Below are 57,219 nucleotides of genomic sequence, written 5' to 3' on the forward strand. Positions count from 1 at the left end.
GAGAGTAAGAGAGAGAGAGAGAGAATTTATTTATTTAGACGAATTCAGTGGGACGCCCGTATTCCTTCGTTCTCCACCGCTTCTAGTCTTGCGCTACTCTCCCATGATAGAAGAAGTAACGAAGAGTGGAAAGGGGCAGAGAATCTTAAGAATCGCGGGGCTCAACTGTAGATAACGTATATGTATATGTACAATACGATATCCCGCTGTGAGGGGGGTATATTGTATTCAATGTCTTTGGATGATAAAATAGGCGTATGTACATTTGCAATGTAATAAATATGCACCTGTGTACAAACGTTTTAACCCGCGAGAGAGAGAGAGAGAGAGAGAGAGAGAGAGAGAGAGAGAGAGAGAGAGAGAGTTGCGAATACCGGGAACGGCTTAATAAATTTTAAATAGCATAGCATTGTCCGATGATAACAAAATTCGCGCCGAATTCGTGATGACGCGTTGATCTGCTGAATTCATACCGGGCAACACCGGCGACGCGATGACAAAATTATTACGTATGGCCCGCGACTTCGTTTTCATTAAATTGGATTACATTTTATTGCGTTACAACGAATGCGAAATTACATGTCCGCTCGCGCGAATGTGTTAATTACATGGCATCGCGAACAATGGATTCCCGGCGTAATAGACAAACTGATTAAACGGGCGCATATTTATAAATGTTATTTAATCAGCGTAATTATTTGTTTTATTAACGCGCCAAAATAGATCCAGCGACCATAAGTAACCGGCCGTTAGGGGGTGAGATATTACGGCGTATTAAATTAATAATAGGCAGAACGCTTCGTGAATCCGACGCCAAAAGAATTCACCTGCGCCGCAATCTACATTACTCTCGCTACAACGAGGTCGGGGGGTTTTTTCTCTTTTTTTTTTACACGTTTGTACTCGCGAGATATTTTTCCCGCGGTCGTGATGGCTCGTAATATTTCCGGAAATTCGGAAAATTTCGGCGGCTCTCTCGCGTAAAAGAGGGAAGATCTCGAGAATGGGGAAACCTTTGACCGCGGCAACCACCCCCAAAAGAAATCCTCTAAAAATCGACGAGCGAACGGGAAGCGAGAGAGAAATAGAAAGAGAAAGAGAGAGAGAGAGAGAGAGAGAGAGAAAGAGAAAGACAAAGGAAGAGACGATACAGGCAGCTGTCGACCGGCGAATTCCCAGACAGCCTCGAAGACGTGATTTCGATACCGTGGCTGGTCGAAGTTCGCGCTGCTATTTCCGAAATATATCGTCATTTCGGCGAAACAGTTCCGGGCACGTAGCGAGAGAGTTGGAAAATCTCCGCGCGACGGCGAATAATAATTTAATACAGAAAATTCTCTCGGGCGGATACGCAGTTTTATCCTCGCTGCTTTGCAACGGGACAAACTGCGTCGTCCCGTTTCATGTTATTTTTATCAAATATCTGTGCGCGCTCGAGAGAGTCCAGATTTGACTCTCTCTCCGCCGCGGTAGTTTGTGCTAACGCTGAGCCCGAGAGCGACAAAACCGAGGATACATCGCGCTTTAACGCGCAAAAAAGCACAGGGAGGGGAAAAAAACGCGAAATAAACGGGATAAATAAATTGCATAAAAAACAATGATAAAATAAGCTCGGCGCTGCGCGCGCAATAAATAACGTTTTATTAGCATTGTTTACATATTCTTCGTGCCGAACGTGCTTTACATCGAAACTCAGTCGGGGGGCACACCGCTGTAATCTACCCGCTCTCGCGCAATGACCACCGTGCTCACCAATACAATCCCGCGCGCAGCCACGCTTTTTCCACTATCGTAGGTATGTACACGCGTTCGTGTCCGGAGACGTACGTTGAACGCTTGCAAAAGAAGGGTCGCAAAAAAAAGAGGCGCAAGAGCGAGATAAAACGGGACGGACACGGCGACACTTGTCGCCGGTGGTTCTCGACGGTTTCTGTCTGGTTTCTTCGCAAGTGGAGCGACTGCATAATTTATCGTTCCGAGGGATTTTACGAGGGCCGCCCGGCGGGAAACCGTTTGGCTCTCGAATTCTACATACAACCCTCGTATTTATTTATCGAATCCCTCCCTCCGTAATTGCTATACCCGGTGGTTGGTTGTCTAACAGGTATTAACGAGTGACAAAATAATCCGTGTGCCGCTTACGTCGAATTAAAACGCTATGAATTGGATACACACGCGCGCGCTCTCGTATTACGGTCGTTATTTTCATACATCGAACGCATATCTCACGTATTACAAATTGCCTTTAATTTGATTTCAAGAGATCATATTCAGTCTTTACAATTCTGATTTTTATTTCTCTTTATTTCCTCAACAGGTAGATCTTTATATTTGAGAACAGCGTTGTTCAATTTAATTGGAAAATTTCAATTACGAATAAAGAAATGTGGTATCTTTCAATAAAAACGTAAAATTTCTAGTATTTCCATTTACGATTTGAGGTTCATTAATTTTTTTTTACAAAAGACAAGTTGCAGCATGTTCGCAATTACATTCAATAATATAACGATTTGCGCTACATATGTAAAGACAAGCAGATAAGCCGATTTCTGGATACGGCGCAAAATTCGGGCGGCGCAGTCTATATACGCGCGAGTATCGCAGCTCGGAACCACCGAGACCACACGAGTCGACGTCACGTATAGAGGTAAGGGCGCCGCCGCCGCCGGCGCGACGAGGGAACGACGTCTGCGAGGGATTCCGGTGCCCCCGGACGGAGAGAATCGTCCCGATTACGAACGTTATCTCGAGCGCGGATATACGTGCCCGCCGGATTACGGAAGTTCCGCGGCAGCTAACCCCGGACCCTAAAACTCGCGCTCGTAGGCGAGCCGGGCGAGTGCAAGGCAGGTATAGAGATTACCGTACCTGCGGAGGACGAGCTTTCTCTCCTCGCCTCGGGATTCCAGACGCGCACAGTCCACCTTGCCTGTCTTAACGACCCCCTCCCTCCTACCCCTCTCGTGCAGACGCTTACCCCCGGATCGTAATTCGAGGTACGCGGATCATCGCGCCAGGGCTTCAAACACCTTGATCTCCCGACGAATCTCCCGAAGATTCAATGCGCGCGTGCGACGAGCGGAGAGAGCGCGCACCCGTGGGATCGACAGTTATGGCAGACAGCTGATAACTCGCCGATAAGATTGCTCTGCTGGGCACGCTTAGGCACCGAGAATGGTCGTCGTTGCTGACGCGGGACGAGGAGCCCGGCATACCGAGCGGGCGTCGCTTCAGCGAACCGCCGGCCGCTCTTCATCGGTAAAATCTGGTAGATCGTTATACGATCGATCCGAATGACGAAGACGTATCTGGGTTGCGAGCTTATAGGAAAATCGTCGAAACGTTGGACAAATTTTTAGAGACTATTGAGAAGAAGCGAGACGGTGGATATTGTGAAATGATAGAAAGTTAGAATTTTTGATGAGTAGATAAGTAGCTCATTCTCAAAATCCCGATGTAACTGCAGACAGAACTCTCTTTCGCTGAAGAGCTTTAAGCGTGTAATTTGTTGCCGCGGCATGCAACGTTGCAATAAAATCCTCGTCTATTCGCGTCACATCGATTACCGAGCGCGATGCGACGTCACAAGAAGTACGGAAGTAAAGTTTACTTTTCACCGCGTATAGAGCGTTGTGCTGTATCAGGCGATGAAAGTAGGGAAGGAAAAGGCGAATGAGGGAGTTCATAAAGCGAAGCCGGCGTATATGGGACAATTAGAGACGAGGGGAGGGGAAGGGGAGGGAATAGCGAAGGGAGTGGAAGAGGTGGTTCGAAGACCGCACGGAATCCAACCGCAGTTTATACGTTTGTTTGGCTAGTAAGCCTCACGGGTAACTGGATAATATAAGCTCGGTGACGGCACACAGAAGCGGCACGGCGCGGCGGCACGGTTTGACTTTGCGGGCGGTACTCCCGCGCAAATGTGTGCCTAAGTGTGTGTATACAGGTAGCAAGGGTTAGAGAGAACGGGTGGCGTGGAAAGGAAGAGGGTGAGTCGCGCCAGGATACACCAATGTTTGAGTTCCGTCTCGGATGTCGCTTTGCCTCGTCGTCTTTCTGCCTCGCTCTTTCTCCAGCGCTCTCTCTCTCTCTCTATCTCTCGCGCTGTCTTCGACCCTACTCTGCTCGTTCACCCGGCCATCCGACAGATCCGACCTTTGACCTTGCCGGGGAAAGTTTAGTCCTGTGCGATGAATCCGACGACGCGTTTCTCGAAAAGATAAATCGCGTTTCGGGCAAGTGGCCGAAAGACCACCACCGCTCGATGTGGAATAAAGTAGCTTCCTTTTTTTATCACTCTGCAGTGATTGCGCGGGGAAAGTCGTGTATTGACGTTTATTACCTCTAAGAGCTGTGATATATCTTTCGAACCTATATTGTAAACGTAACAACAAAAGAAACCCTAAACTATTATTGTTAATTATATTTTCATATCTCATTTGGTTACTTTATCGCTTTTGTAATTGTTATTATCTGACAATAAACACGGAATGCCATATATTCGTGCAAATTTCAAATAATTTCTATTACCACTTTAGCTCTGTGACTTTTCGCGATGCCCGCGGTAGCAGCGGAATTATTATTTCAATGTAACTAAATAGCGTGGTATTAATTCGGATGCAAACATGCTGGAGTCGATTTACGGCTATCAGCTCGAATTTAAACCGACTATCCGCGTTTGCAGCAATATACCGTGTAGTTTCGAGGTGAGCGTATCTTGCTAACGGGGATTATTCCGACGGAGTCAGAAATGGGCTACTCAGTGGAGACGTGTCGAGTTGAGAGACGGGATACTGACCCCTCTCCAAACTCGGCAAACGCGGAATCACGTTACCCTCCGTCAGTCCGCGACGCGTTAGCGCGGCCGGAATTGTACGCGCATTGTACATCAGACCCTCGCCACACGCCGCGCCGCTCCCGCGTCGCGCGCGGCCGGCCGGGTCGGACGACAATCCGTTTAGCCTAACTTCACCGAAATGCGAGCGTAAGCTCTTACGAAATTAATCAAGCGTTATCAGAAGTCCACTGACCCGGAAAGCAGCTAACGCCCGCCCGAACGAAGCGCGTCCGTCGGAAGTTCCCGCACTTCCGTGTAAATACTCGACTACTCCGGTACTTAAAACTATCGTTTTGATCTATAACTCCCTCCTACGTGTGTGTATACGTGCAGTGTGCGCGCGCCTGTGCAAAGTAGGTGACTGTTTGCGCTAGCTTTTACATTGCGCGCGCAAGAAGTAAAATAAGTATGCTTTCTTTCATATCAGTTTAATTAATGTCGGTCTTGACGCTGAGCCCCTATTAATATTTGCTTCCCTCGTAAATCTGCTTTAAATTCGCTCCGCGAAGAAAAGACGGGGGAACGTTCATGCGGGGAAGTAAAAAAAGGAAAAGAAAAAAAAAAGAAAACGCGCTCGCGCGCGCTCTCGTATTTCCGCTTACCTCCCTGCAATTCTTGGCTCCTTAATTGCTATTTTAGTCATATTATCTCGCTCTAATTCCACCGCTCATAACGTAAGAAAATTTTCAACGTATAATAATATCTAGTAATGCACTTTTCACCATTATCTTGCAGCTTGTAGAGAAATATATTTTATAAAAAAGGAGCTTATGTTTACTACAATAAATTACACAAATTTATGAAGAAGAAAATTTTAATTTTTAAAAAGATTCCAAAAATATATGAACACAGTGTATACGCAGAGAAAGAATTAGTCAGCGCAGCTAAAATATAGCCTTAGCAACTAATATGTGTCTTTAAAATAGGGACAGCTTTGGCGTTACTGCCAAAGCTCAATTTATTAGTTATTAAAATTTAGGTACTGCAGCAAAAAATATTTGCTGCTAGAATCAAATGATGTTCAGCTAATCTAATTGAGGAAAACTATCTAGCAAAACTTTCAAATCTTTCGGCAAAAATTATTTTTTCATATGCCATTTTCTTAGCTTATATTTTCGCTAATAAAATTGTATCTTGCAACAAGTATATTTTATCTTTAATAATAATTAACTTTTAACAATGACAAGAAAAGTTCGAACTAGCTATATTGTCATTTAGCTGATAAAACTAAGTCATTTCTTTGCGTGTATAATGTTCAAAGTATAAATTCTTGAATGTCGTTACAACCCACAGGATCTTCAGACGCATTTTCGCCCATGCATAGACAACGCACCAAAGGATCGACATTGCGGTCATGCAGGAAGAGCATTTAATATTTCCTTTACGAGCGAACGCGATTCCATTAGCAAAGTTTCGCGCCGCGGCCAAGAGGGACCCGAATTGTTCGTTAACACCCGCTATTTTATTCATTCGATTAGTTTGGCCGAAGGGCGAGGGCATGACAGGGACAATATGTATGTGAGCATGGTTGCGGGTTATGCGCGTGGCAGCCGTGCGACCATAGAGGGATTGCCATTTTCAGCTTTGCGCGGGAATTAATATCGTATTGCTTTCCGCGAAGAGCACTAGAAGTTTTAGTGTTAACTATGATGGTGCAGCCGCAGCTCGTCGAGATTCTCTTGAAAAAATATTTGCATGATTGACACGGCGTTCTCTGTTTATTTCAAACTTGGCGTAACCTGGTGTATATCATATGCTTCTATAGTATGCCTTATTGCACTGCGAGAAAAGTGTTTGGTATCGCAATTATAATCGCAGAGTAAAATAATTATGATTAGGAGTCTTACTTTTATAGTTATTATTTCTAATAATTTTAATAATTATATTATAGTAATAATAATTATATTTATAGTTCTGCCAAAATGAATAATAATAATTGGCGCCGAAAATAATTACACATTATACAGTCGAATCTCGATATGTAACTCGAACCTCTACAACTCGAAAATCTCTATAAGACAAAAATTTTGTTCATTCCCTTCCGCTCCACTGCGGAAAACCTCTATAAATCGAAATAAAACCTACTTTAACTCGAATTATTTGTCAGATATTTAGATATATTATTTTACCTCTGCAACTCGAATTTAAAGTAGCCAGACCTCTATAAGTCAAACTTCTATTATCGCTGTCTCTATAATTCGAAGTTGTAGCTATGTGTATAATAACCATGATGAGTGATAGCCTGGTATTTGTTTTATGATTACATTTATATGTATGCAATAAATAATTCACTGCCAAATATTAAATTTTTTTATCGAGGTTTGACTGTAGTTAAATTATTAATCATTATACAATCATTTAATTAATTACAACCATTTTTTTTTCGATGTACAATCGACGCAGTTATCATATTAATATTTAGACATTTTATTCTCTTTTCGCTCTCTTTATTATTTCTGTTTATTATTTATTACCTATTCATTCATTATTTATTCCTGTATCATATATTTATCTGTTTTATGTACTACATTGATATTTATTAACGGAACGATAAAATTTTGTAAAAACGTCGCGTTCATTTTCCAATTTTGGCGGGCAAACTATACCGGCGAAGTTTGCACGTGGTGATACTCGCGGAAACGTGGTGCGAGGGTGGCGGCGGGGACACACCGGTCCCAGTTCGACGTAGGGTAGAGCGAAGTCGGAACATAAAATATTGCAAACCACCCCGCGGCCGAATTTAATTCCCCGGACCGAATTCGAGCAGAACGTCAAGCGGGTGGGATTTCCGCGGGGAAGTGGCATGCAGGAAGAGGGTGCGATCGGAAGGAAGGAGGACGGGCGAGAGTGGAGCATACGGCGGAGGGTGGTTGGCACCGCCAGCCTCGTCGAGATAAATCTTCCTGTCGATGGCTCACCGCGACCTCGGATTAGAGTCTACATTTGCACCTATCCTCCCTACTCCCTTCGGAGAGCCCGCGCGCGCGGCGCCCTGCCCGCCCTCCGTTCCAACTTTCCATCGGTCCCGAGCAGTAACTCCTGCTAGTCCCGGCCCTCCCCTCCGCCCCCGCGCAACCCCCGTTGGCTCGCACCCCGTTCGGGGAAAGACCGTCTCATAAATTCGGCAGCACTCGTTATAAATTCAACCCCCGTCAAAGGGGAGGAGGAAGAGGGAAAAGGGAAAAGGGACCACCACAGGGGTGCTGACTTTGAGAACAAGACGGGCGCGTTGACGGCTACGGGATTTGCGTGGACTTTGCGGAATGTTAGTACACGCGATCCGAAGCGGGCAGCGGAAGGAAACCGCGCCGCGGAGTGAAAAATCGATCGGTGCGGCGGCGCGGCGGTTTGTACGTTAACGCCAACGTGTTTCAGTTGTACGTGAAAAAATACCCTGTTTTTATTTCCCATGGTTGTATTTGCGCAGGACAACAATAGCTATATCGCATCGCGAAGGATTGCGGGAGGGAAAGGAGGAGGGGAGGGAGTAAACGAATATTCAAACGGGCTCTAATGGACACATAATTACCATTATGAGTATTGTTAATATTACAGCGAAAAGTAACGCGTGTAAATTTAAAACTTGTTTACGTTGCGTATACCCACGAAAAAAAATTCGATGCCGTTAATTAGAAAACGCGCACGGCTTCGGTAGAACACAACGTAGATAAACAAAGAATTTATTCTGCGGGGGCTCGCCCCCTCGCCACCCTTCCCGCCCCCCGTCCCGACGGGAGGCATTTTTCACAGTTGCATGAGGAGCGTTATAAAGAAAACAAATGAGTCCGTTTATCCGGGAAAGTAGTGTACTTCTTAGAGCGGAAATTCTGAAGAGCCCCGCGGCAGCTTGACCGATCTTCTCCCTCGTAACCGTTTTATTTACGGCACACAGACCCCGGCGCACGTCGTGCCCCGGGTCGATATATCGAAATGTACGCGGTGATCGATGCAACGCATCATTTTCATTGATACCGAAACTCCGCGGGTCGGCGGTCGGCGCAGGTGCGAGCGAGCGACGACGCGAAGGGGCGGGAAAGCGGGAGGGACGTATAGGAGGCCCTATAGGTCATAGAAAATCCCATGTGCATCGGCCCGAGGAGAACGTCCCTCCATTTCACTCGGGTGTGCCCCGGGCTTTCGCCTCGGTGCAGTTCCCGGCCGTCGTTGCACGACCTCTCTTAAGGGCTCCCGCAGGAGCTCCGAGCGCGGAACCGTTACGTAAAACACGTTTCATCGAGAAAATGAGGAAAATTAGTGCCCTTTCCGTGATAACTTGCGGCGCATAAACTACACAGCGAGGGCCCCAAAGTATACACGATGCGTACCCCCTCCCCCCCTCCCTTCCTCCCTCTCTTTCCCCCTTCAAACGAATTCTCAATGTGAATACTTTCGTGGGAACGATTAATTATTAGCGGCGAAATTTTAACTGCACACTTTATGCAAGCGTAGTCAGAATTCCCCCGCGTGCCCGTGCAATTTGCGGGAGGCATTTACTTAAGACGCATTATGTATTCGCACGCCTTCGGGAAAGAGTTGTATTACGGTTGCGGCGCGGAGCCGCGAAAGGGCGGTGTGGAAAGAGGGGGGGATAGAGAGGGGGGGGAGGGGGAAGGAGGATTGGCGAGGGGTGTTATTTTAATACCCGCGGCAAGATAGAATGCGCGCGATGCGCCATAATAAAATGCACGATGGAAACCGCGGAAGTTTCGAGGTAACGCGCACCTACAAGGCGGCGGACCAATTGAAATGCAGCGTATGCGGGAAGAAATATGATCCTTCCGAGGAATAATTCAGCGGGATGGGCGAGACCGCCGCGCGGACGCGCGGCGCGGTGGTGTTACAACGCGGGCGAGCCGCGCGCGATGATCGAGAACTATGATTAAAGGTATAAATTCTAACGGGGGAAAATTAATAAAACGCCGCTTCCGCGCGCGCGTTTGAAAAAGCGGCGACGTGCATGCGTCACGACGTATCAAGCCCGCGACCTATTATTTGCGATAATGCAGACGTTCGATCATCCCCCCTCCCCTCACTCCCTCCCCCCACCCCGAAAGGTGTGCGCCGCGCGCAAAATCCTCTGGTTTATGCCGTTTCCTTAAAACGGATAATCTTTCGCGCAAAAATCTCGACGAGTCTATACTACTTTTAACTATCTTAATTTCGCGATTCTCTATTTCTCGAAAACGAACGTTGCCCCGTAATTCTTCTTCGCGTCCGGATCTAATATAACGGGCACCGGAAGTTAATTGAAATTTTAAGGATCCGCACGGCGAGGATACCGAGGGAGCGGCGGAGACTTATCTGGCGGCCTTAACTGCCGTATCGTATACACTCGCTGGGTTTATGGACCGACCTCGCGGGCCGCAGCGATATGCTACCAGAACTGATGCTATTCTACGATTTCGGGATGCATTACGTCGCGGCCGCACAAAGCCTGTACTGAAGTTTAATTATTACTGCTATGTGTGTGTGTGTGTGTGTGTGTGTGCGTGTGAGCGTGCGCGCGAGCGCACACACGTATATCCTATATCTAACGTTCTTAACCTTATATACGTGTGCATACGCGCCGTGACCGCGCGACCGTATACTGTCTGTCCATTAGACATGCTGAGATAACGTTTACGACGAGAGGGGATTCCAGGGCGTATATGCGAATCCAGACGTATATATGTATATACGAGGATATTCTTCGAGTGGATGAGTTAATCATCATCCTCTCGCGAAGCGTGTGCCGTAAACAACACAAAGCTAACGATTAATATCTATCCCCCGCGATAACTCATATATTCGCCAGCGAAGAATCAATATTTCGCTCCTGAAGTAATATTTCGGAAATATATATTGCGTGCCCGGGCATGAATACAAATGCCTATTCTGATCGACATGTAGCATGAAAAATATTCTGCTGTTTTTCCATTCCACGTATTTTGGTGTACTGAAGAAAACGTGCGGCGCGCGGCGCGGCGGCATAGAAACGAGGTCGACCCTGCGCATCGAGCGAGCTTTTTATTTCTGTGTTTCGGAATGAATTTAAAATCGACGGTAAAACGATGGACGCGGTTCGCGAAGTGCGTTCCTAGCTGCCTGGAGTTCTGTACACAATAAACTGCGCAAATATTTTGATTCGCGAGATCAATTCGCGGGAGATCCGTGGAATTCGCGGACCTTTGCGGACCTTCACCTGTTCCGTATAATTCTCTATCTCAGAATTCGCGTCTTCCGTGCAAACCAAGCGATTCGCGGGCGTGATTTACCTCGTTCCTCCCCCGAGATAACGATTCCTCGCTTCAACCCCGCAATCTATCCCTCTAATTCGGACGATAAAAACCAAAAGTTAAGATGGAAGCATTTTAAATTCTATTTCGTGAAAAGAATGCAATTGAATATTAATGCGCCACGAGGAGTGCGCGCGTCTATGTTTTATTTCAATATGTGTGTCTCAACACTCGCGTTCCGGTACGCGTTGGGTATCAAGTAGCGGCATACACTCGCGCGCATATAAAGTGAATGTCGCGGCGAGGTCGTTCGTTCGAAGACGCGCCTTTGCGGTCTCGCGGTAGAAATGCCAAGCCGCTGGCCCGATGGGAAATGTCAACGACACCAAAGGCAAAAGTCAGCGAAGATATCTCCGCTGTCTCCGCCCGGAGACGTTGCCTTTCGTTTGTCAAATGCTGCAGACAGACGGCCTACGGTGGGATTTCGCAAGTGTCCCCACCGTGAGAAATATAGCGTGAGCCGAAAATTCATTATATCGCCCGCAAATTGATCCGAAATTCATCCCCGAGAAATAAGATATTCCGTCAAAATCAAAACACGTTTTATCGCACTCGCGTCGAGATTCTGTGCATAAAAACTCATATTGTAATAATTACTTTTAGCGCTAAGATATTCTATAATTCGTGTTAGAATTTGTAATTTTATCTGTGTATAATTTTGTGTAATATGAAAAACATTTAAAGAATTAAAACACACATAAAATATTATTATAAAATTCATAAAAAAGCGTGATGTATAAAATTATGATTAGAATTCTTTCGTGATAAATATAACGTAAATTATAAATCTCTTGAAGTGGATTTTAATGTAGATGGCACTTCAAAAGTTCGCGTTAATTTCATTATACACTTTGTCGCGCTCGTGTGGAGATTGTATACGTATGTTTTAAAACGGATTCATATTGTAATAATTAGTTTTAATATTAAGATAATCTGTGTTGTGTTAAGATAATTTGTGTTAGAATTCGTAATTCTATCTCTGTATAATTTAATATGCTACTCGTGAAAAGCATTTAAAGAATTAAAACACGCGCATAAAATATTATTATACATAAAAATATATGATATATATAATATAAAATTATGATTAGAATTCTTTCGTGTCGAGTTTAACGTGAATTGTAAATCTCTTGAAATGGATTTTATTAATGTTGTTATAGATGACACTTAAAAAGCTCGCGTTAATATTCATTGCACAAAAAAATTGAGTCGAATTCAAGAAGATTTGCCGCAAATCCTTTTACGAGGTAAGTCAAGCTGAGGGTTTTCTTGAGCCAGGTTAGGGTTGAAGTCGAAATATCGAGTTTGGCGAGAAGACCGTACACGGGTAAGGGATGGGAAAGGAGATAAAAAGCGAAAAAGGGGAGAAGGAGATCGACTATAATCCGTGAGATCGAGCCGGTAACGCGATCAAAGCGGTTCCCTTCCGGTTTCTAAACCGATTTCCTCGGACTCGTAGAAACGTGCCGCTCTTGGATCAATAGCCCAATGCTCTGTTTTTCTCCGGCGCGCGTGTTTTCTCCGCGAAATTTTTTTAAAGTATCTACAAATCTCGTCGCGCAGATGTGAATTTTGTTTCGCACCCAAATGTTCAATATAATCATAAATAATTATACATATTCCTCTAACCAGAATCGATACACAAACAGTCGGATAAAATTATTTCTTTTATTTTTGCAATTTTACACAACACTTTCGCAAATCACGCTTCGAATTCTCGCATAAAATACGACGGTTAATGTCACTGATTAAGGGATTGATTTGGCGAGAAGAAAGGTGGGTTAATCACGTGTGTATTACGTGCAGGACGTGAATGGTGGGTGGATATTAATGAAAGCGAATAGTGATGGATAGATAGCTGCAGTGCGAGAGCCGAGGAGTATTAATGCCTTCGTCCGTTATCTTTCCATCTGTCAACGTTATCGACGTAAAGTCATTTCGAGCCGTCCGGGAAACGAGAGCGTGTCCGCCCGCATGTCGGGGATAAACGAGGACAAGAACGAGGAACTAATGCGCTTACCGCCTTGAATGCATGTACCTAATGCGATAATCCTCGCGAAATAATTAAGTGTGTCGAGACAAGCCCGGAGACTGTGTGCACGTCCGATAGGTGGTCCCCCGAGCGAAATTTTACGCTAAAAATAACTTTAACTGCTAAATTGCTGACTATATGCACGCGTATATACAACGCATTGAACGGTGAAATATGTAGCAGGTAACCATCAGTACCATTATCGACATTCGCGCGATAAACAATGGAGAAAGTCATGTTTTATTGAGGAAAAATTCTATTGGGAGTATTTGATTAAATCAGGAGCACAAAAATACATGCGCATTTTTATATAGGTAACATAAAATATTCCTCCGTTCTTCCGTAGATCATTTAACTATACCTGCGGCCCGTGAGATTAAACTTTCACCGGCAAATATTTTTCATCTGCGGATGAATTAATCCATCAAATATTTACTCGAAATTGCGGCATGTACAGCTAAACTATTAAAAATAACTTGTATGATGACAGATATTTTGTATTTCCTGCTTTAACGTGACAGGGTTTATAAATCAAATATTCAAAATGTGTTTTTTTTTTGGAATTGCAAAAGTGCTTTCTCGTAATCTGGAAATTGACAAAGCATCGTTTATTTAGAGAATTTTGCCCTATAATTTTATATCTTTAACAATCAACGCAAACGAGCTTGAATTGAGTGGAATTTAAATTGTGTAGAAGTGAATTCCCCCGCTTATTCAAAATCGCTCGTGGCACTGAAATCTTTAGCGGACCTTTGTTTATATCCACTCTGTCTCGACTAAAAAAAAAAAAAAAATGAAAAAAAAGAGCAGCGGCTTATGGTCGTTGAGACTGTTGAACCGGAGCGGTACGAAAATACCGGGAGTCCTTCGAAGTGATTCTGGTAACCAGCCAAAGTGAGGGTGTAATGGAGCCAGAAAGTGAGAGAGAAAGAAGAGAAACGACGCGCGAGAAGAAGGCGAGAGCGCCCGGAAACTCTTCTGCTGGGTGGCTTGGAAACGTTTTGCTGGTAACTAGGCTAATGTGGGATTACTCGGGACAGCGATAGCATCCGTAGACACAATTGAAGATTCTTTTGATTTAACTTTGCGCAGGAAAAAAAATCGGATTTGAGATATTAAACTCTCTCTCGAGAGAGATAATTCGTATTAATCATTCACTCGATAATTCACGCACACTTTTCAATTAGCCAAATTTAATAAATTTACTTCTTCCAATTTTTTTCTATCGGAATAAAATATCTGTAATCTAGCGATCATGCAGGAGAGAAAGAGATGTGATATTTTTTTTAACGCAATCTTGCATTATTTCATTATATGAATGAAAAATTTATTCTTCTAATCTTCGCGAGTCTGCATAAATATTAGTGAGCGGATAATTGATAAATACTGGTCGTTATAGGATTTTTTGCGTGCTACGTAAGAAATATCACGACAGCGAGCCGCGGATATTATTTCGAGAGCATAGATTTGCAGCGTGGCGAGGTGCGTACAACGCCCGCAAGATGTTACGCGGTATTAATGCCGTGTCGTGTCTCATCAACGTCGTGTAACCGAGGGAGGGTGAAACGCCAATGACGATGATTGATGTTAACGACATACATACAGCTAACTGTATTCAGCGGAGAGACGCCGCGGTAACGGGCGTTAATAATCGGCGCACCTGCTCTTTTAATTTACTTCGTCGGCCGTCGGAGCGATAAATCGATGATTCCCGAATGATTAGCCCATAAATGCCTATCTGCGCATTAAGCGCCAAGCGTTTCCCTGCTTTCGCCGTTTCGCGCGTCAAATTTATTAACGCGCTGACCGCGTTTAGCGTCGCGTCGCGTCCCCGCGGCCGGCGCGGAGAGCGCGAAGGCCGGCATGGCACGGCAAACGAAATAAAGTATTTATTTTCGTTGCAAATTACCACCGCTAATGGCCGCCGCGCGAGCGCAAATTACCGACATTACGTACTCCGCGGAATCTCTCACGCGTGCTTCATTACGATGCGCGGCCGCGCGCCGTGTCGGCTTTAATTAGCCGTAGGTAACCGGTAATCCGTTACTTCAATTACTTTTCTCGTAATCCGCCTCGATATCCCGAATTTTCGAAGCGGAATTTCACGGGAAATGGGAGCGCTCGAGTTGCGAATTCGCGAATTCGCAAGGGGAGGAAGGAAAAAAAATGGGGCGAGACTTTTTCTCGAACAATTTTCTTCGTTCCCTTGAAGGGAATTTCCGGACGGAAACGTGATTTGTCCTGCGACTCGGCGCGAATTTGCGGGAACACGTTTTGGAAATAACGATGGATCAAGAGGGGCGGGCGGCCGTTATGATTTCTGAGTAATTCTCTGTATGTAGCGATGGGGGAAGGGGAGGAGCGAGAAGGCCGTCGATGTTTGATCTTTTGATTGAATTGCGCGGCCAATAACTGACCTCCCTTAAGGGATTTCGCGCGACCCTCGGGAAATATCGGACCTTTAATGTCCTGGATTCGAGAACGTTGCGCTCTCTTTTTCCATCCGATCTCTCTGTCTTCGGCGGCGGTCTCTCTGTCTTCTCGCATCGGGTCGGTGCTTGAAATTGCCAACGTCCTCGTCCATCGGTGCTGATGGAACGCTCAACGTTTGTAGAGCTCGTTGAAATCATCCGTTTTCGTTCAACATTATATAATTGCAAAATATAGCAGTCAAACGTAGATATGTATAAGGTAACATGAAATAATCCTAAATATTTGAGAACACTGATAAATAACCACCATATCAAATCGCAAAGAAAAATACAGTGAGAAGAGAAAAGAGAGACGCGCTCGCATAATGTAGCGCATAATAACGAGACGCTTGGAACGAGATGGCGCCGCGCCACTTGGGGAAATCGCTTTTGCTTGACACGAGGCGAGAAATGACTCATTTGTGCCGCGACGCCACGTCGGCCGATTCAATTTTACTCCAATGAACCGCGTGGCGCGCGGTAAAATCGAAAAGAGTCGGCAGAAAGGTTAATGGGGAGGGCTTGCAATTTCCGCGACGTACGTCCCAGTCACGTCATCATATAGTCAAAGGCGGCTGCGATATAGCGCCAGCGCGCCATACACCTCCGACATTTTTCATGGAAATTGCCGAGCAATAGCGGAAGAAAAGAATGGGGAAAGCAATACGCCAAAGAATAGAAGGAGGTGAAAGAGAGGAAAGGCGGCGGGGGGGGGGACGTGCAAACGTAAAAAGGCGGCGTGTTGGGGTGCAGCGAGTCTATTAGTGGCCATCCAGGTTGAACTGTGTTTGGTTTGCGGGCTTGGCGCGACCATCTGCGAGGATTATCAACGATGTAGAAGTCAAACCGTCCTCGCAGAACCGCGTCGCAATTAACTCCTCCCCCTCCCCCTCCCCATCTTGCTAAAAGACCGCAAGGGTGCGGTGATCGGACTAACTACCCCGATAAAGCCGCGGCTCCTCGGACACGGATACGCTCCGGAGAAAATAATTAACTACCTACATCCGTTTCGGCGACTCGACCTGCATGCCGCCCTGCGCTCTCGCAAACAGCTACAGCAAATCTTCGTCCTATCTAGAGGGGATAGTCCGCATAGAGATGTCTTGATTTGACGTGGCAGCAGCAGGTCCTCTGTCATGTCAGGGCTGTTCCGTCGTGTCCAAATGCGCTATTGTGCGTGTAACCGCGTATATTAGGTCTATAGTGTTCGTGGATTGAAATGCACGAGAACTGTATCGCCGAGAACGCATGAAATTTTGAAAGGAAGTTTCAAAAAAAAAAAGATCAATGGTCGCCCAGAATTGTAAACAACTTGTAATAAATTATTTGTTATTGACGCTATAAAAATATAAATAAGTTTAATTGTCAAACAAAAATAAAACAGAGATATTAGCAGATTCGATTACAAAGAGTTATTAAAAAGCTTTCTGTTAAAAGCAATTAATAATTACTACATAAATTATAATTTCTTATTTCTCTTAATTGCAGAAATTTCGATTCTGCGAATGTCTAAAATTATCCCGTCAGTCATTGTTCCAAAGTTAAATCTGCTTGCACTCAATCTCAGGTCAAAGAAGCTTGCAAAGAGATCGATATTTCAAGTAGTATTTCGAGTAGGCTATCAAACGGTGGATTCACTGACAAATACATCTACCTATACCTACTCGTACTTTGTCTTTTCAAAGAAGGATTTAGCTTTCATTCGAGCAACCGGCGTCCGTGCATTTTTATTTTTGTAAATAAAAAAGAGAGTGATTGTTCGTTTGATTAATTCATTTCTTCCATTTTTAACTAAAGATTTCTAACAAATAATTAGATTGGAGGAAATTGTTCCGACCTCTTAATCAGAAAATTAAAGTTGGACGAACATTATTCATTAGCAGAAATTGGAATAAGCAAGCAGCAACTGTTTTTTTATTCAAATCACTATTAGTACATTATATAAGTTTTCTTTTTTAGAAGAAGGATGAGAAAAATAAAATTGGTTTCTCGGTCAAGTTTAACATCACTTTTCTAATCACATTCAACACAGGCACTTAATATCATTTCCAGCCCTTCGTCGGGACAAATTAAAATTGTAGAAACATCACGAGAGAGATTTACACGACTCAATTCTATTTATTAAAACAACGTGTTTGGCCTTTCATATTACTGCTTGTTGCGTCCTGCAACCACGCGCGGCGCAAGGGCTGTCATCGGCGTCCTAGAAACAACTTCGGTAACACGGGAAGCGGGATATTAGTGAACAATGGTGGCCATAATGCTTCCTGCCGGTTATAACGCCGAGTTATACCTGCCTGCAACTTGAGTCAAGCGCAAACCTAGGATTGGATGGCAGACAATTTAAGCTCGGCTTACGATTTAAACAACGGGTTGCTGTACAAGCGGGCCTCCATCCAACAGCCCCCTCCCTCCCCCCGCCCCTTCCCACCTCCTCCCCTCTCACCCGCGGCCCGCGCCCCGTTTAAACACTCTTACAACCACCCAAATGTGGTATGGATTAATTCATTCAACGTCCCTATCTGCATCCGGGAAAGGGCTTTTAGGCGCTTAAAGCGGGAAATAAATCTATCCCGCGCGGCGAGTCTCACCGAGATCGCAGCCCAGCAAAGAATCTAAATTGCGGTTGCCGTTGTAATCCATCGTTGTCACCCGCGCGAAATAAATGATATCCGTAATTGTAACGTACCGTACATTTTATTAAGCTGGCCATTGTTCGTCGCCGAAAGTAAACTGTCTAGTGGTGCGTATTTCCGCATCGTATATTTTGCGCTGAATGCGGCTGTCCGGCCGTTCCACTTCATGTTACGTAGGGAACACGTCTTTCGAATTGGAGAAACGGAAGAGTCGGGACCGTGTCATGTCTCGCGCTAAAGCAGTAATCTAGATTTCGGTCTCATTCCACGTCGGTATTTCGAAAGGCAAAACCGCGCACTCGCGAAACGTACTATATGTGCGAGCGGTGCGAATTCTGGAAAAATTCTTGCCCTCCGCCCTCCGCCGTACGTTACGCCGCGCAGCAGTAGTAATTCCATAACTTATAATGCATTTTCTGCTCCGGACTGCGAAATAACGGTCGCCGCGCTAACTTAGCGTTACGTCAAAAGTTCCGGGCGAACGTTTAACATACGTCCGACGCGCTATTTATGGCCCATGAAATATTTCCGCGTTATAATTGTGCCTTGAAGCCTGAATTCATAATGCTCATTTTCTGGCGCTTTAGGCATCCCCCCTACCCCCGTTTGCGCGCCCTCCACTTAAAAAGAAAGATATGCAAGGGGCATTAAATAAATTTACACTTTCGGTGCTCGCTCACACTCGGTGGCGTAGGAAAAAAAAACGTACACGACCTGATTAGTTCTCCTCTTTTCCTCCCTTTTCCTTAATCGGATTTACGATATCGCGAAATTCATTTGCAATTTTCATGGCGGCCCTAATGAGAGACTTTCGTGTCTCCGACATTAAACCGCTTTCTTGTGGTTTTACTCGGGAATGACCTTTCTCTCGCGAAAAACTAATAATACACCGAAAGATTAAGCAGTTAAATGAGTCATAAACGTTATGAATTTTATTGTATATGAGCGAATTGAGGGAGACAATGTATTCGCTGCTAATCGTAACAAAAAGAGCAAAATCCGCAAAAAACAAAACAAGGCGCGAAACGAGTTCTTCTCTCGACGGACGAGGAAAAAAATTGCATAGAATGCTAGCACCTAGGTAGAGACCAGCTCGAGAATCGCACGATCGTGTCGGGAAAATTGGAACAGCCAGCGCGACCGCGTGCCGCTCTTCTCGCGCGCTGGTTTATCCCCAGTGCTTTTAATTTCGAGCTACGGAGCTCTTTATACCTGCGAGGGGCATAATTATCCACAAGAGGATGGAGGGTCGGCATTGAATATTTTAGCTCTCGCTCCTCGCGCGCAGCATTGCCGCGATCTCCCCCTTCCCTCCCTCCCCTTCCCCCAATCCTTCGCTCCTTGTGCTCCTCTTTCGGCTTCGTACCAACATTTCTTTTCCGTAACGAAAAATAAAAATGGATAAGCAGAGAAGCGGAAGGAGGCTCGCGACTTGAAAAAGCGAAAATGGGAGAGAGGGAATCCTTCTCTCTCGTCCCGAAGTCTTACGGCTCTCTAGGATTAGGTGGGAAAGTTACGTCAGGAATTTTGCGGCCAGCTTTGCATAAGTTCCCGGTTCTATCTCGTTCCCTTTCATTCGGCGGTTGTTTCCATATTCCGTCTCTGTGTGTTTCGTGATTTTCGTTTCGGACGCTGATGCTCAATAAAAATACGGAATCGCGTATTAACTTCTACATCGTAATCCAACAAGGTATTTCGCTTCTATAAGCCGTTAAAGTATCTAGCTACATGGCTGACTTACGATTTAATAACGTCGTAAGCGTGCGTAAAGAATAATCTATATAAAACGTAATTAAATTATTCTTTTCAACGGTTGACGTTGCATGTAATAATAATAATAATAATAATAATAATAATCTTATCTCCAGTTTTAAAAACTTCGAAACTATAAAATATATTCACACTCAAAAGAAAAAGCATATTTTTAGATACATATATTAAGATCGGAGCAGAAAATAAAATTTCACTCATCGATTTATTAAAGTCAGCGAGATATCTTCATATAAATTAACACGAGAAGATATTAAAATATAAATTCGTGCGAGGGAATCTTAAGGTGAGAAGTATTCATCATCTTGACAGTCAACGAACCTAGTTTATCGTTATAATTAATACGAGGGACGATCGCGATATGTTGTACGTGAGTGATTCGAGGTGTGATGTCGGTTTCGTCATGTTGTGAAAGTCAGCGCAGATTTATTTTATCGTTATAGTTAATACGAAGTGGGGACGGTCGACGAAAATGAATTGCATCGATATGCAAATGTCCTCCCCCGAGTGCATAATCAATTCGATATGTCCCGACGGCATTTTTTTCCGCTGTAATATTGTTACGTACGAATAGCGGCACCGATCGTATTCTTTTTTCTCTTTTAACAATAATTCAATTTGTAATATAAAAGAGCTTGTGGAGATTCCCATTAAAAAAAAAAAAACCCGTAATGTTTCGCTACCGGCGCGATCGATAGATATTGGGGAATTGACGAAATTATCACTTGGCCATCGAGCGAAAAGTGATCTTCGGCGAGTCCATCTTTGCAGGCCGCGCACGTCTGATATAAAGTATCTCGCGTTGTTGGAACGCTGGAGGGGGGAGGGGAGGGGAGGAAAAAAAACCCGGAAGATCTGTCTTTCGTGACGCGTTTCGCCTCCCCGAACACAATTCCGCGCAGCCGGTGTTCAAGAATGAGGTATAAACCGTTGATAAATGATCACGGCAGAAAGAACAGCCTCGTAATTGTAGTCTTATTAATGGCTCGCAACTGCACGGTGTAACGACCTGTAGCTATAACACGCATCTCGTTTGTATCTCGTAACCGTAATCTGCCAATTTACGGCGTGAAATCGCTTGTAGCACGAAAACGTGCATGAAGGTATTCAAATAGGGGGGAGGGGGGGGGGCAGAGAGAGTGAAAAATAAAGAATCCGGAATAAATTCTCTGAATTGCTACGGAAAAAAAAAACGGATACGTTTTGATTAATCCGAGAAGTTACATGCACTTGTCATAACTCCTTATATAATTGCGAGTCTGAAATAAATTTCCTTTTAAAAGTCAAATTCAACGTAAACTAATTGTTACATATTTTACTTTAATTACCAATTTATTTTAGAGAAAAATCGGAAATGTTGAGAACAGAAATTGTTCTGCATCGATATACGTTTTGTTAAATTTAGATTGTGTTCTTTCAGGATGTCGAGAGGCCAAGGGGGATGGTCCGACGAGCCCTGCACTTCCGGTAGTGCGAGTCGTCGAGGTGGGGCACGGCAAACGGCGGGATCATCCTCGAGAACGGCATCGTCCTCGTTGGAAGAGCGCGCTTCCGGCACCACGCCGTGTAAAGGTGGCTTCAGATTAGGGGTCTACGGCTGGAGGAAAAAATGTCTTTATTCCCTCGTGTTGACCCTCATGGTCATCGTCATTCTCAACCTCGCCCTCACCGTCTGGCTTCTTAAGGTCATGGGATTTAGTTCCGTAAGTTTTTCAATTAATAAAATATTACTGTCGTTGTATACGCCCAAAAAAATGTTTTGCTGATGCAGGTAGATTTTCAAGTGTCACAACGAAAATGTACCGCTATTTTTTGTACTTGTTATTAAACTATTGTTTGTCACATATAGAATTTATAGCAGCAACACACATTCTTGCAATATCTTCTAGAAAATGTATGTATTCATTTGTCTCTCGCTGTTAGTCTTTTCTGTGTACCATAATCAAACAAATATGATTGGCCTTAACATGAATAGGTCACAGAAAAATTTTCGTTTTAAATTTCACAAACAGTTCAGATATAATTCTGTCTCTGTCATTCAGATTGGTTAAGTACAAAATATATCACAGTATTGCTATTAATTATTTATCTACTTTAGTTAATTTTTCGTAGCTCGAAAAATTTTGACTCTACTTGCAAGACCACTTTTTTTAGTATATGAGTTAATTAATGTTATGGGATTATAAGTTCACCAACATTGTGTCCATTAGCTTCTTCAATGAAAATTTAAAAAGGCAGAAATGTGACAGCTAAATTTCGCCCATTTGGTTAATTTCGAGAATATCACATACGTCTTGCGGCTCTTGTCATGAAGATATAAGAAATGTGCCGCACACACGTACACTACACGCGAAAACGTCGAAACGCACTCCGGTCCAGAATGATTCCTTCCGGCTGGAAGTCTCCACCAAGTTTGATCTGGATAAGGACGTGTGTAACTTTCGACAGTCATTAAAGTCGACTTCCGTCTTGCGGCTTGGAATTAGTTTTGCGCGAGTTTCCGAGCCCGAATAACAGGCCTCGACGAGGGTGCCGGATCGTACGAGCGATGGTGCGCGATCGGGGATACATACGCTTCGCGAGAATGAGGAGGGGAGAGGAGGGGGAGACACGGAGGCGCGAACGGTGGTTAATATAATTCGCTGTAATTGCCATGAGAACCGTAACATCGACGCCCGCGCTGCTATATTCGTCGCGGAAAATTGCCGTTTGCACTTCATACTTCTTCTTCCTCTGGACTTAATTCGGACGCGTTACAATTACCCCGTCCCCGGGAATCGACCGGGGTTCATTAGTAAGTAAGTCGGCGGCGTTCAAGCGTTCTCTCCTTCGCTCCTCTCTCGCAATCCCGGAGAAACGCGACCCGTACCCAACTTCTTGATTGCGATAATGGCTGTAATGTAAAGGTCGTTTCAATGTAAATGTCTGTGTCGCGCGCGCGAAGGCCAGGATACGACTTTCCTGAGTTAGCGGGACACGTTTAGCGATTTCAAATCGAACGAGAAGTCGTACGCATGTATATGTAAACGTGTGAATTCGGATATTATCAATTTTTAGCGAGATTTTTTTTGGTAAAATTATATATTCGAATTAAATTTAGTAAAATTACATATATTTGAATTAAATATCTCGGCGAGAGAAATAAATTATTAATAAATAGAAATATATTCTATTCTATCGGTTTAATTTATTTGGAATTAAAAGGAAAAAAACGCATATCTCATCGTATAAATCTTAAATGAACAGTCTGCAGAATGCGCCTCCCAATCATCTTGTAACATCCGATTCGAGTTACGCGCGCAGGGATTCGCATAAATTCTTCCAATCCACTTTATCACCCAGCCGTGCCGGCGCTTTTGCTTCTGCGAAATCGTCATTTCTACGTATCCGAGCGGATGCAACAATGGCATTGGGATTCGTCGAACGCTAAGCTGGGCGCCTAGTGCGCTCGATTAAGGCAAAAACGAGATCGTGAGACTCTCCGTCCCGCGCGCGCGCGCGTCCCCCTCCCCTCCCCGCCGAACTGCAGCTACCTATTCGCCATTATCGAATTTATTCGAAATCGAAAGGAGCTCCCGCGATCTGGCGCAATGATCCCTCGATGGGGGCTAAACTCGGTGGAAATTGAGTATCAATCCGTAAGTAAGGAGCCCGGGAGTAGCAGGGATACCCCGTGGGAAATGTAAGTCTCTGCCACTTCTTTCCCCATCCCTCGTCACCCTTCCAGTTCTCTCGTTTCACTCCTTCTCTTTCTCTCTCTCTCTCTCTCTCTCTCTCTCTCTCTTTCTCTCTCTCTCTTTCTCTCTCTCTTTCTCTTTCTCCTTCCGCTATCTTTTCCGTTTTATTCCGCTTCCATTCCTTGTACGATCGTCTACCAACCCCCTGCCGCGCGCGCTCTCTCTCTCTCTCTCTCATCCCCATTCCACGTCCCATCCTCTCACAGTGATTCTCTCATTTGATCTCCCACCCGGTTTTCCTCTGGCTCTTCTCATCCCTGTGTTTCTCTCTTTTTCACGGGGGCATCCTTCAGCCCTCCCGTTGATACCGCTCGATTTGCCGATTCGCGCGCCGAAAACTTCTCCGCGCGTCGTACGTTCTCTCCCCTTTCTTTCTCCTTCATCTGTCGTAAGTCGTAATTAGCAGCGGTAATTAAATTCTCGTTTATCGACCGTTTGCTCGCGCGCTAATAACACGTCCGATTAATTGTGCGACTCGGTAAATCAGCGAGATAATCAATTAGGAGTTTCGGGCGCGTTAATTATTATTGCTCCCGCGACCGAGGTTGCATGGCTGCTCCGCAATCGACGATCTACGAGGATTTCGATTCATGACGCGAGAAATTCGGAAATTAAGATAAACTGACGTGTTTCCAGAATTGTCGGATGTAAAATTTGTCGACGAATCCGTAAATCGAGTGACCGTGGAATATATAGATATATGTACGACTTATACGCGCGACAATTTCATATATTCCGTGCACTCCGCGAGACGGTAAGAACATAATCTTGCGTGGCGCGATATACATGAAATTTTATATGTGAAAGACGGATGGGTTTTGCATAAACGGATTTGACCAGACAAATCCAAACTGCATAAAATGTAATATAACGCCGCGTGCTATTTTCGCGCAATTTAGATCAAACGTATTTTAGAGGAAGTATAACAGTTTATAGAAGACGTGACACCAGAAATTTTAGTAGAGTGACATTTTTAATATTAATACGATACGTGTGAGATCACAAATTTTATTATCTGAAGTATTTTTGATGGTTTTAGTATGTGCAATCTCCTCTAGAAAATAAAACGAATGAGGTATGCAATGTTACATCTCGCGCTTTTCATAAAGCGTGTAAAAAGAAGCGAGAGAACTGGAAGAGAGTATCCGAAATTAAGGTATTCTTGTATTTTTTAATACAATCAAGCGCGACGCGGGATGTCTGAATGTAAGCGGAAACCGGCATGTTCTACAACTGGAAATGACACAAATTACATGACACGACGATATTACAATAATATTTTACGGTGTTGGTACAAAGGACTTTGGCACTACTTGATCCGGAACTTCCCTCACAGACGCTACAAAGTTTAAAGAATAACATTTTAATGACTCTGCGTTAGTAATTGCATTGCTAATTAAAACTGAAGATTAAAGTGTCTCGGCGAATTGAATAGACGGTAAATTTTATTTCCATCTTTGCACTCTCCTTGCCTCACCGCTTCAGCTCCGCTCCGCTCCGCGTATATGAACGCGCATCGCCGAGAACGTAAACGCAGTTTTCGGCAATACGTATCCATTATGACGTGTAAAAACCGACATCACGGTGGTTACAAGCACCGCTGAAAACCACGAGTCACGGGTTGTTACGGCTCGGCTCGGAGCGCGGGAACTCCTCGGGAACTCGGTTGATACCCATCTAGAAGTTTTCCGCTCCTACACCGAGGTGTTCCTAGACGAGTGAAAGCGCGATGCACTCCCGGACCGGGAAATATTTCATGCTCACCGTACTTCTATCCCCATCTTTATCCGCCCATCCTCCCTGATCATTCATATTTGATGAGAGTCTCTCTCTCTCGGTCTGCCTCTTTTCACTCTTGAGTTACCCCGTCTCGGCCAACCCCGAACGACGTTTCATCCACCCCCCTCCCCCTCGCTCACCCCGCTCGTTCCTCCATCCGCAAACGATACCGCGAAGAAATTAAATCATTTTTCTCAATTAAGAAAACCGTCTTGCTCGTCGCGCGCCCTCGTAACTGCGAAACTTTCGCCCCGGCGGAATTAATTAAGAGCCCCTCACGATCGGTGCGCTTTATTAATGAAGTCTCGGTTTTCGCCCCGCGCGATCGATGTTAACAATTACACGTATGGCCAACATATTTTCCAACATATTCATTCGCGAATCGATATATACGAGATCGGGCCTCGGTCGGCGCGCTTTGCCTCGAGTGGCTCTCTCTCCCCTGACGAAGTTAGAATCAATTTTCTTTTCTGGTGGAAAATTAAACGTCTGATATCTTTTCGCAACTTTAAGTATCTTGACGGCTAAGCTTCTTATAATTTAAGAAACTTCCTTCATTTATCATTTACGTTTTACACCATCCGAGATTTTTACTCCATCAATTTTTAATACTCCTGCGTTTGCGTTTATATGTATCTCGGACCGCCTTTTATTTGCAAGTCTTCGACCGCGATGGACTATTCGACGACCTTATACACCTTTATCGATTATGTTTGCATTTTTACGACGACACGTCAAAAGATTTTTCCCTACGAGGCACTTTGCCGTTTCGCGAGTATCAATATTTCGGGTTTCCTTTCGGGATTCCTATCAAGTGGAGAGGTCTTAGGAGAGATCTTCGATTACGGACAATATATAATACACCCTGAAACGTTATGTCGGACGGGGCGATATACAGACACTATATTGGCACTAACGGCTTACATACATGGCCATAGCGAACAGATGCCCCTTCCACCTAATATCGCTTGCGGGACCTCACCCTCTATAACCCTTGTATCCATAGAGAATTCACCTGTATACATTCCTTCCTACATCCTCTACGAAGATACATATTGCACACGCGCACCCTCTCTGCACCCATACAAGGTGGCTCCTTTCGCAGAATCCCTTCCGTACAGAACCAATTGAAATCCGTGTCTCGAAATGAATACTTGGCCACTCAAGTCATGTACATTCACGTACGTTTCCATTAATTTGCCGCGTATAGCCTTGACATGACTTTTTTAATTTTACTCTCGCGGTTTTCAAACTAGAAATATAGTGAGATAAAAGATTTCTATTATTATTGCAGCATTCTGTAAAAATTTTAAGACAACAATGATCATGGCTTCAACATTTTTAAAATATCAATTAATTAGAAATGACAGAACAAAATTTAATTTTATTTTTTAATAAAGCAAGTTTAATATAAAGTATGTTTAATATTCTTGAAGTGTTACTGTCAGATAAAATTTAATTAATATTGGCAATCAATACGCATAATCAATAATATAATACATTCCTGTAATGTTCTCATTAATACATTTACACGAGTGAATAAATATAGAAAATTCTTGCACAGGTATGAAATACGAAATTAATAAATCTACATAAATTAAACGATCAGAGATTAAATATCATCGTAATTCTATAATTTACGACGGATTCAGTTGCATATTTTTTTTTATTAAAACGAGAAATAAAAATTAGAAGCGATAATCAACATCGTGAACTTTATTGTGGCCGCAAGATTTTCGACAAAAATGCGAAACGCAGATGTTTTGTGTGCGCGAGTGGTCACCCCGTATATGTTACATATATACACTGTGTTAGTATTAAAGGATATCCATTATAGCACCTAGCCACCAAGTGCAAGTGCAATATAGCGGGGTATAGCGCCATGAATTTTGAACGTATAGCAGTGCCGTAGTACGTTAGTGGTGGCGGTTATAGGTTGGCTCGCGTGGAAGACCGAACAGACAAGTTTATTGTTTCCAGGGATTTCGCGCCAAGCCACGGGAGACCATCGTACGAATCTCTTATGAAGGATCCATATTTCATTAATCAGTGTTCCCTCAAATACATAATTGCTTTTATTGATTGCCCTCACGCCTCGGGTCTCAATTAAGCTCTTTTTATATTTTTAACTTCCAATATGCTAATTATTTTAGGGGCGTATTGCAGAATAAGTAGATCAAGTCCCGAGATATCTACATAATTTATGAAACAAACACGTCTATTTATATAAAACGGCTTATTCCACGTATATATAGGTATATATATATACCCGTTCAAATCAGTTGCAGTAGCTATAAATTTAGATTTCTCGCTCCGCACTATCGTCGTAACTCCGCTTTTCCATATCGCCGATCGCGGCCGGAGGTCGTCGCGAGCCAAAAGTCAACAAAACGATATTTGTCCCACAAAAATTGCCGCGGCGAAGATTTAAATTCGGCAGTCGCATTACGCCAGCCGTCGCGGCGTTTTTATCGATTTCCCATTTTGAACCACCGATCCCGCAGCCCTACGTCACATGCCAGATTGGGGTTATAGGCTCTCCCCCTCCCCGCCCCCTCTCTCTCTCTCTCTCTCGCCCGCGCTATACCCTCCTGGTATTGCATAATCCCGTGGAAATGTGTGTCGCGCGACATGTACTCGACTGACCCGGAGTCGCACGGGAAAAACGAACGACGGTTACTGAACGCTGCGCCTCGGTAGCGAAACGTTAATAGGGGAGGAGGCGAAATACAATAAATTATTTTATCGAAACTGAGAAAAAAAGAGTGACGCGATTCGAGAGGAAGTGGAGGCGACTCGCTCCGGGAACGGATGGAATATTATAAGAGAGGATTCCGGAGAAGAGACGAGTGCGCGCCAGCATTAATGATGCCTCGAGGGTGTCTCATCTCCGGAATCTCCTTTATATAATTGTTACTATTACCATAAAAAGAATATATATGTATATATATATATATTCTTTTTTAAATAAATAAAACAGTCGTCCCATTACGCATTGTATCTTTTGCGCGCTCATTACCTTAGGGAAAAAGAAAATCTGGAAACTTCGCGATGATGGTTCGTTACGCGACGTGATTTTCTGTACTTGTTAACACGCCGTTATTATCCCATCTCGTTCTATTAACATTTATCGCGCGAATAAATGCAATTAAAAATCAGTCAACATTTTTACACAATTGTAAAAAAAAAGGAGTAAAGAGAAAGAGAAAAGGATTCCTCAATTTCATTTTTTCAAATATTAACTGTAGATGTAATTTGCTCTCGTATGTGCAGCGTACCGGAGTAAAAATTATCGAATACAAAAAAAATCGGCGAATACAGCAATTCACGTGTTGTCCGAATTTTACGGGCGTCAAGCGTGACCTGCGTCCGCGGACTAATGTACTTCCGTCGACCAACGGGAATAATCCTCCTGTCGATTCGCCGATGATGAGCCACCGTGAGGGAGGGGGGCGAGGAAGGGAGCGGAGGGGGGCGAAGTCGTTGCCGGGCCGAAGCGAGCTTAATCCTCGCAAGGCGCGCGATTTAATCCCCGCGCCGTCGCGCGGTAAAATAACATGGAATTGCGATGTCGCGGGGTTGCAAGGTGGAGACGCGACGGGGTGGAAAGTGCCAGGCGTCGTCCGGCAGTGGACCGGATTCGGTTATGGCCGGCGAGCGCGGGGCGGGGGGGGGAAGGGGAGGAGAAGGGTCTCCATCGAGGATCCCCCCCCCCTGAGGAAGAGGCGGTGACAGGGTTTCAGAGTCGGATTACTCGCGGCGCACAGAAGTTAGGCGAGACTACCTAGCGTCGCCGCCGCCGCCGTCGCCGCCGTCCGGCTCGGGATAATTACGTGAGGTGCATTAGCGCGGCCGCACGTAGTGGCGCACGTGTGCATATGTGTAATCACAGGCGGGCGCGGACCGCGACGTTATACGTTATGTTTGTATGTGCATATGTGTATGTATAATATGTATATGTACGTGTGCGAGAAGGCGAAACGTACGGCTGCTTGTCATGGAAAGTATACGTACATATGGGTTAACCCATCAGCGGTGCGGTCGTGCAAACTCACGCGAATGCTATTCGCAGAGAGACAGAGAGAAAGAGAGAGAGAGAGAGAGAGAGATCTAACGATTATTATTTTCGATAATGACTTCCGGCTTATAATTGCGCGTAATTAAGAGCAGAAGGCGCGATACTAATTACGTGATTGTGAGCCTTTGTCAGCTGTTAGAATTAGTTCTAAGTGAAAAGGAAAAATTAATAAATTTAGAAAGCTGCAGAGTGGCCAAGGGACTCACTTTATCAATGCTATTTCCGACCTCTTCGCGAAATGAGATGTGCACGCGAATCGGTTCGCCAAAATGACATGACGCACGTGTTCAACGCACAGCTGACTTGTATTCATTCGCAGAAATGAAATTCATTGCAGTTGAAATTTGACTACGCCTTAGAGTTTCATACGAATGTAGATTTATGTTAAAACAATTTAGGAAAATATATTCTTGGATTTTCGCTTGCTTTTCTCAGCAACAGAATTTAAATAATAAATATATTTAAGTACATCGAAAGCTCAAACACCTTATGTGTTTCACTTCGAAAGCCATTTGCTTACAAAGCAAATACTTGATCGAAAATGTATGAATATCACATTTCATTTAATTTAATATGAAAAAATGAAATACTAATAAATGTTTCAATTACAGTACCGATAGACAGTTTCTTTTTATTACTTTTATACGTTTAATTTTAAAAATTGCACGGTTATTGATCGAAATGATCGAATTATCAAAATTATTTTAAAAAAGAGATGCTTAAATTTTTAAAATATCTGCGAAGTATCACAGCTGCAAATTTTAGCGGATTTTTTTTAGATGACTTCTTTTTTTCTATTTTCGAATCCTCACATATAACTGTTTTATCGAGCAAGAAATTACGAGAAATCTAGGTTATTATGCTAATTATATAATGATATTTATTGAAAATAAAAAGAGAGTTAACAAAAGTAGAGACAAACATCGGGAATATATCCACATAATCTAGAAAAAATATATGAATAATACGAATAATAAAATATCTAATAGTTTCGCATCTCGGGATAAAGCTTATCACGATGGAGGAGTAGCGGAAAAGTGACCGCGATTAGAGCAGGCGGAGCGCGAGAATGGAACGCTTTTGTAATCCTTGTAAATATGACGTGCTTTACATTAATTTATGAACGAGGCGACCAGCCGAGTAACGTCGAGCCGAGGCGTCGTTACGATGATATACGCTTACTAGGGGTGTTATTTGGATTTCATTACATGCCCCGACAGAGACGCCACCGCCCGCCCCTGGCTCTGCACCCTCGGTCGCGCGAATCGCGCGCGTCTCGAACACGCCGAGCAATTCGGAGGCGGAATTCGCGCCGAGATAATAAACGCGACGCCGGAATTTTTTTCTCTTTTTCTTTCGCGGTGAAACGAAAACTTAAATTCATCGACTCCGTCGCGCTGATTGGTTTCAATGACGTCCGGAAATCGGTTAATCGGTCACACCGCGCAATTTCCGCCACCGAGCGCGAATCCGCAATTTCTCGACGCGATAAATACTTGATGCTCCGCGACGACCAGCCAATTCGGCGGCGATACGAAGGAAATACGGCGGTCAACTCGATCCGCCGCCGCCAGAAATTCAACCGGCTAATTGCACGGATTTTCCTTTTTTGTTTTATTACTCTCTCTCTCTTTTTCGGAAAAACTAACCGCGATCGCGGGATAGAGTATATATAGGGTGGGAAAAGGCACGCGCCCCGAACACGCCGCGCGAGAGTTGGCTAAGGATCGATATTTTTTATTGTCGCTTAAATCCCCTTATCAACGGCCGACAGACAATGAGATAAAAAGGGTATAAAGCCTCGGACTTAATGATAGCTGTCTGACGGTAGATTACTTTTACTACTGCCGCTCGTTCTCGCCACCACGATTGGACGATCCACCCGGACTCCGCCGGCGTGGTTCCTTCCAAGACCGTCTGGCGATTCTAAAAAGCAGGTGCGGCCGCAGTTCGTTCTTCCTGTCTTTCTCCCTCTCTCTCTCCCTTCCTCCTTCCTCCTCGTTTCCTCATTCTTTTCTCATTCCTCCGCTCGCTCCTCCCCGCACTTGCATTTTTTTCCCTTTTTATTGTGTACCTCGTCCCTCTTTCTCGCCCGTTCCCGTATCTCTCGTTCCAGAGTTTCCTCTCGTTCTCTCATTCCTCCCCGTATAATTGTGTCTCGCTCTATTTCCCTCTCGCGCTCTCGCTCGCTCTCCGCGGACGCTATTGGGGTTTACGGTTACGGTTAAGTAGAGGGCAAAGAGATCGTATCGTTTTCCGAACGATTTGGCTAATCGAGTGCCGGTGGCTCGAGATCTCTCCCCTTCCCGCCCGCCGATCCCTCGTCGCCGATCGTAACTACGCACATCCGAAGTGATGTCGGGGGAAACTCCATGAACGAGTATTTAAACCGCGCGATCTCGCAGCCGGATGCTTAGCGAAATCTGGCGACCGGTCATTCTCCTTTAGAACGACGACGCTCACGGCGGCGCAATGGCGAGTTACGCAATTGAATCGGTGAACAAAGACGCGATGATAATGCTAATAATAATATTAGAAACGACACACACGTGTATGAAAGTAGGTATGCAAAGTTCATTCACTCGTCCAATCATCGTGATTGTCTATGCAGATTAATAATTTAACTTCTCCAGAAAATATCCATCGGACACTTTCACATTGAAAAGTGATACACTTACCTTCATGCACTATAAAAGACATTCGGATGTAAAATGAATGAAATTTTGACATTTGATATTTCCGATTTATTTAATTATGAAAACATTTTATCGGTATGTATAGGAATATTTAAAAACCAGATACCTGAGCTTGTGTAGTAAACTTTTTAAACCGACAAAATGTAAATAAAAGACTCGCTACGGTTTCGATATAAAAATTGCTGTATTTCAAAAATATTTTTGTAAAAGTCTCATTTATCTGCAATGAGATTTCCCGTTCATATATATGAGATAAATGTGATTTTGAATCTCTCCCGAAATATCTAAGTCGAGATTAAATTTCAATTGGCTATCGCTGGTATTTGCGATAATAAATTGTCCTTCCGACTGTTCAGCTTTTCATATCTCGGTTTAACAGGGGAAATTATCCTTATCGTTTCGCCGCGGATCGACGTATCGAATTGCCGCGCGCCGTATTCGGGCGAATGTTCGGGCTCGGTCAGCGCGCGATGTCCGGTTAGGAGAGAGAAAAAAAAACCTCGCTCGAATGAAATGGAGTTTCGCCGGATCGAAAGTTTAAACCAGTTCGGACAGAACGTGTACCTGGGCCAGCCCCAGGTCCGTCTTTTCCTCCGCAATTGTAATAATAAGCGGCACAGAGCGCGGCGATTGCCTTCGATCGAGCGGCCAATCATCGGAAATCAATGTGGACGGTAAAAACAGCGAAGAACGAGCTATATATTTTATTCGGTATAGTATTTTAAGAAAAGCTCTGCGGGCAATGGGTAGGACGACTGGGAGATTTGCCAAGCGAGATCTCTATCCGTATTTCGAACTGTTTCTAACGTTTCTATAGCGATTCACGCTAGAACTTGCAGCTCTTCCGCGGATATAAGCGCTCTCTCCGAATACGATATTAAAATACAGCGCGTTCGTTAATATGAGGAATGCAATTGACAGCCTGTGCTCTGTGTCGAACTATTCTCGTATCATGGACAATAGATTGAATAGCGATGCAATCTATTTTCGCGCTCGTATTGACGCGCAAGAGTAGAACCTAACTCTATAATATGCGAATTTAATTTCTCAGCTATTACGCTTAAATTCGGGAAATGTAAATATTACTATACGGAGAACGTGGCTTTAGCTTTATTTCTTTTTTACTTTTTCTATTATAGTTTTCCCGAAAATCTCTCCTTGTCTTTCTCTCTCCTTTTCTCTAAATATATGTAAAGATCTAGTCGAAAGGGTGAAAATAATTATACATTTCTTTTTAAGATAATCTTAAATTTTACAAAATTAATTGAGAAAATACACACACACACATACACATTCATTCGCATGCACGCACGCGCGCATGAACATATGAACGCATATGTATATTTTCTCGATTAATTTTATAAAACTTAAAATTATCTTAGAAAAAAATTCAGACATTTTTCACCCTTTCGACCAGACCTTATACTTCTCAGCAACCTGTCGGGGGCAAAGTTCGATCGCAATTATACGCGGTAAGACTGTTTCATAAACGCCAAATTGCACTTTCTACTCGGGATAAGTCCCAGGTGGGAGACTATCCAAAGTTTACGAGATGAATGCAAACGCGCAATGTGTCTACTTTATAGTGCATTTCTCCTTTCCTCCCGACCCCGGTGGTCGTCCACTCTCCTTCGCTCGATACACCCCCATGGGTGGTATCTCGATAGGCGAGAGAGAGAGAGAGAGAGAGAGAGAGAGAGAGAGAGAGAGAGAGAGAGAGAGAGAGAGAGAGAGACGAAGAATGAAAGAGGAGAGAGAGGGAGAGAGAGATGCCGAGCTAAAATAAAATTCTGCCTACGCCACTGTTTCGGATATTACGGCAGATATTTCAAACGAACGGGCACAATGGATCACCGCGCGTAACCCGCACGTAGCTCATCGCCGCATTTATAATTCAGCCGTCTGAAGTGGCAATAATGGCGAGCGCGCCGCCGATACTTAATACCGCCACACTTGAAACTCGACGCAGTAATGGAGTATATTATTTTATTTTACGATACGAGCGCGACGGCGCGGCGCGTTCACTCGATCTCGAAGGTATCGATATTGCGAGGCTTCCCGACGTGCGCGGTCCGATTTTAATAAATTCCGGCTTTGCCCGCGCGACGATACTGCAGCGCCTGGAAAGCAGCGCCTTAAAGACCCGCCTCGGTTTAATGTAGAATATCGCGCACATCGCCTGCTATCTTAATTTCGACAATAATTTCTATACGCGTAATTCAATGTTCGATTTTTCCACAGGAACTTATTCTATATAAATAAAAAAAAATCAGTTCAACGATCGTTAGAAATTGAGTATTGTATTTTGGCGACTGGCAAAATACCAGAATTTATAGGAAAACAGAAACCCTGAATCAGCTGTCAATTTGATAGAAAATAGAATGGGTGTACAAAGGGTGCAATAAATCGTGGCGAGGCTCTGCTCTATTTTTATCCAAGTGTTATAGCCGTGGCCTAGAAAGTTTCGACGGTTTCGACCCCTCTCTGTCCTGACAGTCATTTCCTTTTCTTTCAGGAAGGTATCGGCTCGCTAAAAGTGGTGCCTGGGGGAATCGAGCTAAGAGGTCAAGCTGCCGTGTTAGACGCCCTCGTGGCCTCCAGCCTGAGATCTCGGAGGGGCAAAAACTTAGTGCTGGAATCATGGAGTAATTTTACGGCCTCGGCGAGATCTCACGATGGTCGGCTTCTCGCGCGATTAACAGTTGGTAAGTTATATTGATGTTCGCGCACAGCAGCCTGCATTTTTCATACAGCCCGACGCGACGTCAAGAAGTAATTTTAATTTCTCAAAGAGAAATAAGATTATACAAACGGCCTTAATTTAAAGCTACGGAAATCTAATTTTATCAGAGAGATATATTATACTCTTGATTGAATTACATGTATACAGGTTTCGAAATTCACACGTCAATATATCATAGCAAGAAAGTCTTCGAATAATTAAGTAAAAAAGTTATTTGTACATTTTTATTTTAAGCAGTTATAGTTTTTGAGATATAAATTTGGCCAATTATAGAATTACAGTTAAACGGAATATGTCATTCACATGTCTGTGAATAGCGCGATAGTGTTAGTGGTACGCACTTCACGCGCGTAATCTATAATTGGCCAAATTTAAATTCTTATATTTCAAAAACTACTGCTTAAAATAAAAATTTACAAATAACTTTTTCACCTGATATTTCAAAAACTTTCTTGCTATGATATTTTGACTTGCGAATTTCGGGACCCGGTAATGTAGCATTCGCAGTGTTATATAATTACAAATTTATTTCAAGCTTTTATAATCTATTAAATCATTAAATCTATTCGATTAAATTCTACTTCCAGGCGAGGATCGCGTCGACTGTGTATCTAGAGGTTTCCAAATAACTGATCCACGGGGAGGCGTGCTGTTCTCCGCGGACAGGGAGCAGGTTATCGTGGGAGCGGAAATGTTGAGGGTGACCGGCGACGGTGGTGCCGTTTTTCAAGGGAGCGTGCAGACCCCGCTGGTCAGAGGGGAATCGGGACGCGGTCTCAAGTAAATATATTTTACAAATATTTTTTAGCAATGTACGTGTGTAGAATATTCAATTTTATGCATTCGAGAGAGAAGCCTGAGAAGAGAGGTAGATTTTCTCCCATAAACTATCCAATTATCTGATATTATATCTGATATTATTACACGTTACCTACAAATAGACAATTTCTACGTATTGTTTCGAAATATTATACAATTATTTGCGATCATTAATATTCGTATCAGCAATTTCATTCGAAATTCAATACAAATGCTCACGCACATAATTATATCCCGACAAGTAGTAATTACACAAATAGAGTCAGACGAAATCGAAACGCACGGTTGCGGTGTGCTACCGCTCGAGTCGTTACAAAAATAATGCGCTAAACTGAGAACACGATCATCGATCATCGGCTCCCTTTGGCAAATTTCGCGGAATACATGAAGTTTATATAGGTCGAGGATAAAGCGCATTTATATTTAGGATGTAGGTGCATCGGCAGGCAAAACTAATAATAATATAGATGTCGAGTGAATTGGATCAATCGATCGTACCCGTTCGATCTTATGGCACCGAACAACGCGTATTGTATATAGCGCGTGTCCCGTTTTCCTCGCGAAGAAGTCGTTTCGGAAATGGCAACTCTCCCCCTTCCACCTACTCCGCCTTCAATCATCACACCTTCGACCCGAATAAGCTCATACAATCCCTTAACCCTTCCGCACCCGCCCCGCCGTCTTCATCCTCATCTCTCACCGAGCACCTCGGTGTATTACGGCGAAAGATCGAAGTCTGCGAATGGTGGCGACGGTATAAGGGGACAAAGGTAGGGGTCGGAAAGATAGCAGAGGGAAAGATGGGAGGGAGGGGGACAAAACGGAGTTGTACCGCCGCGCCGCGGTTATTGATAGCGCCGGGCAATTTACAGACGGATTTACGATTACAATAAAACTTTGCTCGCGCGGAAAATTATATTCATAGGATTGGATTTGCGCCAGATATGAAATACCGCGGATCCTACGAGTTCCCGAAGAGGTAGAATAGAGGGAGGCGCACAGAGATCGCGGAGGACGGGCAGGCGACTGTGGGGGAGGAGGAAAGAGAGAGAGGAAAGTAAGGTGGTAGAGTAAAAGCGGTAAAAGAGCAGCTTCGCAGAGTACGGAAGGGGGAGGAGGGGACGGGGAGGAAACGAACGAGCCGCGTGTGGACCGTCTCCTCCGCGGGAGGGAGAATCGATTATTGCTCGAGTTCGACTTCGGGCCGCGGGAGTCAATACAGATATTACTCTGTTGCTGGAATACTTGGATATAATACGACGGTTTACGGGCACACGGAGATTTACGGCGTAATCCGCGTCATTGTTGGAACGGTAATGCACTGAAACTGAGGTATATACGAGTCCCCAATGCTCATCGTTCATCGGACAATGATTGCATCGCTATAGCGTGTCCGTGTTTTATTTTAAAAATCGCGGAGTTTAAGAACAAACGTTGCATTATTAGCACAATATCGTCACATTTCTCTTAAAAAAAATGTAATAGGAGACTAAAACCAGATACTTATACTACATAAGAATTTATATATATGTGTACATATTTCTTGTATAGAAATTTAATATTAAAAGAGCCAAATAATTGCTTACTTTGAGTATTAAAAGTACTAACAAACGATGCTTTTAATGCTTAAAATAAGTAACTATTATTCTTTCCAGTATTAAATTTCTATAAGGAATGTCAAAAATATTTTTCATATTTTTAGGATATATATCGTTATTATATTGTATTACCCAAGTTAAATGCGAATTATTGCGTGATTTTTTTTACGAATTTAAATATCAGAAATGCGATTGTCGACTCAAGCCAGGATAGCAGGCTTTAAAAAAATCATTAAATTTCTTGTTCTTCTTTCTTATGTATACGCGCATGTATTACCGGCGATTTTTCGTTCCAATACTCGCGCAACATTGAAAATAATGTTAACTTGCGAAAGTAAAATTGACTTACGGTCATCAACGCGGCGCTTGCATGACACTTGCAGCTTTAGTTCACGCACGCATCTTTCCCCGACGAAAGAGCAGCGCGGGGGGAGGAATCATCGTGCGAAATTACCGCTGCTGTCCGCATCTCCGCACTCCGCGATGTCTCGTGCGATTCGCGACGGTCCAGCCGTCCAACCGTCATCGTCGTCGTCGTCGTCGTGAATCCGGAACAGCGGACAGACGAGAGCGTTCGGAAATCGCGGGCGGCCAACTTCGCGTGGGAGCGACGCGACGTTGCACCTGTTGCTCCTAGCCTCAATTCGGAAAATTGCTGTATCTGTAACGGACAAACGGGGTACATGTGTTTCCAGGACGGCGACTAATGTCTCGGTATTACGGCGAGCGAGGGACACGCGTGCGAGCTAAGTGTAGATATCCGCGCGCTGCGCGATACGTGTCCGGGGGGGAGATACGATCGCGCGTCGCCCTGCCACGAGAATCCCGCGCCCGACGCGACGCGTCGATCGAAACGCGTCGCGCAACGTGCAATTTCGGAGATCACCGCGATATCGCGCGCGCGCTTCGTGCAGCGCGAGATAACCCGAGCGCGGGATCTGTTCGCTATACTTAAGTATACGTATACGTCTGTATTTGCGATCGTATATACTTACCAAGCAAGCGCGCCGCGACGCCACACAGCTCGAAGTCGATCCGTTTACGCGTCCGCGTCTTCGCGATTTTAATGTCGACCGCCACGCACGCCGCCCCACGGCCGGACGAACGAAGGTTAGGCGGCGACAACTTCACACCGGCGCGGCGCCACGTGACGCGGCCAATTTCATACCTAATTAAGACGACCGTCGGAAAGTATAAAATCGACAACGCAGTACATATCGCGAACGACCAACACATTTCGAGCTCGTAAATTCCGTCGAATATATGTATACGGTATTATTAATGGACAGTCGATATATATATATATATATATATATATCGACGTTGCTTTGAATCGCGCTATCCGCGGCGACTCGATAAATCTAAATTCATGCCACCACACACCGTACGTGCTTTCGGTCCCCGCAAATAAAGAGCGAAACGTACGAATGTTCGATGATATGTCATTCGCGATTCGATTATTGAACAGGACAATTGTCGGTCTAAATATATTGCCACTGTATGATAATTCGTCATTTCTCAAGCGCCGACGCGTCGCTTCGATATTTTCTACTTCGAAGTGAGTGAGTCGAGCGTGTGTGATAGCATACCTATCTTCGGTGAATAGCCGACGCTTCGGCACGTCCGCGAACCGTGAGCATTGATCTATCTGCAAGTCTGTGGGTGTTCGTGAGAGACGTTTAGCCTCGTGAAGCGATGCGACGCACGAAGCGGCGAGCGCGGAGCGAGTGGCGTCCGCACTACTCGCTCGAGCCTCGCCGGGCGAATGACAGGTATGACAGCGCCGCCCGCTCGCGCCGTGACATAAAAAAGGACCCCCTTCCCCGTTAAACCAATTCTATTCTACAATATCTACCTGGAAAAAAAGTTCCATATATAAATATATATAATTATTTGCAAAATATGTCCATATATGTTTCTTTCCTTTGTAAAATTATTCTTTAATACAAAATTGATAATAATAAGAAGGAAACATAAAAATAATTAAAAGAATAATTTTTACAATGTTTTTTTTTACAAAAAATCAAGTTTGAAGAAATGAGAAAAATTGCTCATATATAATCATATACAAGTGATTAAAAATATACATATATAATTATATATGAACAATTTTTCTCATTTCTTCAAACTTGATGTTTTGTCAAAAAAAAACAATGTAAAAATTATTCTTTTAATTAATTTTTATGTTTTTTTCTTATTATTATCAAAATTTTATATTAAAGAATAATTTTACAAAGGGAAGAAACATATATGGACATATTTTGCACATAATTATATATAATTATATGTGGAACTTTTTTCCCCGGGTAGTGTAAGCTGTACACTGTTAAATCTACAGTGTCAAACTGAACCTTATTTAAGTCGCCACAGCTCCTACTTAATAAGTAGTTATTTTTAACTAAAACAATATTTTTAAATAAAACAATGGAATTTAACTCAAATTTGGGTTAAATTTGAACTGTTTTAAATTATTTAACTAGTAAAAAAGAACTATTTATTAAGTAAGAGCAGTGGCGACTTAAATAAGGTTTAGTTTGACACTGTAGATTTAACAGAGTAAAAACATTGATCAATCACAGTTGAATGTAAGGAGAATAATCGATTATGAGATCTGTTTTCTATTCCTGCACTGGACTGCCTTAAAACTTTCTTTCTCGCTTATACCAAATATCAAATATGTGTACCTACACTGTTAAATTTATATTGTCAAACTGAATCTTATTTAAGTCGCCACTGCTCCTACTTAATAAATAGTTATTTTGAACTAAAACAATATAGTTATTAAATAAAACAATGGAATTTAACCCAAATTTAAGTTAAATTTGAACTGTTTTAAATTATTTAACTCCATTATTTTAGTAAAAAAGAACTATTTACTAAGTAAGAGCAGTAGCGACTTAAATAAGGTTCAGTTTGATATTATAGATTTAACAGTGTATATTTTGCGCAAAAAGTATAGGTACACTAATATCACTCAGATATAGAAAACAAACCGATATCAATGAATAACACAACCATTAGTCAATTTCTTATACGGTTTACGTCTTACGACGATTATTGTAGAACCGCGGTCTTAGCCAAGTGCGCACACGTCCGTCGTTCGGATACAAACCGCTGTGTCCTGCGAGACTCATCGCGTTGTTTAAAAAATATACACGGAATATTCAGTTATTCGTGTCTCGAGTGCTTTTGATCAACGAGCTATCGTTCCATTTTACGCTCTGCTTTGAACCGTCTTCAGCTTTTGCTTAAGATAGCGATTAACATCGAACGACTGAGAGTTTAATTGAAGTGCTTCAACAGCTTACAGGTACTGTTATTTGAATTTTAATTCGAGTATACTGTGCAATTTTTTTTATGTATACAGTGACTACTAAAAGTTTCCTGTCAATATATAATTTTACGATATTTTTTTTTTAAATACATGTTGCGAGTAAATTTCTAATTGTATCAACATTGTAAATTTTACTACGTTTAAAATTGTAGATATTATAATTTTGTTATACATGATACAATACATTTAATAACTTTCAATACGTTAAAATTACGTATTGATCGAAAATTTTTGCTACTGTATGTTATGTATTTTAATTATATTATATTTGTATATCAAAAAAACACGTATTTTCTCGCGTTTCGAATATAAGTATTTGAATAAATATCGAATAAATAGTAGGTGCGTATAAATCCCGACAGTTAAATATTTAAAACGCGTCAAACTCCAGTTGTTAAAGAAACCATAATCGATAATAATTGTCGGAATATAAAACAATCATTTATATCTCCTATTCTCTGTTGCGTCGATTCTCGTGCATTGCATATAATAATTAAATCGTGCAAAATGTTCTTTGATAAATTGCGGGGAATCTTTTTTAATAAATAATCATCGCTTCGATATGTTGATCGAGTCGTAAATTATGGAGAAGTCAATTAATTACGCGAACTAATCGATAATAATTCATGGGGAATAATTGTATTTCGAATGGTATAATGGCGACACAACGATACAGTTTCATGACTTTGAAAGTCTAATTTAAGATGATACTAATGGTATTACTTGAATCCTAATCTGGCTATGATTAAATATGCCATGCAATTTATTAATTGATACTGTCTATTAAGAGACACAATATGTACCGTGTTTCACTTACATACAGGTCAGTATGACGTGTTGCCTATTCGTGCAGGATCACAAGGTCGTTCACAACTGCGTAGATTTCGGCAACAGATATGCCATTGACTGAGGCGCCAAAATCTCCGCGTGCCTGTGCGCAGGAAATGTACCTATATGTAAAGTGTTCCATTTCTCGCATCGTTTTCTTCATGACAAATTCTCCAATTAATATTTAGCGAATCAAGAAGATCGTGATTTATCTTGTTTAATTTTCCAATCTTCAGTGTCATATATCTCTAAAATTAAGTTGCAAATTTAATTCCTCACGGAAAGAACGATTTTGTTGAAAGATCTAAAGATCTGTGTTGCTAAATATAGATCTGAAAATAATTTTTTGTTGAATCAAAATAATTTGTTGGAATGTTAAAACTGATAAGCATTGCTATAAATTTGCTTTCGATATTCTAGCAATAATTTTGACTTTTGCACAAAATTATTTTGATTATTGAACAAAAATTATTTTCAAATCTGGATTCAGTAAAATTGTTCTTTCCGTGCATTAAAATAAATTTCGTCTGAGAATCTAGTTAAAGAATTGGCTTCTTGAAACTTAAATAACAGAAAAGCGTTTGCAGAAAGACCTCCCGCTTCAATTCGTTTGTAACTCGGAAATTGCAAACGGTTCAACACTCTCGACACATTTTTGTCAAGGAAAAATTGTCTTTGCGTTGGCAAAAGGATTTCATCGTTAAGATATATATATATATATATATATATATATATAAGGCGCGAGGGAGATGAAACGTTCCACACATATATTTAAATCAAATTGCAGCACGTATATTTAAATGTAATTGTTTACTGTGCCGCAGGCTCGAGTCGGCGACGAGATCGTTGAAGATAAGCGCTCCTCAGCGGGTCACGATCGAGTCCTGGGCGAACGAGATTTCGGCTTCCTGCCTGACGGATTTGAAACTGCAGAGCGTTCACGGAGCCATCCGGCTCGACGCCAAGTCCGTCTACATAAAGGGCCTGAAAACGGCGGTTCCGGTGCAGGGGCACTCGTCCAGGGAGCAACAACAGCAGCAGCAGCAGCAGCAGCACGCCGGCAGATCCTCGTCCAGTCATCAGGGCCAGAAGGAGACAACCATCTATCAGCTGTGTGCCTGTGCGAGTGGCAAGCTATTCCTCGCCAGATCAGATGGCACTTGTCAGGCCGACAAGTCGATTTGCTAATACGACTACGCGGCTCGGCGGTGTGTTGCGAGAGCGCAGGATGATTCGTTAGGAATCACGGTGAACTGTGTGACTCGGTGATCTTAGCGAAGAAAAAAAGAGTGAGGGAGAGAGAAAGAGAGAGAGAGAAAAGAGAGAGAGAGAGAGCGGAAAATGCACCGCGATCGGCCTTCGGCGCGATCGGGGACGAGGCCTTCATTGGAACACTGCAAACGATATCAAACGAATCCGCCGCGCCGAACGGGATGCGAAGATGCCCCCGAAGTGCAACGTATCAGTATACTCGCAGCGAGGAAAGAATTAGAGAGAGAGAGAGAGAGAACTCGGTAAATACGGAATATAGTCGATGCTAATTAATTAATTCCCAGCACGTGCTATTTTTCAATGAAATGCAGCGTATGCGCGATACGCCTTTAAGTGCCGGGCACCCTTCGCGAATCTTCTGGTTTACTTAGGGCCTAATCGAGCTGACGAGCGGCGTCGGCGTCCCCGCCCTCCCTTCCCAAAAGTGCGTACATGTCAATTAAATGGAATTGCATCGAGCGCTTTTCACTTTTTTTCTCCCTTCCCCCCTCCCTCCTTCGTATTTTACAGTTTCAACGTCATTCAACGTTTAATTGAGTTGTATATAAGGGCACAATCGGGCGTTGTTGCGGCTTCAATCCCGCGCTTAAGGTACACGTCAATCTTCCCTAGTCACGGCGTTTCACGGCGCGCGAGCCAATCTTCGTTCCGTGAAATATCCGACCGAGTATCCCAGCGGCGGCGACGACGACGACGACGAGACGCGTGAATAAACGCGTCGGGGGCGTTTCCCATCGCAGCGGGGGAACGCAGCAGTCGCGCCGGACACAAAGGGAATTCTCGCGAGGTCTTGACCGGAAAAATTCTCTCGAATTCGCGGGCATTCGGGGAATTCTCTCTAAGGAATATTCTTCCGTGCGGCGTTCTCACGCGAGAGGGGTCTTCCCTTTAACTTTTTCTCGCGCCAGCGCCATCGGTCAATGCGAGAACGCAGAGGGAGAGCGCGAGAGATTCTTGCCGAAAGTCGCCGTCTATTGCATTGTAAAGTGACGCGCTCGCTCGCACGGCGCCCCTTTGGCTTCGAAATCCGTATATTTCTTCCCTCGGTCGGGGGTCCTTGAGATATCTATCGAGGATCCGAAGGAAATCACCGGATCCTCGATGGTTATCGCGAATAAAACGTGTATTTATTATGTGTACGTAGCACTCTGTCGCCGACGTTACCCCGCGACGCGCGATGCTCGGACCGAATTCTCATCTCGCGTTCGTCGTCAACTGCGAACTGTGCCCTTAAATCTTAAGTTTAGAGCAGTTCTTGAAAAAAAAAAAATAGATTTACAAAATCATGCGACTGGATGCGTCAAACGTACGAAACGATTGTCAAACGTGATGCTGAAGGCGACAGAGATGAAGACGGGAATTCGAGACGCTTTGTATCGCCGTTAAGACTGGTGCCCGACGAAATCTCCTCGAGATCATCCCCCTTTCGTAGCACCTTTATCGTCTTCTCGCGCGTTCGATATATACTTTATATCCTGTGTACCGGGTGTACGCCTCGCGCGGCGAAACCACTAGGCAAATCGTTCGTAGCTCCCCTCCACGAAGCCCGCGCTCTCGCTCTCGGTGCTGATGGCGCGGGGCACCCTCCCCTTCGGGGAGACTACTCCTCACGAATCGCTTATTTCTAACGCGGTGTCTGTTTAACCCCGTGCTCCGATACAAAGTAGAAGCGTTGTTGTAAGTAGGGCGACGGCTGCATCGGGCTGCGCGTGCCGCGCGCCGGACAAGGCGGGAGAAAGTTAGAAAGAAAAAGAATGTACATGTGTGCGCGTGTGTGAGAATGTAAAAGAAGTGCGACTGCGACGGTAGTTTCGACGCAACCGGATCGAATCGCGATCCAGCTTGTACGCTGTACATCGGCCATGTCCATTTATTTATGTATGTGGCAATAAAGTCGTTATTGTTACTATTATTAATAACCTTCGTCCATTACTGAATGTAGTTGATATTTTGTGTGCACATTTTATTTGATTTAATTACGTCGGACGGCAATTATTATTACTCCCCGAAATTATTACAGACTCCATCTTCTCACGAGCAGTATACATTTGAACGTATATTGAACGTATATATTTCATCGTCCGATGTGTTATTGGTCCATTAGTCCTACCATTCTTTCTTCATTCAGCTGGATGTATTACCTTCTCTCTCTAAGGGGCCCAGCGCGTACGCGCTTTCACAGCGTTACAGGTAGGTTTGTTATTTCCGTAACATAAAACACTCACAAATGACTGAATGATATATGCATCCGTATTCAATACGCGTTCTACAGTTTCCACCAATTATAACTCATGTAACTAACAACTGCCGCGAGGGCTTTGTTTCGTCCGACAATAGCGGAAACTTTCGTAGCAAAATTACAATTAAAAATTTAACATTCGGGCTTCAGTTCAAAAATACAAACGGCCGCCTTCCGATCGCACGTCTGGTTGTTTGCTGAAAAACACGTGAACATTGAAATTTTCAAAGCCGCGCGCGCGATTCGGGAAATTCATCTATCTTCACCCTCGCTATTAAAACGCGGCTGTTCCGGCCTCGGCGGCAGCGACGGCGGCGGCGGTGGCGGCGGCGGCGGCGTGCGAAAGGAAAATAGAAATTTAAATTAGAGAATAATCTCAAGACTAGTTCGAACAGCCCGCTGCATAATATACTATATGTCAAGCGGGCTGACAGGTAACAGAGGCAATCTCATCTAGTACCCCCTTAAGCAGCTCTGACGGCAAGGTAATTTTCTTGGAATTCGGGATTAAAATTGCATCCAGCGGCGACGGGGAGGTGGATAAAGTGCATAGCCAAGTAGAGAGAGGTATTCCGAGAAGGGTGGGAGGGTTGAAGAGCGATTTAACATAGGGATGCCGCGGGCCAATGAGCTGGTGTGAATTAGCAGCAACAGTAAGAAAAATACCTTCGATATGGTAGGTATAGTACCGCGTTGATTCCCTTGAGCCGTCCGAAGCGAAATGGAATAAATGAAAGAGAAGCAGCTTAAATAGAATGATTGAAGAAAACGTAATTGTCTTTGAAACATTATAATACAATTATGTGCTTTATTGTTGAATTATTTCGCGTTTTTTTTTCGAATTGTAGTAGAAAAGTTTCACAATAAATATTAAGTTTAATCAATAAGGAAACTGTCGAGAACAAGCAAAATGGAAGTGTTAATTTAATAAAATTAAATAAAATATTAATTAAAATATAAATTAATTAAAATTAAATAAAATATTAATTTAATAAAATTAAATAAAATATTAAATTGCTTGACAATTTAATTCATTATAGTGGATTTTGGCCTCATGTAAAAACTATGTTTCAAAAATAAATGCGACAATAAATGCGGCGCGCAGTTTGTATATAGCTTGATGTTGTAACAATAAAAATTATTACACATCAATATCCATATCGATTCGCACTATTTAGTTATTTATGATTTATTCATTATAAGAGTAGCCTTAACTTCTTCAAATTAAATTTAAAATTAAATAATTTATTCTCTAACACAAATAGAAAATTAATACAAAACGATTTTGACTTTATTTAGTCTTCATCAGTTTGAATCAATATAATATAATATAATAAATAAGCAATTATATTAATTTTCTGTTTTCCAATTAACGAATCATACTTATTTAACAATTGTACGTAAAAAACCTATTTTTAAATAAAATGAAAATTACATATATCAATTATATAGCAAATGTTTCAATAAATGAATCGAGAAAATTTATGACGATTTAGAAAAAAAGTATTATAAACTACTTCGGGAAAGTATAATTATTCGAGGATATTCAAGTATATCCACCGTCCAGACTAGAGTTCTTGTTCATTCATTATACAGAAGGTACCAGAAGTACTTATCTAAGTGACTGCTACCGCTGGTACTTGTACGGCCGTGTACGTACTCGAGAATCTTGAGCGCGCACGACTCGATGTACGTACATGCCAACGATGGGGGAGTGATGGTGTTGGTGGATGGTGATCCTGGGGCGCAGGATGGTTTCTGTGAACCGTGAAATTGTTGTGCGGGACACGAGGCGCGTCCGATAAAGCTTTAAATACGAATTAGTAGCACCGCGGCGTGCAGAGCAACCACCAGCGCACATACACATACATACATACACAAACGCGATCACGTCTCTTGTCAGACGAAATCTGCGACAGTCTGACGATACCGAGCGATGCACGAGTATTATGTGTACTCACAATAATCGCACTGCCACGCATATTTTCCCTCCGGGCGACGTCAGCCCCGAAAGCCCGACTTAAATCCCGAAAGCTCGTTTGCGGTACGGACTGACGTTGCCGCAAGTATCCGTCAATGTGTCGGCGAATGTCGATGACGCGGCAAGATACGTCCTGGTATCACATGCAGATATAGATTTCTGAGAAGATACTCGCGCGCGGGAGATCGATCGATCGTGATCCGTCAATTTCCATCGTGCCGAGTCTGGGCTTATTACGTTGCATCTCAATAGTACAGATCCGCGTCGAGTCAAATGTATAATAAACTCTGCGAGGGAGCGAGCGCACGACTCCGAAGTATGGGGGTAACGGTACGGTAACGTTGGCGGCCGTAAATCTAATGATTTACACCGGCGTGAGGGAAGACAAACGAATGGATCCACCTCTCGCGCGGATACGGACTTACGGCGCGACTTGAAGTAAACATTCATGAATCTTCACGGGAATAACTCCGATGGCGTCTGCTTCGACAAGTCCAATCTCCGTGAGCGCGCGTTAATCCCTTTGCAAGTCGCTCGATCGAGCCCCGCGCAAATTATGTTCTTCCCGCCAATTAAGTTTACCTTTCGCCCTTCATCTTTAAATCCACCTTCATCTCTTTACGCGTCCATTTTTACGTTACCCTCGAGCGAACGGCTATCAACGCAATCGATTGCAGATAATTTCATTCGTGGAGTTTAATATTGGCCATTTTATAAATATAAATGCGCATTAGAAAATTCAGCAAGCGATATAATAGTAGATAATTATTTGACACATTAATAAAATTAATATATAAATTGCCTATGTGCGCCGCCGCAGTTGTAGATGCATGAATGAATATAACGAATTAGGGAGCAAAATATGTACACAAGGCGTCACAAATGCCTAGCCATCTGAATTTTCAGGGGTGCATATGCATACGTATATGTATATTGAATATACATATATGTATACATATATAAGCCGGTATCCCTGCAAGTTCAGATGGCTACGCATTTGTGACGCCTTGCTTTAAGCCGGTTCTACATTAGTTGCAAGCCGATCGCAAACTTGTTGCGACAGCCAATCCGAAGCATTGATTTCAAAATGCAAGCTTTAGATTGGCTGTCGCAACAAACTTGCGATTGGCTTGCAACTAATGTAGAACCGGCTTTATATTACATTACAGTATGTTTCGACTGCAAATTTTAGTCCTCATCAGTGTAGTTATCTGAAGTCAAAACGTCTGTACTGTAATATAATGTAATATAATGTAAAGCAAGTACATATTTTGCTCCCTATCTAATTCGTTATATTGATTCATGCACCTACAACTGCGGCGGCTCACATTGGCAATTTATATTGATTATTTGATTTATTCATTGGAGCTTTATTGTATTAATTTTTCTTATTTATTAATTTGATATCTTAACGAGATTCACTGAGATGCAAATATATTTTACATTTTGCAATAGCTTTACTATGGTTGCCCTGATAAGAACGGTTTTGTAGTAGTCTTGAAAAGGACGTTTTTGTTTAGCGTCACGCCCAAGAGAAGCTTCAACGAAAGAGAATCTTGTGGCCTTGAAAAGAGCCGATGGTAAACATGGTGTTGCTAGGACTTCTAGTTCTGTGGCGGCCTGATGTTCCTGATGAAGGTCGCTTGAAGGGGTCCGCTCGATGCCTCTTCCCTCCTCTCTTTCTCCGTCAACGTTTCCTTTTACATTCAGATATAAGCGAGGTTGACGTTTGTGACGTCTGTGTGGAGGACAAGATGTCAGGTGAGACTCTGTTTGAGTTTCCTGCTCTCGTGTCTCTATCCGTACTTGGGTATCGCGAGTGACGTGGTCAAAGGTAGTCTGCGTCCCCCGCTGAATCTTGCATGATGATGAGCGGGGTGGAGACAGCGCCTTAGGTCCCATTTTATTTTAATTTAAATCCGTTATCCCACGATGATAAAAACAAAAGCTTGCTTTGCAAGGCAGCATCTTTTCAGGGTCACAAAATTCTCTTTTGTTGAAGCTTCTCTTGGGCATGTCGCTATACAAAAATATCTATTTCAAGACTATTACGAAACTTTATCAGGACGACCATAATAAAGCTATTGCAAAATGCAAAATATTGTTGCATCCGTTTACTGCGAGGAGGAAAAGGAGAGTGGGACAATTAGGCTTTTCAGGGACCTAGATAGCCCAGAACAGGGAAAATCGGAGCTGGTCCGGTCCTGCAAAATTAGAAGAAGCAGAGGAAACCCGATCCTAACCGCCTAAGCAAAGTGGAAATCGGAATTGAAAGAATTGGCTGTTAACGCTCGAGACCACACTTGATATCCTCGAAGACTCGGATTACGAGTATAGAAGAATGACGCTGATGGATGTTCAGGACCAGTTCAAGAGCATTGGGCCAGTAATTGATTTCGTGGCTTGCCACCACAAACGACGGTCGGATATATTTTGAGGCTCAAAAGCGACTGCGGCGACGAGATATCGGGAGAGGCATACCTCTCTCCCTCTCTCTCACACGCTCTGCGTCGTCTTATCGAAAGTCAAAATTTTTATTATACATAATTGATTAAACTCTCGACGTCACAAATGATTACGTCCGTCTGAATTTTGTATTCTTCTCGAAGAATATAGAGTCATTTTCACGGTATTCGCATAGCACGTTGACTACTCGAATTTCTTTCATTATCATTATACATTGAATTTTCTTTTGTGACGGCCCTTTTCAGACGACTGAAACACTAGAGAAAGAGTTGCATTCTCTAGTGCATTAATTGGAAATCTAATAGATTCAACCAATATGTTTGTTAAAAGATTGGCAAATCAGAATTCTTGTAGGGTACCAGACGAGTATAATTAATTCTTTTCTGTTAAATCTATTTAAATCTTGTTGATTGAATCATCTTTCATATATACTAGAATTTTTTGTTGCTCAAATAATTTCTTGTTGTGTGATTGAATCTCTTATATTAATATGTACATTGAGTTTTATATTAAAATACATTATATCTTATATAACATATATTAACTTCCTGAGGGAATTATTATCAGATTTTTTAATTAATTTTGATACAGAACTAAAAACTGTACTGTAAAAATGTATCTTTCGGTTATTTTCATCTTTAATTTTTAGAAATGATAATAAATTTCATTGATGCTACGCCTTTTATTCTCTTTTGTAATTCTTAAATACTCGAGATAATGAAGTCCATTTCGTAACGGTACAGCGTACTACTCACGGGGAGCATCTACTGAATATAACTAAGAGTTTTATAGATCCAACCGGAAAATGTTAATCAAATCCTCAAATCCGTATAGTAAAATCAGTCAAACATTCTAATTAAAGTATCGAATTTTATAATAAAAAATTCTATTCTGATTTCACTAAAATTCATTCAATTATATACTTGTTGGTACAATCAAACCATTTATCTTAATGTGCTACACATATTTTTACACCATAGTTTTTTTTAGGAAGGGATTGGGACATCTGTCAAATCACGTGCAAAAAATACGCGCGGCATTCTTTCAACAGTACGTGCACGCCGGGTTTTTAAAACACTACATCTACCTCAATGAAAAATCGACGTAACGACACGCGACAAAAACAGATCATTTGCGTTTCGCATTCCGTAGTACGCCTATGTTAAATACGTATACTCTTATAGTGATACTTAGCGTTTTCGGACGGAGCGAGTTTGATCGCTATTATATGTATATGTATGAAACGGAATAGAAAGTAAAACGATGAAAATTTAAAATATAACGTAATTATCAATAGAGATAATAAAAAAATGCCTAAAAAGAATATTAGATGTATATAAATCACATTTTTCGTAACGATTTAATTTTATTTCTTGATTTAAAATCACATAGCAGCATACCATATACACAATAGACAAATACATCTATTGTATACATAAGATATCCACGCATATCGAAGTTAAATTAAAAGGTATCGGCGAATTATTCCATACGTCGTAGACTTTTCAGTTTTCGAAACACTATATATTATTCTTTGTGCGAATGATAAGCAGTTATCATCTTTCCCCCTGCGCAAGTAACTATAGCTTTCGCGATTAATGACTTGTACGCGTATCAAGACGATAAATGCTCGTTCAAGCAGATACACATTTCACTATCTATTCATTCGTAGAAATCGAAGCAATACGCGACGAGAATGTCGAGTTTCAATTACATTGCATATTTTTACACGGTCTCGTGAATTTTAATCAATCGTTAAACTCTTGCAATGGAAGTAGTAGTGCCTCGCATACAGTTAACACCGAGTCGTACAATTGTAATTAACTGTGTTTTCGCGAACGAGTGTTTGCGTGAGTGCGACAAAGGAATTTCAAAGGGAGGCTACCTAGAAAGCATTAGGCGAAAAGCAATGTTATGGAGTATTTTATTATTTTTGTATTTTAGTGGTTTACTTGCTTAGAGCTTTAATTCGCCAGTCGTATATTTAAGACTCGTCCTACAATACGTCGTACATCAGTGTTGTAAGCTGTAAACCGTAAAAATTGACCAATCATATAGTCGAATGTAAAGAGAGTACTCTATATCCTCTATATATTGCTAAATTACTATGATTTTTTGAATTTTCAAGTTGAAGACCTTTTTTTTATTAATGTATTGCCATATATAAACATATGTCTCGGAATATTCAGGGTGTATTCAGGATTATCCTGAGAACGTCTTGTGCTGTTAGAGGAACTTACTGGCCGTAGAACGACAAATTCCTCGTCAATTGCTACATCAACGACAACGTGAATGGTCCAACCCCATTTGGAGTGGATTTGCCAAGACGTGCAGAAAAGGAAATAATTTGTCCATTTGACGGTTTTAATCGGGAAAAGCGTTTCAGAGTTACAAATATCATATGCTTCGCGTTCCCAAAGTAGCAGGGTTTTATCCAGCAAATAGTTTGTTGCGATCACGAAATATACACTAATTTGCAATTACATGCCAATCGTTGCACAATTATCTTTAGAAAAATTTAATGTAGACTTAATACTCGTAGATCTCGCGAAGTGAAAATCTTAAATTAGCTTCTATCACGACAAACTATTAAAGAAATCATGAAATATCTCTTCCGAATAATTCGCGACGCTGCAATAAGCATAATTATAACATGATATAATTATATTACTATGTTGTCACGTGATGCAGTAAAAGGAAACCGTTACTTCTTATTATTTATCATTTACAAGAGGAAAAGGTCAGGTCAGTGTATCACAGATTCTGACCCCAATTTTTTTGGTGAAACTAGAGGCAAAATAAAGATATAGTGTCCGAGCGTTTGATTGAATGGGCCTTAGTTTTCAAGTAAGAATTTTCGAAAAATGAATTTTTAAATAATAATATTTAATATTTAATAATAAAATGCGATATATTTTTTTCATTCGACATCGGTTATAATAATGCTTGGAAAAAAATATAAACTTTTATGTAAAAAAAGTTGTACATTACAATATCAGTAATAAAAAATGAAAAAAATAAATAAATTTTTTTAATGCTTTTATTTTTTTATTACTGATATTGTAATGTACGACTTTTTTACATAAAAATTTATATTTTTTCCCAAGCATTATTATAACCGATGTTAAACAAAAGAAATATATTTATTACTAATATTATAATGTACGACTTTTTTACATAAAAATTTGTATTTTTCCCAAGCATTATTATAACCGATATTGAATGAAAGAAATATATCGCTTTTTATTATTAAATATTAAATATTATTATTTAAAAATTCATTTTACAAAAATTCTTACTCGAAAACTAAGGTCCATTCAATCAAACGCTCGGACACTATATATTTATTTTGCCTCTAGTTTCACCAAAAATATTGGGATCAGGATCCATGCACGGAAAAAACGATTTTGTTGAAAAACCTAAAAATTTTGCTAAAAACAGATCTAAAAATAATTTTTATTGAATCATTAAAATAATTTGTTGGAATATTAAAACTGATAAGTATTGCTATAAAATGTTTTAATATTCTAGCAATCATTTTGACTTTCGCACAAAATAATTTTGACTATTAAACAAAAATTATTTTCAGATCTGGATTTAGCAAAATTGTTTTTTTCGTGTGATACACTGGCCTTCCCCTTGTTAGCGTTATTAATTGCTTCAGTCAATAAATAAGGACTAGAGCCCAGTTAATATTCGCGGCTGATGTCGCGCGGGAACGTCTGACGAGCCACTTGCATCCACGCCGCCGTTGTGTGTGGAAGAGGTGTGCGGAAAGTGGCAGGAAGGCATACACACGGCGGGGGAGAGCGGAGAGAGAGAGAGAGAGAGAGCGCTAGACGAGGGATGCCGTAATGGCGGCTAAATTCCTCCAACGGCCGGATGCAATTTAATGCCAGTCGTCGTGGCGCTATCATCGCCTCGCTGATGCAATATCTTTCGAGTTTCCGGCGTCTAGTTAGTGCGGAACGAGCTGTTGATAAATCTCTCCCACCTATGTCGCTCCCCTCGCCTCCCGCCCCCTCTCTCGCCACCGATCCTACTTTTGCACCCCTCATCCAACTATCCGTCCTCGCCCCCGCCGCGCGCGGTATGTGGAGGCCATTTCTCCGGGGCGGAATTACATCCCCCAAATTGTAATTTTGTCGGGCACCGCTTTCCAGCGGCACTCGCATTATTTCTCCCCACCCCCTTTTACACTCGTGCACTTCCCCTCCCCCTCCTCTCTCCCCTTCCCCCTCCTCTCTCTCTCTCTCTCTCGCTCTCTCTCATCATGAGAGTAGTCCCTCTTTCCCCTTTTATTCCCGAGTAGGGGCTAACTTGCCGACGACGTCTTGAACGAGCGCCGTAACCCTCGAGCGTGGCATGTATCTGTGAGCGAGCATCGATTGCCGACTACCAGTTCAGCGGAATCTACAAGTTATTGAAATGTGACCTGCGGAGAAAATTAGATGGGAATTTTACGCGCCCTTCGATCGCCTCTAATAAGGCGAACTGTGAAAAATTTTTGTGGATATATTTCACTCAGTGCCTCCGAGAGAAAGAGAGAGAAAGAGAAAGAGTTGCTGATAAAAATAAAGAAATAAAGAACGTATTGTGTGAATCGAATGTAACGCCGCGGTATCATCGAACTGAGGGAGATATCGTGCGAAACGTGCGAATTGAAATGCGGGCGGAAATGAAATTTTCCGAGATATTTTCCGCGCCACAATTTTGCTTAAACTAGGAAAATCGCCGGCACATCTGTCAGGGAAAAAAAAATGTTTTTCATGAATATATAGGCGCAACGGTGTTTCATTATGGCGCCGTGGAAAAAAAAAACTTAAAGTGGAATGAATCGTAGTGATGACAATTATCTTCTGTAAATACCCAGGGAGGGGGCGGGCAGGTTCTCGAGAAGAAGGATGAAGAGCGAGACGCGCACGTCGCGGCGGAGACGCGAAACTTTAGAAGGGTCGCAAGATTAAACTGATCTTTAAGCATCAGCGACGAGCGGAACTTTAACGACGTCGTTATGAAATTAATTATTAAAACCGCTCGATAATCGTCGTCGAGTGTAGAAAGTAGCCTTTATCCCTTTTCAGCCGAACTGCCTTCAGAGGTTGCAGGACAAATTGCATCGAATTATCTTGAGAGTGCCACCCATACCGCCGCCGTAGCTCGCTATGCGCCATGTAATTAACATTAAACGAGCCGGCGAGGCCGAGGCTTTCACTTCTGAATTGCACCTCCCTTCCTCCCTTCTTCGCCCGCCCCCTCTCCACCCCTCCTGTTTATGTGCACCTTTCAAAATAGAGGGGACTTTACAAAAAATAAAACAATAGAAATAATTAAAAACGCCGCATGCGCTTTTGTCCGATTTTTTCGACATAGCGCGGTTTTTACGAGTAGAAGTGTTGTAAAGCGTATAATAAAAGGAAGAAAAAAATGGGGTTATACTCGTGCATTCGATGAATTGAATAGAAATAATACGGGTAAAAGCTGTCATTTTACCGGTACGTACCCTTTCATTGCCAGAGGCTTTGATTAATTGATATTAGTGATGGAATTTGTAAGAGAAAACATGAAGTTTTTTATTGGGTGGAAAGTTAATCTTCTCTTTATTTAAAATATTAGCAGATATTATCCTAAACTTAATCTGCTCTTTCCTTCCTCTTTTTCTCTCTCTGAGATAAATAAAGCTCTCTCTCTCTCTCTCGCATTTACTCTCTACGGTATATTGATCAGACTCTCTCTTAGTTTTATTTTATGTTTTATGTAATTATGCTTATTTTATCTTATTTTTATTTTTTTGTAAATAAGTTTTATGTATATATATGTGTGTGTGTGTGTGTATTTCTAATTTCTTTTTTGTAACGTTTGTTCTTAGAGAGCTTGTCCTAGGACAGTAATAAATGCTTTATTCATCAATCTATCTCTCTTGACCGATTTAAACCTAATTTGTCAGATATATTATTACGTATGCAGGATATAATATCAATACGTAACAAGTAGCTATCCCACATACAACATTAGTTATCGCACGCAAATTATTAACCTGAAATCATCGATCACGCTGAATTAATGAGGACGCGTTTGCTCCATATAACATCAGCCTACATTAAGGGTATACTTATTAGTTTGATCCTGAATTATACAGGATTCGTCTTCGCGTATTATTTGCTGAAATCCACGCGAAGAGATTCATCGCGGAGCGTTTCAAGATCCAATGAGAGGAGCACTACCTTCGATTAAAGAACCACCTTCTCCATTAGTAAGATTGTAAGGCGGTGCGCCGCTTTCGACATTTTCGGGGCGATAACAGGGAGACGATACCCACTCGGTTTTGTCCGTTTGCGCGAAACAATGCGTGCGGTGAGGATTCGGGAAACGAATTTACGACGATTCTTTTGGGACGTCCGTATCGAAGCTAGATATGCGTCCGCACGAGCTTACTAGCTAGTAAAGTCTAGCCAAGGTTTTATCGGAAGCCGTCGGAAGATAGAAGATATCGTACGCCGTACGTTCGGCGTCTTCGCCGGCACTGGTTTTCAAGCTCGCTCCGGATAATTAACTAAATTAATTAGGACGGGAGGAGTGAAAGGGGGGGGAGGGAGCAAGAGCGGGATATTTCGCAGGTTGACGGCGAAGACGCGCGGCCGGACGGGATGGAAGAAGAGGCGAGTCGCGCACCTTCGGTGATAAGTTCACTGATAAAGTCTAAACTTCGTGCGAAGCGTGTGCCTCGGCACTATCAATCATGCCTTCTTGCTCCCTCACCGCTATCTAACATTCGTATACGACCCGCGGCACGAAAGAACTCCGGGGGCCATCATCGGTGTACAGATAAAAAGATTTTATTTGCGATATCGAAAACTTAATTTGCTCACTTCAATTGTTACATTTTTTTTCACAATCTTATATATATATATATATTTGTTAAATTTATATTCCTGATTAGTGTAATACTGAAATCTATTTCATATTGCAATCTGTAAATTACACGTGCCGAACACACGTTTAGGACCGTCATCGCCTGCAGTTTCGAACACACCTGATGGAGGAGGGAAAATTAATTATACAACATCCGCATCGGCGTACGCAATCGACTGCCGCAATGGTCTCGTCGGCACTTCTGCAGATTGAAAAATTTTTATACCCCGAGTCATGTGGTCGCTGACATCCGGATAATTCCCACATCCGCCGCGTCAGGCCGGATCGTTAACTTTTTCCGCCAGAAGATCGACAGACAGAGGAGAAATGAAAGCCAAAAAGAGAGAGAGAGAGAAGAGGGGAGAGAGAACATTAGCAATAATAAGTTCGCGAGCGTTAATACCGTTAGTATCATTGTCGTTAGACAGAGGAAACAAGCAAAAACAGGGAGGGAGAAAATTGGTAGAGAAGTATTGGTGGGATGACAAAGTCGTTGCTGTAGAAGAAAGAGAAGGACAGTGATGGAGGTGCCGCCCGCTGAAATCGAGCTCGATCTAGCACAATCAATCAAACGAAGGCAAATCGTAGGAGGAACAGGAAAAAGAGAGGGGAGGGGTGACGTCCTTCGAAAAGAGAGGAATCACCTTGGCGAAGAAGAGGGAAAGGGGGATCGCGTCAGCGGGGAAATGTGAAGAAAAAGAGAGAGAGAGAGAGAG

The 57,219-nt window shown here is 42.6% G+C and overlaps 1 protein-coding gene and 1 long non-coding RNA gene across 3 annotated transcripts; one reads left to right on the plus strand and one right to left on the minus strand.

Annotated features, from left to right (window-relative positions):
* Window positions 1–21,328: 21,328 nt before the first annotated feature.
* Window positions 21,329–44,813, plus strand: LOC105447836 (zeta-sarcoglycan). Its single transcript, XM_011686059.1, has 4 exons — window positions 21,329–21,724; window positions 34,827–35,016; window positions 35,642–35,834; window positions 42,458–44,813. The coding sequence occupies exons 1-4, from the start codon at window positions 21,443–21,445 to the stop codon at window positions 42,819–42,821; spliced, it is 1,029 nt and encodes a 342-aa protein (XP_011684361.1). The 5' UTR covers window positions 21,329–21,442; the 3' UTR covers window positions 42,822–44,813.
* Window positions 21,530–39,129, minus strand: LOC105447835. 2 transcript variants are annotated; one of them, XR_974167.1, is made up of 3 exons: window positions 39,061–39,129; window positions 37,821–38,132; window positions 21,530–21,618 (listed from the first exon to the last, which is right to left on the minus strand). It is a non-coding gene; the product is annotated as an uncharacterized LOC105447835 (long non-coding RNA). The 2 variants fall into 2 exon arrangements; XR_974166.1 differs by lacking the exon at window positions 39,061–39,129 and adding an exon at window positions 38,467–38,536.
* Window positions 44,814–57,219: the final 12,406 nt, after the last annotated feature.

This window comes from Wasmannia auropunctata, unplaced genomic scaffold (assembly GCF_000956235.1).
Source record: "Wasmannia auropunctata unplaced genomic scaffold, wasmannia.A_1.0 LD336090.1, whole genome shotgun sequence".
In the NCBI taxonomy this organism is placed as follows: Eukaryota; Metazoa; Arthropoda; class Insecta; order Hymenoptera; family Formicidae; genus Wasmannia; species Wasmannia auropunctata.

Coding starts and splice junctions, on each gene's coding strand:
- LOC105447836 (XM_011686059.1), top strand. CDS start 21,443: ATGTCGAGAGGCCAAGGGGGATGGTCCGACGAGCCCTGCACTTCCGGT. Junction 21,725..34,826: donor AGGTCATGGGATTTAGTTCC/GTAAGTTTTTCA, acceptor CTTTTCTTTCAG/GAAGGTATCGGCTCGCTAAA. Junction 35,835..42,457: donor GAATCGGGACGCGGTCTCAA/GTAAATATATTT, acceptor ACTGTGCCGCAG/GCTCGAGTCGGCGACGAGAT.